The sequence below is a fragment of the Eptesicus fuscus genome, chromosome 6 (assembly GCF_027574615.1).
Source record: "Eptesicus fuscus isolate TK198812 chromosome 6, DD_ASM_mEF_20220401, whole genome shotgun sequence".
Lineage (NCBI taxonomy): Eukaryota > Metazoa > Chordata > Mammalia > Chiroptera > Vespertilionidae > Eptesicus > Eptesicus fuscus.
Window position 1 is genome coordinate 64,787,930 of NC_072478.1, and position 72,089 is coordinate 64,860,018.

Consider the following 72,089-nt stretch of genomic DNA (forward strand, 5'->3'; position numbering starts at 1 on the left):
CACAGGCCCCTCGCTCAGGCCACCCCACACCCCAAGGGAAACCCCACCTGATCCGGGACGCCCTTCAGGGCAAACCAGCTGGCCCCCACCCCTGTACCAGGCCTCTATCCTATCTAATAAAAGAGTACTATGCAGATTGATCATCACTGCAACACACAATATAGTTGCCCCCATATGGTCAAAGATCCTGCCCCCATGTGGACACAAGATGGCCACCACAAGATGGCCCGCAGGAGAGGGCAGTTGGGAGGCACCCGGCCTGCAAGGGAGGGTGGTTGAGAAGGACCAAGCCTGCAAGGGAGGGCAGTTGGAGGTGATCAACCCTGCAGGAGAGGGCAGTTAGGGGTAACCAGGCCGGCAGAGGAGGGAAGTTGGGGGCAAACAGGCTGGCAGCAGAGTGGTTAGGGGGTGATCAGGCTGGCAGGAAGAAGCAGTTAGGGGCAATCAGGAAGGCAGGCAGGCAGAGCAGTTGGGAGCCAGCAGTCCTGGATTCTGAGAGGGATGTCCGACTGCCCGTTTAGGCCCAATCCAGGGATCGGGCCTAAACGGGCAGTCGGACATCCCTTGAGGGGTCCCAGATTGGAGAGGGTACAGGCTGGGCTGAGGGACAACCCCCCTCAGTGCACGGATTTCGTGCACCGGGCCTCTAGTATTATAGATAACTAGAAGGCCGTTGCACGAAGTTTCGTGCAATAGACCTTCCTTCACCTGGCTGCCGGCACCAGTTTTCTGCTAGCAGCAGTTTTCCTCTGGCCACCCACCAACTGGAGCGCCTCCCACCAGCGCGATCGACCATCCCGAGCGGAACTCTGATCGGGAGGCGCTCCGATAGGCGAGTGGCCAGAGGAAAACTGCTGCTGGTGGAAAACTGGTGCTGGCAGCCACGCAATCAGCCACCCCGAGTTCCGCCACCAGCACCTTCCGCATCGGTCCTCCTGCAGTGCTAACTGTTGGGGCCGGCGGGAGGAATGGAGGGTGGGGACTCATGAGTCCCCGGCCCCCCGCTCCTCCTGTCAGCCCAATTGGCCACCCCAAGTCCTGCCCCCAGCCTGCCACCGGCCCAAACATGGGTGTAGCAGAGTGATGTTTATTTGCATACTTCCCTTTTATTAGGTAGCATACCACTCTATCCCCAGCTGCACCTGAGAGCACCCAGTGGGGACTCATTTGGTTATTAATCAAACCTTCTCTGACATAATTCCAGTGGCTGAAGTGGAGGCAGAAAAAAATACACTGAAGTGTGGCTATGGCTGACATTCTCCAGTAATCAGTGACTCTCAGAAGATGATTGACATTTTTAGAAAAATGCAAAACCCACTCAACTCTGGAGGTCTGTTTGAAACTCAGAAGACAATTAACTGAGCTTAATAGTGCTGCCAAATTTAGAAACTTGCTTACACAGTCTGCAGAAAATATCAGGGGCTATTTAGAGTCTACCTTAAATACCTACAGATTATATTCCCAGTTTAATACCTGGGGCATTCAATTCTATTCATTGTACTCGCTTCAGTGAGTTTCACTTTGGGAGCGTAACACTGCATTGAAAATGTGTCCTCTAAACTATGATATTTATATATCATTCAATATGAAATTTATGAGGTTCCAGTTCTGATTTCTAAATGGATGCAAATTAGAACACAGAGTATTTACATTCCTTCATTTCCAACCCACATACATGAAGTTCGACTTTAAATGCCACTGCGCTTGTCTGTTTCATAGAAGCTATACAATATATGTATTTATATGCCCTTAGTGTCTAACACACTCTGGATTTCAGTTTTTCATTTAATATAGGGCAAAAATTTGCTCTAAAAATACTATGCTACTGAAGGTAGAGGTGGACTATTTTTTCTTTTAATTCCTGAAACATTTATAAGTTCTCAGGGCAGAATCTGTAACCACATCACCTAATACTTTCCTATCTTCTTTTGAAGATTAGCAGTTAAAAATCTAAAATCTTTTGCTCCTCAGATCAGTTTCTAGATAGAGAAGATATTTTATTTACTCCTGTGTACTTTGTTTGGGAAGGATAAATCTTTACAAAAGGTACTCTATTTGTTGTGAACAGAAAAGTGTTTGTGTTCAGAAAGAAATTGCTTATATTCCATTTCTTTTAATAAGCATTTTATGTTAATACTACAAATCCATTTGCATCTCCACAGGTGATGTTTGGGTGCTGAATTGCAAATCTAAGACTTAAAATCATAAAAAATTAGAAAAAACTTTTTTCAAGAGCGTTGAATGCTAGTGGTGGGGCAAATCCATCCACTTTAAATATTATCATTGGCTCTGAAATGATAATTTTACCCTTCTTTTAAAAATTATTTCTCCCTGACCTAATAGTAAAACATATATTTTAAAATTGTTCATTAAGATAAAAAAAATGTCTCCCATCAAAATAGATTGTTTTGCCCACAAAGCGTTCCTTTTCCTTCTCACCATATTGTGATAAAACCCTTAACTATTTTTACCTTTTCTCTCTTCTGCTTTTTTTCTCAAGTCTCACCTCTGGAAAAGGGGTAGAGAGTTTTTATCACTCCCCTCCCTGACCTATAAGTCATTCCCAATGCATAAGTTTGGTGAGATAGTTTAGTATTTTTAGGCATATTCCATTATTGGAAGGTACCTTATTGTATATCCCTTTGTTTTGAGTTTAACTTAGGGCAGAAACAGGATCAGGCATGCAAAACACAGTTTATTCTTGTATTATTTATTAATTATGTATTATTTTCCATGTGAACAGCTGTAAACCTACTTTTGCTCACCCCTGTATTATGTATTCTTAGTGAACCCTATTTACTTAGTATTAATTATTAAAAGAGGGGGAAAAAAGATTAATTACCCACTCTATGCTATCTCTTCTATTTTGAGGCCTTTATTCTCATTCACATTTTTTTTAAGTTAGTCCAAAGCTTCTTCCTTGAATAGATTATTCAGAGGATTTAGATACTTGTATTTTCTGAGCTATTAAATATCTTTAATTGTTATTTCTTGGCAAATTAATATGTAAGGATTCCTTGACAGAGCAGTCCATAGATACTCCTTTTTTTAATACTGTATTTTCCAGATTTGCAAATGAGAAGTCCAGTGCCAGTCTGAGTAATTTTTCTATTTGCCTGAAAGTTCAAAATGGATTTCTTTCTCATTAGAAAGCAAGAAAGTCAGAAGATTATATAAAAGTGTTTACTGTTTCTCTTCAGCCCAGTCTGGAAGTAAGTGAACTTCTTTAACTATTGATTCTCAGAGCTAGCTTTACCTCAGAAAATTTTTCTTCTATTGTTTCTTTGTCATTACTTCTGACATTTATTCTTTTTTCTGAAACTATGTTAAGGGTTATTTACTTTTTAGGTTACCAGCCTCTTTCTTCTGTCATTTTTTTTTTTTTTTGTGTAATTCCTATGTTTATATAATTTGTCTTTATTTTTGAACTATTTGTTGTAGATCATTTAATAGGCCATTGGTTCAGATCTCAGGTGAGTATAAAATCTTCAAATAATCTATTAAATTGTTTTGATGACAAATCACATTTTCCATTCTATTTTATTTTCAGTGTGGAACTTTATTTCCCTTTTGTGCTTCTGTTACTATATTTTATTCAAGTGGCTGTCTATCTCATGCAACAGCTATGATATGCTGGATGAATATCATTCTCACCAGACTGATCACTCTGCATGCTTGCTGGGTTAGATCTGTCATAGTTCATCAGGCTGAGCTCCTGGGGCTCAGATCTGATTGTTATTCCTAAGCAACAGGAATCACATAGAGGCTGGGAGACAAAATAACCACTTCTCTTATGGGCAACAGTCAGTAAAAAGAAGGTTATAAGGCTTTTCTGAACCCCTCCAAAGAATTCATTCTGGACTCCCTAAATCATCTACTATATGTATGCCTTAAGTCTGAGGAAGCTTGGCCCAGCTATCCATTGGCTTTGTGCCCAGAGAAACCAGATATATTCAGACAAGGTTAATGTTGCTACAGTTTTTATAATTCTCCAAAACAATAATGTCCCATGATGCTCTATCTTCCAAAGTATTCTCAAAGCTTCCAGTTGCCAGTGCTTTCCATGTAACTCCAACAAAATCAAGACCTCACTTGCCTACACTCATTTGCCTGAGGGCACAAACTACCATGAGGCTCAGGGGAAACAAATTGATTGGGGCTGGGAGTAGAGAAAGAAAGGGTATATGTTCAGATTGCTTGTGCTCTATTTGTTTCCAGAACTCTACCAAAATGTTAAGATAAAATTTTTAAAAAACTGAATTATGCAACTTACATTAGTATTAAGCAATATACAGGTGGATGATAATTTTGTAAATATACATACTTATATTTATAAAAATGCATTCATAGTGATCCTTTAAAAATGGTAGATTATTCATAAACAATATATCTTCTTGTGTCTTGTTGTGTTTTCAAATTTTCTAGTATGTGCACGAAGTGTTTGCCTGCATGTATATGTGTGTATACATAGATTTAATCACAAAGAGTTTTATAACACTTTAGGTATTCAGGGTAGGTTAAGATATATGTATGATTTTAGTTTTTCTACTGTATTTTTTGAGCTTGAAACTCTGAGTAGGTTGCATTATTTGACTTGCTTTTAGATATTTCATATATCTAGAAGTGTTTTGAAATTGGAAATCTCCTGCTTTTTCAAATTAAGAGGGTAGTAGTTATTGAAGTTTTATCTACTGAAAAAAGGCTACATCCTCTATCTATGTAGAAGCCTGCCCTAGTCTAATCTCTTATCAACTGCAGCTTTGCCTTCCTTTTTTTTTTATCATACATATGTGAAATTATACTTTTCAGCTGTCTACTACAGAATCCTGTTGAGAAAGAAATGTATTATCTCAGCTGGACACAACTCCACTAAAATATTGAAAATGAATAAATAGCAGAAACACTAAGTATGAAATTTAGAGTGTAACCAAATACTCTCTAGGCAAAAGAGACTTAGAATTTAATGTCACCTTCTGGCAGATGGACTATGTAGGTTGTACTCAAGAAAATGCATGTTGCCCCTGTGGCTTAGTTGGTTGGAGCATTGTACCATGTACCAAAGGGTCATGGATTTGATTCCTGATCAGGATACATACACAGATTGTGGGTTCAATCCCCAGTTGGGGTTCATTCGCGAGGCAACTGATTAATGTTTCTCTCTCACATTGATGTTTCTCTCTATCTCCCTCCCTCTGTAAAATCAATGAAAAAATGCATGCTACCTATAGAATGGATCCTTCTACATTTCTGGAAATAAAGCAATTCTACTTTTAAAAAATATAGTTTATTTTTTAATCATATCTTATCTTCAGATATTATAAGGAAGAATAGTATATGAATTCAATCTAACATTCTTATTTCTAAAGGTGGAAAAAGTAAAAAACAATGTTTTATCTATTTAGTAGTGGGCTAAGCATCATCAACTCTGCAAGGTATTTCTTTCAGTGTGGATAAATGCTAGCCTTCCTAAATTTTCTAGGCAGATATTTGCTTTAGTGGATTTGAAAACCCATATTATTTACCCTTCTATTTTATCACTTACAAGGTTATATTTTAAATTATATTTTTATGTTTGCTCTCTCATTAAACTATGAATCCTTTAAGGAAATATGTCATATCTTATTATTTCGTGTCATTAGTATGGCATACTGCTTAGATGAATGAAGAAATATGATGAATAAATATGATAGTAATTCGTAACAGGTTGCAAGAAACCAAAAAAATAGAATGCCAAGCACAAAAACAACAACAAAAACTAATAAAAAACCCAATCGACTATAGAGAACAACCAAAAGAAACATTTGGTCAAATATTTAAAGCCATTCTAACAAAATTAAGTGGAGTTTTATTTGTTTTGTCTTTAACAATTTTTCTCTGTTTTTTGTTATTATTTAGATGCTCTAAATTAATCTGTTATTACCACAGCAAATGTAGGTATAGAAGAAAACAAAATTATAAAAATGGGAGTATTGTCTCCTGTATCAGTCAAAACTGTGCTGCAACCAACAAACTGTTTTGCAGAGATTTCAATAAATTAGAGTGTTATTCATTCATGCAGGCAACCCTGGACTGGTTTACAATTTCTTTAATGTCATCAAGAAAGCAGGATTAGTTTGTCCTTCTGTTTCACCATAAGTTTTGTCTATTATTCTCAAGGTTGCTGTGTCATTCAAAGATAACTGCTGAAACTTCATCCTTCATAGTAGTTACAGACAGGGAAAAGGGATTAGCAAAGGAATTTTACTTAAAATGTGTTGGTCACATGTGTGTTCAAGGAGGATGTAAAGGTAGCTTTTCAGCACAGCACCTTGCCAGTATTCTGATAACCAGAAAAGGACAGGAGAATGGGGAGCAGGCAGACAACCAGAATTTCTCACCACATCTCAGTTCTAAAGAAAAGCTCATTATCATGAAGAGACCCTTAATTCAGAACAGGACATGGGAACTAAGAAATAATGCTTGCTATTGGAATCATCTGGTTTGGGATATAGATCTTCAGATCAAACATTTGATCAGAGGGTAATTTATCTTTTCCTAAAGACTATTCTAGTTACTTTATGAACCTAAGTCACCTTTGCTGAAGTCAAAGACAATGCAAAGTCCCTGCCTGTATAAAAGGTGGGCCATTCTCTGGTTCCCCTTATTTATTCAGCCATAATATGTACTAGGAATATAATTTTTACACATTAGAGATTGTGTTAAGTCTGAAAATTTTACACTCATACAAAGGGCTGGTTCCAAGGGTGTATAACCTGGCAGCCCACAGACACCATGCTCTAAAGGGCCCTGCTCTCATGTTCCACTGTTGCCATCTTCAAATATTTGAGCCCCATGTTTTCATTTTGCATTAGGGATCACAAATTATGTAGCCAGTCCTAGTCCCATATAACATAGCAGAGGAGTCTAGAAAATAACCAGAAACAGCACTAGTGAGTGCTTAATATCCAAGGAATGAAGAATAATTGCCCACTGCTGGCTATAGATTAAATATATTTATGTTGCCATAGGTAACATTTACGAAATGTTGTAAATAGCACACAACTTAGAAATCACATAAATTGTGACCCTGAAGCTAATTAAATTCAGCATCTAATGGAGTGAAATTTATTGACAGCTCACGAAAATGAATTAAGAGAAGCAGTAACTGCAGTGTGTTAAAAGTAATAAAGTGTAGGGGTTTTTTTCCCCTAAGCTCTTAGAAGATTATTATAAAATTGCTCTAGGCCATTCAGTTAATATGCTACACCCAATTACTATTCTTAAATCAGCGAGGACATGTCTATTTATTGAAAAGTAACTTACTTGTTATTGTTTCTAATTTTTATTCACACTTAGGAAATTGGACACTTATTAAATATTGAAATTGAGCAAGGCACATCATAGATGTCAGGTTAATGACATGCAAAGACCAATTTGCATTGTATTATCTCTGTTTTCAGGCACTTTTCATTTCTAATGTAATTTTAGCACAGGGAGCATGAATCTATGCAAACTTCTTCCATGATTTAATTTTTTAAAGCTGAAAATTTTCACAAAGGTAAGAGTTTTATGGGCAAATATAGACTCTTATTCCTTTTATAGGGATAAACATCCTTTTGAAAACTTTCTCAAGGACAGTGGAAATTATATTCAACTCCCAACTGTTCAAGAAAGTTTTAAAAATATAGTTATAGTTGTTATCAATAACCAATTCATATCATCAAGCTCTGCATCATACAAAAGGCATGATCCGTGCCCTCTTTTATATTATAATCTAAAAAAAAATCAAAGCAACAAAAAAGGAAGTAAAATGCATGGATAATAGCACATGCAGCTAAAACATCAGTGCAATCATCACTATTTTGAGAAAGCTGAAGACACTAAAATCTGAATGTCAAGATCGAGAAATCAAGGTAAATATTTAAATCTTATATATTTGCCATTATTTATGTCTATAAAAGGATTGTTTTCAAGAGTTTGTTTTACTTTTGTTTCAGTTTTTGTTTAACTTTAGCTCAGTTCAATGCACAAGGTCAACCCTGCTCCTTTTGCAGCAATATTTCACTGAAATATGGGGAGGTTCTCACGATCACCATCCCCCAGTAAAAGGAAATATAAAATGTGCTTTACCAAAGCCATGAGCCCATTGCCACAGTTCTAATGCAACAAGGCGCTCCAGCTCAGAACGCCCTTTAAAAAGGCACATAGAAAAGTTCAGCCTTTGCTCCAAGGATTTGGCTAATTGACATAATCCTCAAAGTTGTTTTATTAGTGAAGATGAATGCTTTAAAAGTTGATGATCTGGCAAAAATATGTTATTCTCATCTTGTACTAAATGGACACAGGCTAATGTAAAACCAAATGAATTCTTAAAAAATGGAACAGCAGGAATCACAAAAGCAGAAAACTAAAATGATTAAAAACAACCCATCAGTCCTAAGAAAATTCTGTCCACATTCCTAAGGAGCCTGTTCATCTAAGGAACTATTTGGGCAGCAAGTCAAAATGCAGTGTTTCCTATATAAATGCCATTTTATATAAGACACTATTTCAAGTGGGAAAAGCATAACTTTTCAGGGCACTACATTAAAGCACTGACAAATGTCCCTTTTAAAATCCTCAGGCAAAGGCAGCCTATCTATGAATCCCCCGTCCCCGCGCCTCAGGATCTTGAAGGTTTTGTAATCAATGGAGATGAAGATAGTCCACCTCTGTTATCTGCTACACTAAGACAGAAAGATAAATTAAGAGATTTAAATTTTAGATCTGTATATTTTAGAAAATTCTTACAAAAATATCTAGTACATATATTAATGTATAAACATAAAGTAAACAAGTAATTCAACTAATCTACAATTGACACTTTCTTTACTTCATTCTCAGAGCGGATGCTAGAGAGGCCATGGGCTCAAATGCAAGTGGGATTTTTAAGCCGAGATGAAAACTATTGTCTATATGCTGAGATCAGTGGAAAGGTTATGATGTCTGCCCATAAGGAGACCCTCAGTGCACGCGAGCTAATTCTCGTCCATTTAAACCCACTGCTTGAAATAGGCCAACCCATGTAATGACAGCCAAACATAACTTCCATGTAACTCTAAATGACAGATTACTAGCTGCACAGTAAATGTAATCTTAGGAAGATTATGATGCCCCTCTTGACCATTATTAACAGGTATAAAGACATGGTATGTAATCTCAAAAACTGAAACAAAAGTAAAACAAACTCTTGAAAACAATCCTTTTATAGACATAAATAATGGCAAATATATAAGTTCTAATGCAACAAGGCGCTCCAGCTCAGAACACCCTTTAAAAAGGCACATAGAAAAGTTCAGCCTTTGCTCCAAGGATTTGGCTAATTGACATAATCCTCAAAGTTGTTTTATTAGTGAAGATGAATGCTTTAAAATCATTTTAGATGGGTTGCTTTTAATCATTTTAGTTTTCTGCTTTTGTGATTCCTGCTGTTCCATTTTTTAAGAATTCATTTGGTTTTACATTAGCCTGTGTCCATTTAGTACAAGATGAGAATAACATATTTTTGCCATATTTTGTGCACCGGACCACACAAATACTAGTGGTCCGGTGCACAAAATTTGTGCCCAAGGGGGAGCGGGGTTCCCTCAGCCCAGCCTCCACCCTCTCCAATCTGGGACCCCTTGAGGGATGTCCGACTGCCCATTTAGGCCAGTAGGATCGGGCCTAAATGGGCAGTCAGACATCCTTCTCACAATCCAGGACTGCTGGCTCCCAACTCCTCACCTGCCTGCCTTCCTGATTGCCTCTAACCGCTTCTGCCTGCCAGCCTGATCACCCCCTAACCATTTTCCTTCCAGCCTGATTGATGCCTAACTGCTCCCCTGACAGTCTGGTCACCCCTAACTGCCCTCCCCTGCAGGCCAGGTCATCCCTAACTGCCCTCCCCTGCAGGCCCGGTCCCCTGCAACTGCTCTCCCCTGCAGGCCTGGGTCCCCCCCACCTGCCCTTCCCTGCTGGCCATCTTTGACCACATGGGGGCAGCCATCTTGTGGGTTAGAGTGATGGTCAATTTGCATATTACTCTTTTATTAAATAGGATAGAGGGCTGGTGCACAGGTGGGGGCTATCTGGTTTGCCCTGAAGGGTGTCCCAGATCAGGGTGGGGATTCCCTTGGGCATGAGGCAGCCTGGGTGAGGGGCCTGTGGTGGTTTGCAGGCCAGCCACACCCTATAGCGACCCAAGCAGAGACCCTGGTATCTGGGATTTATTTATCTTCTATAATTGAAACTTTGTAGCCTTGAGTGGAGGCCAGGGCAGGCCAGGGGGGCGCGGGGGGGGGAGCTTGGCTTCCTCCATCGCAAGGGGCTACCCAAGCCTCCGGCTGGCTCCAGCTCCATGGCTGCCGCCATATTTGTTGGGTTAATTTGCATACTCGCTTCTGATTGGCTGGTGGGTGTGGCTTGTGGGCGTAGTGGAGGTATGTTCAATTTGCATGTTTCTCTTTTATTAGATAGGATAATTTATTGATATAATCCAGTATGTTACTACTTTGCTACTTAAAAGTCCAAAAATATTATTCTGCTAAGTCTGTTTGGACCAAACATGTTTAATAAGATCACCTCATCTCTGCTTGTTTCATCATACTTTCTATTTCATAAATATCCCTAGAAAATGTAGTTATTTTTTCTAGAAATAAGCTTTCCACTAAAATTCTGCAAAGAATTGATAGGTAAAATATATTTAGGTCTATCCTGAATCCATTCTTTATCTGGTTTCATACTATTACAGAAACTTAACTTGTATGTGATAATTCAGTCAGGTTAATTTTTGTGACTTTAATAGGATACTGTTACCAGATTTTTGAATGTCCCATATTATGACACTAATTCCCTCACAAACAACCCAAACCTGTGAGAGTAATAATAGAAGTATCCTGGTACTTTGTCCTTCACCTCCTATCCCATTTTCTGAGCACCAGAAGCAAGTACATCCCACTTCTTGCCACCCACTCTTTAAAAAAACAAAGGCAAATGCTTCCTATAATTTAATGTTCCTATTAAAAGAAATTTTCTTTTGGTCAAATGCTTTAATTTTTACAAGCAGTGTCATTATCACAGAAATACCAGTTCTAGCCCTATAATATACATTCAAGGTGCATAATTTTAGTTGACCTAGTAATCAAGTAAATGGCTCTCTTTAGATTTTTACAGTCAGATGGACTCATGCTGCTACTGTAATCTGATTATAAGCTAAGACAAAATTTTAATTTATTTTAAATGCCAACAAATTCACAATGCAAATCAGTATCACTACGATAGGATCAGATGCCTTTTAAACATAGAGCTGAGATGGTAAGAATAATTTTCTTTGAGTATTATCTTTTAGGTATAAAGTTAAGAACTAGATATTAAGTCACAGAGACAAGCTGATCTCCTCAAGAAGCTCAATGAATATGATAGTAAAATGAATGACATGAGAGGTATTAGACCTCCGCAAACCGGAGCAAAGAGTGGGGCAGGCTGAGTGTGTGAGATAAACAGCCCAGGGAAGTAAGATAGAAAAGGGGACAGTGACTGGGAACTGCTGGAAAGATACCAGACAGGCAGGGGGAGTAGAGGGATAATGTGTGATAAAGAGCTTAAAAAGGCAAAACGCCCATATCAGGTTTCAGATGGCAGATGTCACTGGGTATGAGGCCATGGTGGAATGATAGCATCAGGTTGAACAGGATGCCGGATAGAAATAAATAATCAGACTTGGAGAAAAGTCAAGAAAAGATTTTGTTAGTTAACATTTTATTTGAAAACAACTGTGTTAACAAGACAATGATGAATACCCTAGGACACACATAAAGGGCATTATTGAAATGGTAGATATCCGTCAGGAGAATTGGAAATGAGCTTTCTTTAATTAGGAACAAGTGTGGAATAACAAATGTGAAAGCTACATTTGGAGACACTAACGATGAGACAATATGTTTTCCTATGTTACTGTTTGCTGGGACCTGATGATGCATTGCTGCAGAGGAACTTAAAGAGTGAATAATAGTTGGCCATCTGGTTGCAAACTTTGACAGCTTTGGAATATGGCAGTTGATAGTGAGCAAGGAGTAAAGAAAATATACTTTTACCAACTGCATCAAAGTTATGTGGGAGTAAATGGGCTTGCCTGCTAATAAAGATAATTACCTCTTTTTGATAAGAGATGAAGGCTCAAAGCTACAGCTGGATAATAAAAAATTCTTCTAGAGCAGAACAGCATCAAATTATATTCAATTCGAGTTCCATGCATTATTAACTCCCTCAAAATTAAAGCATTTCTTTTAGTCTCTGGCGAGGCAGAAGCGTGTAATGGAAAGACCACGGCTTTGAAGTTAGATAACCATGGATTCAAAATCCAGCTCCCTGATCAACAAGTGTTCTTTAAACCAATCCTCATTTTGAAGAGAAGACATAGCCACCTATCTCCCAAGTTTTGATTGAAAAAAGATGAATATGTCAGATGACCATCACAGGGACTTGCATTCATTATTCCCTTAACAAGTAGCTGTTAAGTGCTACCATGTGTGAAGCACTGTGCTAGTGTCTGATTATACAGTGGTGACTGGACACAGATTTGGTTTACAGACTTATAAGAGAGCCACTAATACGTCAATTACAAAACTAAATGTAAAAATTATAATCATGGTAAGTGCCGCAAAGGAAAGAGGCATTCAATTGAGACAGTAGATAACCTGATTATATGGCATAGTCAGAGAGGTCAACAATTGCATCTTGACAATTGAGCTGATATTACAAGGATTCCCTAGAGTTCACTGGGTGACAAACAGTAAAAACAAAGGTGAGCATTGCCTGGGATGAGACTGAAGAGATAATGAGATAGAATGATGTAGGATGGAAAGGTCTTGAAGTAAGTTCCCCAAGAAGATAATAAATGAAAGTTACCCCTTTCCCCCATTGTATGCATTGCTGCTGTGAGCTTCTGTCTCTCCAATGTAAAAGCACCTAAAGGCAACAACTCTGTGTTTCTTTTTTTTTTTAAATATATTTTTATTGATTTCAGAGAGAAAGGGAGAAGGAGAGAGAGATAGAAACATCAGTGTGAGAGAAACATTGATAGGCTGCCTCCTACATGTCCCCACACTGGGGATGGAGCCCACAACCCAGGCATGTGCCCTGACCAGGAATTGAAATGTGACCTCCTGGTTGATAGGTCAACACTCAACCACTGAGCCAAGCTGGTCAGGCTACTCTTGTGTTTCTTAATACATTCCTAGCTATGTAGTAAGTGTAGTGAAGGATTGTGAGGTTCTTCTTGATCATATCAACATGTATAGTAACTACCCTTATTACACCTGTGATGGGACAGACAGCGGACAGTAGAAATAGAAGTGGTCAAGTGGTCACTAGGCAATAGGCACAACCTGGGGTATGGGCCTTAAACAGCACAGCACAGTCCCCTGGACTAGCCTCTCTTGTGAGAGGACAACTCTGCTTCATGCTCACACTCCCCTGACTAAGAGCCACCCAACCCTGGCGTTTGGCTTCTCACCTGAAGGAAAGAGCAAAGATTCTCTTAAAGCTCTGGATGAGTTAATTATCATAACATTCTATATGTCAGGAGATTCTAGGTTACATTGATCTAACGAAACCCCAGAAAATATTTTAAGACAACACAAATTTGTTCCCTGCTTATTTTTCACAAATTTCATTGGTCAGCTAGGGACCCTGCTCCACTGTATCCTTATTTGAGGGGCAGGCTGAGGGAGTGACTGCCTGGTACCTAAACACATGTCACAACCCTATGCACCTCATTAGCTATAGCAAGTCACATGGCCACATCTGATTTCAAAGGAGCAGGTAAGTGCAACTCTTCAATATTTCTAGAATAAAGAGAACCAAAATATTTGTAAATAATCATATTGACCACATACATTGAGTGGCCAGATTATTATGACCACCTGACGTTTGTAGGCAAATTAGCTATCATTTCGCAGTTACCAAGATAAAATGTCTCCAATTCGCACAGGAACACAAGGATTGGATAGTCAAGCATTGGAAAAAAGCCATGTGGTCCGATGAATCACGTTTCCAGTTGCATCATGCAGATGGCAGAGTGAAAATTTCGCGGAAACAGCATGAAAGCATGCACCCCACATGCATGAGTACAACCCTTCAAGCTGGTGGGGGCAGTGTTATGGTTTGGGGCATGTTTTCCTGGCATGATTTGGGCCCTTTAATTCGTGTGGAACAATGTCTGAATAGCACAACATACCTAAGTATCATTGCTGATCAAGTTCTTCCTATCATGTTGATGGTGTATCCCAATGGAGATGGTTTCTTCCAACAAGACAATGCGCCATGCCACGGTGCTCGTATTGTGCAGGAGTGGTTTTAAGAACATGAGGGAGACTTTACCTTGCTTAGGTGGCCCCCACAATCACCAGATATCAATCCAATTGAGCATTTGTGGGACAAAGTTAAAAGAGCCATTAGGCAGCTGGTTCCACAACCACCAAATCTCACAGAACTGGACAGTGCTATTCATCAGGCATGGTGTCAGATTCCTCGCATCACCTTCCAACATCTCCTGGAGTCAATGCCAAGAAGAATCGCTGCAGTATTGAAGGCAAAAGGTGGCCCAACGAAGTACTGATGGGGAGGTCATAATAATCTGGCCACTCAGTGTATATTTACTACCATTAATGATTCAAATGAATAAAAATGAGTTTCTCACACCCACTCTCAGGATTTCCTCTTCTCCTGTCTTGTGCTCTCTTTGCCATCACACTAATTCCAAGGCATTTATTCTAACTGCTTCCAGCTACTAGTGTTCCTTTCCAGTGATTCTCCTATAACATATCTTATTCGCCTTCTCTTGTCTTAGAATTCTCTCCAAGATAATGTTAGCTGGAATTGATAGATAGCAACCAAATAATCTTACTAATCAAACTAATGCATTGCATTGGTATAGGAAAATACTTAGAAGGTATTTTGACAAATAATTCCTCATTCAATATCATAAGCAACTTTGAGGTCAATGATGTCCTCATTTTATAGGAGAAGAGAAATTCAGGTTAAGTATAGTGACTAGCCAGGGTCAAGTGCTAATAAATGATAAAATCTGGATTTGATTTTATGTTTGATCACGGAAAATATATTCTTTCCATAGCACTACATAGTCCCAAGTCTGACACCTGCTTTTCATTATTAAACTCTGTGTATCTATAAACTATTATTCTACGGATCACACAACAAAAAGCAAACAAGCTTAGGGGCTGAGAAGGTACCGGCCGGTATGCACACTCCAGAGACTCGGCTTCAAATTCATTAACTGAATGCAGGCACTCAGAGTCCAGTGCATTAACCTCAGCAGACACTGCAGATAATAACTGACCCCACCCAAATCACAGGATATGGGAAGTATTGACATAAAATAATAGAGTCATGTCTTCTAAGTACTAAAAGGATTAAAATACATTCAGAGATAAAAGAAGCAAAAATACCCTTTCAAAATGTAAATTACTTCTTCCATAGCAACAATGATAATGTACTAATTCTAGGAGTCAAATAAATTATTCAAGGACACTGCCATTTAGTTTGTTTCTTGACTCCATAGGGAAAAAGTAATTATGTCTAGCCCAGCCAAGCCTAAGATAACAGATGGCTATAAGGGAACAAAAGCAAAGGTAATGTCTTCAAAAATCTACCAAGATGTTTCATATTTTAATGAAATATGCCCTGAGAGTCAATCAGTCCAAGGTACTCATTTTACATTCAAAGAAGTTGAGGCCCAGAGAGGTTAAGTACTTTTCTGGAGGTCACATAGTCTGTGGCAGTACTTGAATAAGGCAGAAAGCAGATTCTGACCATGAAAAGGCTTGGAAGAAAACTGCCAATTATTAAGCATGTTCTTTGATTCTTTATTCACATCCCCGTACCTCATGCTCAGATGAGCACAACGAAAAAGATACCGTTTTTCTCTTCCATTATAAATACATTATGAAGCCAAAGGAAACATATCTATCCTGGATCCACACAGTATCGGGCAGAGCAGGGCACCAGACTTTTTTTTTTTTTTACCCCCAAAGCTGGGTGCTTTCTCCCACACCAAAAAGCCCTGTGAACATGTGCCCTACCTGGTACTGTGTTCAAGTCTAGATACCTTTTGCCAATGGTGCTGTTTTAAGGGATTACTGCTTGGTTTAGAAGACTTTTGACGAAAGCCTCATCTAATGCTATCTTTCTGAGATATCTGATTAATGTGTCTGTACCTTCTTGAAGTACTGTCTTATTTGAGGGGTTGGTTAGATAACTGAAATAATTCAGGGTTCATTAAGATGATTGAAATAGTCTTCCTGGGTTATTGTCCCAGACCTTTAGAATGTCATCTGAATGCAGGGACTTTCCATAGAGAAGTTTCCTGAAGACTAATGGGGGGTAGAAAATTGTGGGAGGGGACTTTTGCCTTCCAGATCTGCAATGGCTTCTCCTAGTGAGAAAAGATTTGCTTTTGTGCCTCTGAAAAATGCATAATCAAGTCTCTTAAAGAGACTGGGGACACCTCTACCTGACCGTGCTCACCGTCACACACCCTGTCAATACAACTGGGTCCAGGAATAATACAGAGTAGGAAACATATTCTGCTGAAGGATCCTACCACTCCTCTCTAAGCACATATTAGCTTTGTCTTTTCTGTTGTAAGGGATATGGGGCCTGGTCTAGATTGGGGCAGAGGTAAAGGGGCAGAAACACCCAGGCAGTTATGGTGTCTGGTGGCTAATATAGTTGCCTGCCTGGCACATTAGAATTAACCACATTTCTGATATAGTGACTACACCTCCTTGCATTTTCTGGAGAAGTTTTCTTAACATGCCTAAGATACTACAAGCTACCACTCACAGCCACAACCCAAAGACCACCTTCCAACTTCAGGCATGAAGGAAGGGTTCAGCTGGGCGTGCCTCTGAATGAAAACTTATTCACAGCATTACAGATCCCCTCCAGGTACATTCTAAGAATAAATAATGGTCCCAAGGCGTAAGCACCTATCCAGAGAAATGTTCTTAAGAGCAGCCTGTAGGCTAATGTCACCTGCAGAGATATGTTTCCATTGTCAAGAAGAGGCAAGACCCAATGTATGATCAGCATAAATATTTCACTATCTCCTTTCTCCTCATTCTTCATCCCTTGGTACTTATGCACAACGAGACCCTAATTCAGATCTCTTCATCACATCACATCTTGGTTGGAAAGATAGATGTTTGGCACTTGGTCACTGCTTGCCATGAACTAGGAAGAGAAAGATTATGAAAGGATGGTGAGTCAGTATAACCAAAGCCTGTTATAAGCAGTAAGAACCACATGGACCCTCTCAATAGTTTCAAATCAAGACTCCATTGAACTCAACTAAGCTCCACAATCCATGTTAAATTTGTGAAAGAACAGAATATATTTTAAAAGTTTTAATAATCAGTTTATACATTACAGATGGGTTCAAAAAGTAGCACTCTTTCACATTCGCACAATGCCTTACCATATGCAAAGCTTTTTCATTCCTCCTTAGAACCCGTTCAGATGGAAATGGCAAGTATTATCTTTATTTTAAAAATAGGAAATGAAAGACCATAGAGGTTTTAGGAAATGGCTCAAATCACACAGGAAGTAGATTTAGTAGCAATCAATAAATGCCTTTTCCTATTTCCCATCAGCCCCTGAGCCCATCAAGTTATATGTCATCTACAAAGGAGTCATGAGCTGGGTTTTTCTTTTTGTTTCTCCTTTTTCTAGACATACTTCCATTGTTCTGCAATTTTCACAAGAGGCACTATATATATTTTTTTCCTCTTTTTACACTCACCCAAAAGGAAAATAGCTTACATTTCAGTTTAATTTTGTGTGTGGTCTCATTATTAAAAAAACCAAGTACAGTATGCTTCAAGTCCTGGCATTTTTTAGAAGCTGCGGGTTTTGTTGTTGCTGCTGTTGTTTTTGTTGTATTTGGAAAGCTAGCTTTGACATTTTAGCTATAGAAAAAAAAAGTTGATAAATCTTTTATTTGTTTTATTTGTCACTTTACCAAAACCAAGAAAGGTAGGAAATAGCACAGCTGGTACATATTTCTAATCTAAACTGTCATACAGAGTTAGCATGAGGAGGAATCTGTTGATGTGGATGCTTTTGATCTTCCCTCCGGCGGGGCTGGCTCTGGCAGAGAATCACTGAGTACCGCTTTCAGGTAGAAGCTGTGGAAGGTGCCCACATGTAAAATGCTGGGAGGATTGAAAGGACTTTTCTCCAAAACACGTCTAGGTTTTTGTGTGTGTGTTTTTTTTTCTCATATGAAATACCTACTTTGAATTAACAAGTACCTATGGTATGGTACCAAAATTAATGGAAGAGATAACACATTCTTACTGCGTTTTCTACTCAGCAACTCCAGAATCAGGAACCAAAACGACTGATCAACAGTAGCCAACTCATGGTGCTTAGTGTATTTTAAACCATATTTCATGTAACTCTGATCGATGTAACTTGGAAAGGGACTATTTCTGGGTTGAAAAAATAAAGCCAAATTATTTTTTGGAATTGATGGAAATTATAGAGAAACAATCAAAGTTTTGCTTAAAATTTATCCCCAGTGAAATGACACATAAAGAACATTTCATCAAATACGGGAGGTTGAATTTCCTGGTATATTTTTTCCCCAAAACCAGTTAACATTCTGCCCAAATGACATGTTTTCTTTCAGTAGAATTTAACTTTTAAATATTATACTTAAATGCACTTTTAAAGTTTGCTCAAGTGCCCTCAAGAAAGCCATTAATTTGATTAATAGATTTATGGTCTTTTTATATTTTGTAGATTTTTGTTTTGTTTTGTTCTTTTATTTCATGTTAGAAGCACATGAACACTAAGAAGCTTTTTAATAAGTTAGGTTTCTCAGTGTACTTTAGGATATTATTTCCTACTTAGACAAATATGCTGATTTGCTTAGCACTGCTTCAGAAAGTACACAAAGCAATTTGAAAAATATGCAAATATTTTGTTGCTGTTTTAACATTGGAGGAAAAAGTAAAATGTGTCCTAGTTTAACATACTGCCCTTTTTATTTGTGAAGGAAAAACATCTCAGGTCCTTAGGAAAATGCAGGCAAATACTGAGTATAACTGAAAACTTCCAAAGGGAAAATTCTAAAAATAAACTTATTTCCAGTCTATCTTCAATGGAAACTACTGGAGAATTTTCTAATAAAATAAAAACAGCAATCACAATAGCTAAAGATCTCTCTTGTGATTACAGTAAAAATATTTAAATTACCATAGGCAGTTATAAACAACAGTAATTCCCTCAGCTACTTATCTGGTCCTCCTGTTGGTTCTTCCTTCCCAACATGTAGGTGGATCAAATGCCATTGCCTAAGGAAGTACATGACTAAAATAAATACCTTTTAAAATCTTTTGCACACAGGTTTATTTTTTTTAAATATATTTTTATTGATTTCAGAGAGAAAAGGCAAGGGAGAGAGAGATTGAAACATCAATGATGAGAGAGAAACACTGATTGGCTGCCTCCTGCATGTCCCCTACTGGGGATTGAGCCCACAACCCTGGCATGTGCCCTTGACCTGAATTGAACCCGGGACCCTTCAGTCCTCAGGCAGACGCTCTATCCATTGAGCCAAACTAGATAGGGTGCAGGTGTTTTTTTTTTTTTTTTTTTGGTGGGGGTTGAATATTTTTGTGGTTTTATTTATTATTGACACTATTACAGATGTCCCCACCCTCCCCACCCCCCACCCACCCCCAGCCCTGCCCTTTGCCCAACTCCACTTAGCCCAGGACCATCCCCCCTTCCCTCTGGCCAACACCATGGTGTTGTCTGTGTCTATGGCTGATGCATATATGTTCTTTCACCTTCTTAACTTCGGCCGGTATATATCCTCCTATGTTGTAATTCCCCCAGTCCCCACATCTCAACAATATGTACGGTTACACACATACATATCTTCATGTCTGTAACTTCTCAGTCCTGTGGGAAACTTACTTTCTTCTCCAGAATAGTTCTTTCATTCGATGTTAAACACAAGCTCACCAAAGTGTGCTTTGAGACCCAATTTCCTTTTTCAAAAAATATAAAAACAATGAACATCCTCTTCACCAAAGTCCTGCAATTTTAAATGTTTGTAAAGGATTAAGACCTCAGAAAGACTGAGGTCTAATGTCTAAAGTCAATAAATTTTTATCCTTGATTTTAGCATGACTTTGTTACAGACATGGTGTCAAAGCAAAAATAAAAATAAAAATAAAAGCAACAGAAAATGTTAAACAGACATAGAAAACTTTCTTCCTGGCTACTTTCATAGACAAGAGTCACCAAATTTAAACCTAAACTCAATTGCACTGAAAGTAAGGGCAACAACGTTTCTAAGAGGCTGCAGTGAGAGGGAGAGCATAGACCCATCTGTGTTGCTAACCGGCTTGAACCAAAGAAAAAGGAAAAATTCTCTGACCTCTGCACTAGGTTGGATCAAGACACCTACCAAAGTTAGGCTTCTACTCTCAAAGGACGACTGGGCGATGGGAGTACTATCTCCTTTACTGACATTTCAAAGACATGATTCTCAGATCCATGAAAAAGACAGTCTTGGGCTGCAATATTGACAGGAGTCTTTTTAAAAGACAGAGGAAACATTTACAAGTTTTCTAGAGTCAATGTTCTATGCAAAGAGAGTTCAGGGGCCTAAATTCAGAGGGGCGTGGGGGAAACCTATGTAAAGTTTAATTAAGTTTGGGGTACCATTAAGGTCATCTTGAAAAACCGTGATAGATATGTATACGTGAAAAATACAGGGTACAAAATGAAGCAAAATGGCTTAGAAATTCAACTTTTTTTACTTAGGAACAAAATGTATCCTGTGAACCTCCAAAAGAATCGAAACACAGTACACAACACATTTTCTTTATGGTGAACAAATAAATACAAGGATCCATAGCAAGAGTAACAACAAGGAGTTTAACTTGGAGGTGAAAGTATTATACACTGAAAACTATAAAAAAATAATGAAAAAGTTAAAGAATACACAAAGAAATAGTAATACATCCTGTGTTTATGAATTGGAAGACATAATATTGTTTAAATGTTTATATTAATCACAGGAATCTAAGGATCAATGCAATCTTTATTAAATATCTCTCTGGTGATTTTTATAGAAATCGGAAAAACAATGATAAGTTAATATGGAACCACATAAGACCTTGAGTAGCCAAAACAATCTTGAGAATGAAAGAAAAAACTGGAGGCCTTACACTTCCTGATTTCAAGATATTTTACAAAGCTACAGTAATCAAAATAGTATGGTTCTGTGATAAAAACATATATAGACCAGTAGGATAAAATAGAGAGCTTAGAATTAAACCTACACATATAAGGTCAACTAATTTTTTATAAGGGTCCTTGTGGGGAAGGTCATCAAGAAGACATGAGCTCCAGTTTGACCTGCTGGCAGGACCCAGGCAATTGGAGTCTTCCACAGAATGTGGACTCTGCTTGCCAACCCCCCCCCCCCCCCGCCCCAGAAGCTTCCCAAGGACACGGTCTTAAGATAGAAATATAGTGATGAAACTATCTAATCTGGATACATGACTGAACCCTGTTAAGGCTTCCTGTGTATATGACTGACTCCATTTAAGGATTTTGTATAAACTTTAAGATTGGGTGGGTAGACAGAGAAAATTACTTGACTTGCAGCTACCTAAGACAAGCCCCAAGGAAGTTCCCTTGTTCATTAAACCTTCCACCTACCAATCTGGAGTGATCTGCCTTTTTTCTTAGGTTCCTTCCTGTCTTCCAAGTATGGGGGCCAATTCACATGATACCTGGGAAGCTCCAGTGAAGGTTACAACTCAATAAGGCCAGGAATATGCATTGGGGAAAGGATAGTGTTTTCAACAAACGATGTTGAGAAAATTGGATAGCTGCATGCAAAAAAAATTTTTAATAAAATGAAATTGAGCCCTTACGTTATACCATACACAAATTAAACTCAAAATAGATTTAATATTTAAATTTAAGACATCAAAAGTATAGATATCCTAGAAGAAAACATAGGGGAAAATCTTTATGACATTGGTCTTGGCAATGATTCTATGGATATAACACCAAAAGCACAGGTAACAAAAGAAAAACAGACAAGTGGGACTAGATCAAACTATAAATGCTTCTGCTCTGCAAAGGAAACAATCACGAGAGTGAAAAGGCAACCTACTAAATGAGAGAAAGTATTTGCAAACCATACAGCTGATAAAGCATTAACATCCAAGCTATATAAAGAACCCCAACTTCTCAATAGCAAAAAACAAACAACAGAAATGGTGAAGTCACTTTGTTAAACAGTATAAAGTTTTCTCAAAGATTAAAAATAGAACTAACACCTGATGCTGCAATCCCATTCCTGGGTAAATATACAAAATCATTGAAATCGAGATCTCTGCACTCTTGTGTTCTTTGCAGCATCATTCATAATATCAAGATATGGAAACAACATAAATTTCCATTCAAATATGGATAAAGAAAATGTGTTCTCTAACATGCAATGTGATACTATCCACCCTTCAAAGAGGACATTCCAAAATACACAACAACATGGATGAACCTTAAAGACATTCTACTAAGTGAAATATTTCCTGTCAGAGAAGGAAAAATACTGCTTAATTTCACTTATATGAATTACCTAAAATAGTCAAAATCACAGAATCAGAGAATGGAATGTTAGATGCCTGGGGATGGGAGAAGTGAAAAATGTGGAGGTGGTAATTAATGGGCATAAAGTCTTAATTATGCAAGATGAATAGGTTCTAATGATCTGCCCTACAACCTATTCCTATAGTTAATGATACTGTATTGCAAACCTAGAATTTTGTTAAGAAGTTAGATCTTATGTTAAGCATTCTTACTAGAATAAAATAAAAGTTTTAAAGTTGCCTTGTTGATTGTTTAAATTATGCCTTCAAAATTATGGAATTTGACAGTTTCAAAGTTCATGTGCTTGATTCATTCCCTTAAAGTATCTCCATAAGGATATTGATTTGATTTGATAGTTTTTCTATGAAAGAACATTAATTCCTTTCATTAAATACATTAATGTATTCTTGCAGTTCTTACTAAAGGCAACTACAAGCACTGTTGTTGTTTTTTTACTATACAATGGCTATTCATATCACATGAACTCTTAATCAGCTCTCTAAGAAAAAAGGAGAAATGTAGAATAAGTGTGTAATCTTTCCCATTTCCTCTGGCACTGTTGAAGGAGTAGTCACTCTGCCTCTGTGACCCCAATTTTCCGATGGCTCTCACTGATCATTCCTTATTGTTGATATAAGATTTCTATACCGACTTTAATGCTCCCAGTTAGGCAGGAGGATAGTAACCTAAAGTGAATGGACTGTGGGTATTCCCTCTGCATATTAAGAGCCACTTGTCCTCACCCTCATGGAATAATTTTAAGCTTACAATATAGCACATCGGATCCTGTAATTAAAGTTGGCTAAATACAAAGATCTCTCCTTCCTTTTTTTCCTTTCTTCCCTCCTTTCTTTCTTCACTTACTCTCTCTTTATTTTTTAAGGAAATTCTAGCCTTAAGCTGAACAAATCAAAATTAATGGTCTCTGTTAAAAAAGAGAAAGATGCTCACTGATAAAGAAATCTATACTGGATCCCTCATATTACACTTATACAAAATGATTTAATCATTTCATCAAAAAATAAAGGCTCTTAGCAAAACTGATTAAAACAATGGTGTAGCATATTTGATTATATTTGCTCAAAACTTTTCTTTATATGTTTTCTTGTTATGACATTAAATGCAACAGTCACAAGGCCCCATATGAAAGCTGCATATAAAGGTCAAAGCTTCCTAAAAATATACCTTCAGTAAACATTCTTAATGCATCAAATTGTTCTTCAATTTTTTTAGAGATTTAATAGGACAAGTTTGGTGGAGAAATAACCATAGTGATAAATTCCCTTAAGAGAGACAAAGTAGTTTAAATATGTTATAAAATTTGATTGAAAATAACCTTCAAGAAATTATTTTTAACCTATAAACACACAGTTTCTAATTCTGCCTTCATATCTCTCTAAAAAAAAAATAAACACACACACACACACATAAAAAAAAAAAACTCAGACCTGTTAGATCACTACTTTCAATTTTACAGTGTGCATCAGGTCCCCAAGTGATAATTTTTCAAAGTATCTTTGATGTGGGAGATAAAATTCTGCCCTTGATATTAAAAAATATTATCAAGGCCGATAATGCTGCCCTTCTAAATTGAAGGATTATCGCTATTAAATTGAACATGTATATTTCTGTAGGAGATCTATAATCCCCAATTTTTGGAACAATGATTTTCATCTTTATTTGCCTGTCAAACATCCATAAAAAGATTAACTTGACAACTTTATGAGACATGATCATTCTGTCCAATTGAATGCAACAGGGCCAAGATTATTTTTGTACCAAGAAGCCATAACAATATCACAAATATCATTTTAATATTCTGCTACCTCACTAATGATATTATTTTGTTCTGATATGACTAGATTAAAGCTTTCGTCTATATGTATTAAAAATGATCATATCAAATAACAAAATAAACCCTATTCTCTAAGTAACTCTTCCTATCCTTCAGTTTTCATTTAGCCAGGGATATAGACTAGTCTTCTAGCATTCAAAGCACACAGCAGCTAAAATTAGGCGATTCATGAATATTTGCGCTGACAAATTATGGCCTAATTGTGGACTCATGACAAACCACAAAGAAGCAAATTAGCCCTCACCTGAGTATAAAGATTTTGTTATTCTTCTGTAAATCTGTTTATAAATGACATCAACAGACTTTTGTAGGTTCTACTAATTCTCTTCCCTGTCACAAATTTCACTGGCTTTAGGCAAAGAAAGAAATGTTTAAAAGAAGAATAACATGTTTTGCTTTATTAAATGTTTGTTAAAGATATACAACTGTATAAGAAAACCATTAGGTTTGTTTAATGCTTTACGCTAAATTTGATGTGGACTGACTGGGAAGCTTCATGGATACTGTCTGAAAGGCAGCAAGGACTGCGGGCAAGGCCAGGACTTTGACTGAAGAGCTGATAAAACACCAGAAAGATGACTTCATATTGGACAGAGGTGGGGGGTGATTTCGTCCTACAATGGCTACTATTCATCTTGAAAATTGTACATCAGCCAGAGTTACCACCACAAAAGGTGAAGGAGTATTGAGCGACTAATGGGGGAGGCAGGACTCTTGAGTGCAAATGATGCCTCCTAAAGGGCCATCACAGTTCTAATGGGGAAAAGACAGTGGGTGGGAGGCAGGCTATTAGAGAGCAGTGGTTACATGGCTCTGCTGTCCTGTATTTACTTGTCTTTCTTTCTCTTTTAGATATGAAGGCAGAAGCAGAGAGTTTAGTCTTGTCTCATAAAAATGAAAACCTACCAGATAGCATATTGAGGTGCCTCACCCAGGTAAGAGGATTGTGGCTAGAAATTTAAGGTAACTTATTAATAATTTTTTGGTTTTGTTTGGAAAGTGAGCATATTTTAAGTGTGTACTTATTGCTGTTATTGTAATCAGTATTTGAGAGTCTATCATAATGTCTGCGTAATTTGAAACAATCCACAGGTTATTTAGTAATGCATTTTAGAATAAAATAAAATTTCATATAGCTATTTCTTTCCACTAAGGAAATTGGGAGCATTTTGAACATATTTTGATAAAATGCATAAAACCCAGGAATGAATGAATATAAGTTAGTGTGATCACGAGGAAAAAAACTCAATTATTTTATGAACAAAGCTTTCTTTATTTCAAATCTTACCCAATTGGGTAAAAAGAATAAGTTTACACAGGCAACTGTATAATTTATAGAATAATGGATCTGGTATTTTTAAAGCGCACTTGCCAATTGGTGGTTGGTTGTAAAAATTTAAGGAAATGGACTGATACAGTGACTAACACTGATATTGTATTGTCATTTTGGTAACATAAAGACTTCACAAAATCCTGGCTAAAAGAAGTAAAAAGGTAATAGTTAATTAGCTTTAGATTTTTTGAATTCTAAACAATGACAACAGCGGCAACAAAATAATATTTCTTACAAACTGCTACAACATATCCATTTAAAAAGAAAACATAGAGCTCACCTGCTTGGCTCAATAGTTGAGCATTGACCTATGAACCAGGAGGTCATGGATCAATTCCCAGTCAGTGCACTTGCCTGGATTGTGGGCTCAATCCCCAGAGAGGGGTGTGCAGGAGGCAGTCAATCAATGATTCTTTCTCATCATTGATGTTTCTATCTCTCTCTCTCCCCTCTCCCTTCCTCTCTGAAATCAATAAAATTATATACATGGTAAGCATACCACAGGTGAGCAGAAATTCCAGAAATAATAGAAAGCAAGAAAAAATACACGTCTCAAAAAAATAAACCAGGATTAGGATAATAAATACAAATCAAGTCCATCAAAGAAAAGCCAAAATAAATAATTATTTGGTTACTAGGAAAATCTAGTGAAAACAATTCATATCCTGAGATACTACATTATCTCTCAGATTGGCAAAAATTAAGAATAACATTAATACCTGTGTTTAATTGGCTAGGAGACTGTTGGAAATGTGTATATCATCTATATATATAAAGAGTCAGGGTCTGTAACATCCACAACGACCAAAGGCTGGACCTAACAACCAGGCTGCGCACGCAGCAGGCTCTGGTGGGTGGGGACTTGTGGCAGCGGGGACGGGGCGGGGGAGGCGGGGCTGGCACTCACACTCACTCACAACCACACACACAGTGACACACACAGCACCCACCAGCTCACAGCCTTTTCCCCCTTTCTTTCCCTCCCTCCCAGCTTGCTCTTGGAGCCTCTCTCAGAATGAGGCCCCAGGGCAGGCTGAGGGTGGAGCTGCCCCCACTGGCCCCGCCCCCTCCCAGCCAGAAAAGAGGAAGAGGGAGAGAGGGAGGCAGGGAGGCCTGGAGGACTGCTGAGAAAAACAAAGAGAGACAGAGACTGGGAGAGACTGGGATGGAGAGATGGAAACAAAATAGCAACATTAAAATATTTCCTCAAATTAATTCCCTTTTAATGTGCACAAATTTCATGCACTGAGCCACTAGTTGGTAAATAAAACCTTACTGGAGAATAATTTAGCAATATGAATCAAAATCTTTTCTAAAATTTTCCACTTACTCTTTCTCCAACAATTCTACTTCTAAATATTTATCCTAACAAAGGAAAACCAGACATTTTCCCTCAAGGTTTTGTTTATGAGAGGAAAAAAAAATCCAACAACAGAGGTTTAGCTCAATAACTGATGGTACTTTTATGTTTTATTAATTGCATTCTTTGTGTTAAGAGCTAGACATATGTAACTGATTACTGCAAGCTTAAAATGATGATATCTGTGAAAATGAAGATTTCAAAATGTTACATATTGAGCACTACATACACAAAATACAGACACATATGCACACACGCTTACATACATACATATAAATCTACATATATTTCTATAGTGAATATAGAAATATTGGCCTGAATGAGGGGCCTGTGGTGGTTTGCAGGTGGGCCATGCCCCCTGGCAACCCAAGCGGAGGCCCTGGTATCTGGAATTTATTTTCATTCTATAGTGACTATCTCCAAGTGGTAGGATTCCAGATTATTTTCTTTTTTTCTATTACTTTCCATGTTTTCTAGTTTTTGCAGAGATCACACTTCATTTGTGAAATAAGGAAGAGAAAAATGAAAATATAACTCCAATGGATAACTAACTGATTCTGGTATATAAATTAGGCCAGCACTCATACCATAGATAAGCAGTATATCTAATGGTTAAGTTAATGCCCCTAACTACCAGATGGCCTGGGTTCAAGTCCCAGTGCCATGAGTTACTAGCTGTGTAATTTAGTCAAATTATTAAATTTCTCTGTGCCACGGTTTCCTTATCTGTAAAATATGCTAATAGTTCCTATCATGTTTTGAAGTGAGCTAATATGCATGAACAAGGAAGCATCCCTGTTTCCCAGTAACCACCTCAGGGAAGTTACCAATTATTATTCTCCCCACTGGAAACATAGGCATCTTGAAGGCAAATCTGCTAGTATTTTGTTCACTGATAGATTCCCAGAACATAGAACAGTGCCAGGTCAATAGTCAGCAATGAATATATAATGAATGAATATTTGTAGGAAGGACAGTAGGAAGAAAGGAGAGAAGGAAGGAATGTCTCCTTTATTTTAGTAAGATGTACACTGAGTGGCCAGATTATTATGATCTCTGAATGCATAATAATCTGGCCACTCAGTGTATATATTATATAATAATAGGCTAATATACAAATTGTCCCCTCGAACAGGAGTTTGACCAGCAGGCAGGCCGGCCAACCGCCCACGTGCCCTCCCCCTGGCCAGGCTAGCTGGACCCCACCCATGCACGAATTCATGCAGCGCGCCTCTAATAGGTATGTGTGTGTGTGTGTGTGTATGTATATATATATATATATATATATATATATATATATATATATATATATATATATATATACTAGAGGCCCGGTACACGAAATTCGTGCACGGAGGGGGATTGTCCCTCAGCCCAGCCTGTACCCTCTCCAATTTGGGACCCCTTGAGGGATGTCCGACTGCTTTAAATGGGCAGTCGGACATCCCTCTCACAATCCAGGACTGCTGGCTCCCAACTGCTTGCCTGCCTGCCTTCCTGATTGCCCCTAACCACTTCTGCCTGCCAGCCTGATCACCCCCTAACCACTCTGCTGCCAGCCTGTTTGCCCCCAACTTCCCTCCCCTGCCGGCCTGGTCACCCCCTAACTGCCCTCTCCTGCAGGGTTGATCACCTCCAACTGCCCTCCCTTGCAGGCCTGGTCCTTCTCAATTGCCCTCCCTTGCAGGCCTGGTGCCTCCTAACTGCCCTCCCCTGCTGGCCATCTTGTGTCCACATGGGGCAGGATCTTTGACCACATGGGGGCAGCTATATTGTGTGTTGCAGTGATGATCAATCTGCAGATTACTCTTTTATTAGATAGGATAGAGGCCTGGTACAGGGATGGGGGCCAGCTGGTTTGCCCTGAAGGGCGTCCCGGATCAGGTGGGGTTTCCCTTGGGGCATGGGGTGGCCTGAATGAGGGGCCTGTGGTGGTTTGCAGGTGGGCCATGCCCCCTGGCAACCCAAGCGGAGGCCCTGGTATCTGGAATTTATTTTCATTCTACAATTGAAACTTTGTAGCCTGGAGTGGAGCCAAGCCTAGGGCTCTCTCAGAGGCCGGCCGGCAGCCATTTGTGTTGGGGTTATAATTGAAACTTTGTTGCCTTAAGCGGGTGGGCCTGGCCAGGGTGTGCGGAAAGCTTTGCTTCCCCTGTTGCCGGCAGCAACCCTGGCCTGCTCTTTCAAGTTCCATTCTGCCGCCATTTGTTTGAATTTGTTTACCTTCTATAATTGAAACTTTGTAGCTTGAGTGGAGGCTTAGGCTGGGCTAGGGCAGGTGGAAAGCTTAGCTTCCTCAGTTACCTAGGAAACCTTGCTCTCTGTGGCTGTAGCCATCTTGGTTTGGATTAATTTGCATGCTTGCTCTGATTGGATGGTGGGTGTGGCTTGTTGGTGTGGGCGTGGCTTGTTGGTGTGTCGGAGATATGGTCAATTTGTGGGCGTGGCTTGTTGGTGTGTCGGAGGTATGGTCAATTTGCATATTTGTCTATTATTAGAGAGGATATATATATATATATATATGCACACACTGAGTGGCCAGATTATTATGCATTCAGAGATCATAATAATCTGATCACTCAGTGTATAGTTCACATATAATAACATGGCAGGAACATTAGTAATGTTGCTGATTATGTACTTATTCAGGTATATTTGAATGTCTTTTTTATTATTGTTTAAAGTATTACATATGTCTCCTATCTCCCGATTAACACCCCTCCACACTCCCACTCCTGCTCCTAGGACAAGCCCTCACTGCCCCAGGGTCTGTGTCCATTGGTTATGCTAATATGCATGCATATGAATGCCTTTTATTCAGTTCTCTTTCAAATTCAATAAGAAAATCATAGATCCTATACCTTCTAGATGGAAACCTATAAGTCAGTTTCACTTATGTGCATAGGAGTAAATTTAGATCATTTTTTAAAATATGTTTTTATTGATTTTTAGAGAGGAAGGGAGAGGGAGAAAGGAGAGAGATAGAAACATCCAAGAGAGAGAAACATGGATAGGCTGCCTCCTGCATGCCCCCTACTGGGGATCAAGCCTGCAATCTGGGCATGCGCCCTGACCAGGAATCAAATCAGCGGCCTCTAGGTGCATGGTTGACAATCAACCATTGAGACACACTGGCCAGGCAATTTTGACTAATTTTTTACTCAATTTTAAACGTTTTATATTATCACCTAACTCTAGGCCCATATTCTTCCCTTTAACTTATATGGAGCTCTATTTCTTTTAGAGGCAAGCTATGCCTTATACATGGATAAAAAGATAACTTGTTGGTTGTTCCCTGGAAAGCAGAATTTGAAATCTGTAAACTATTATTTTTCCTTAAGAATATGTAAATGCTTTGAAAATGTCACAAAGTGATGTCTTTGCTAGAAAGGCCATTTTCATTATTGTATTTGCCTGCCTCCCCATATTTCAGGGTGATAGCTTGTCCTGAAAACCCAGTCCTCTTGTGTGTCTAAGAAAAACCACTGATTTTCAATTTCCTTAACTTTCTGTTGGTGTAAAGATAAGAGTGACAGCTCCCAGGATCTTTACATGTCAGAACTGAAATCTGAAGTCTGAATGTGAAATTTTGATGCCGAAAAGTTTGAAAATTAAATTTTAAAAATTGACCTCAGAATCAAACAAACAAAAAAAGCCTGCCTTTTAGTTTTGTAATCTTGTGATACAAGTAGTGTGAAATCATACACAGAAAAAAAAATGCTATCTGCTCTAAAAATTGCTTACAAACCACTTCCAACTGGATTCGCCTATTCCTCTCCAGTGCCTCCTGAGGGATAAAGACAGCTACCATGCTCACTATCACATAGGCTTCATATTGGTCATTCCAAAAATAGAGAAGAGGAAGAATTTTTAACTTTTAGCAAAGTCAGCGTAAAATGAAATTGATGATAAATGTGCACCAGTGGTTGCTTTCAGTCATTTTCGTATTAGCACTTTTAAAGAAAACATTTTATAAAAAGTATTCCTAATGTAAGTCTGTGTCTCTAAAGTAAGTCTCTATCTCTATGAAGGCTATTTTTAAAATATTTACATCTTTAGTAATCGCTAATTGACATTAATTATCGTATTAAAAGGGAATAAAAATGCTTGTTTCATTATAAAGGTTTTCATGATGCATTGATGATCATTTGAGAAGGAATTATGATATTAATTGATTAAGTACTATATTTTTTAGTGTATGATTATAAGAAAAATAAAAATATCATAATTAATCCATGAGCAATATAGACTTGGGACTAATAGCAGGGATAAATCAAGACACATTACTATGGTGATGACAGTGGATAATGAATTGAGTGGTGTGGAGAATTTTTATTCCTTGCCCTGTAAGTTATCTAATTAAAAGCTAGAAAAACACAGTACAAATGATCAGCTGGTTTATGACTTTTAGCTTTCATATACAAGAATATTTTATCCAAAAGTTATGATCTAGTTAACACGTACCAAGTTCCTATATAGCATCAGACTTAGAAATGCTCGGTCACAAGCATATACTCAATGTGTATTAACGGTGTTAAGAATGATAGGGACATTATAGTACAGCACATTCCCTATCATAAATGACCTAAAGTGGGTGGAAGGTTCTTCTATCTCTGTACTTTTTTTTAACAAAAAAATTCAATTTGAAAATTCAACCTGTCGACATCTTTTGAAATATCAGAAAATCAGATCACACTAAGCCAGAAATTCTACATAGTAGCAATCATCTAGAGCTAAACATAGGTCTGACTTATACATGGCAGGATGATTAATCAATAAAAGAGGTTTGGCTTTAATATTTGATTATTCCCCTTTGGTGCAAAAATTGTCTTGAGGATCCTTTAGTTATTTAAGTATAACATATTCACTTATTTGTTTTTACTAATGACCTAAACTAAAATCAAGTTTTTTAGGTTGATAATTTAAGACTTTGGTTTTCAATGAAACTTGAGTACATGCTTTATAGAGTTATATACTGGAAGATTCCAATTGTTTCTTTCTGAGAAATATTTCTTTAGGCTTGTAACTATTTCTTACACTTTTACCTTACCTTACCTGTCTATCCTCTGAGACTATTTGAATTCAGGATCCCTGCTTTATATTCAGATCAACTAGGTCAATCCCAGTTCGGCCAGGTACCCGCTGTAAAACCCTGGTCAAATCAATCAGCGTCTTTGAGTTGCAGTACAAGAAAGAGTAATATAACTGTGCCTATCAGTGGGTGCTCATTCAGGAAAGCAGAGCGACTAGAACCTAGTTGGAACAAAACACTTACACAATCTTGGGTCTGGGTGGTGGGCAGCCTGGATAAATAGACATCTGGAAGGGGGAGTTAAAGGATCAGAGCAAGTCACTACTTAGTCCGCTGAAAGCACTGACTCTGTGCACAAGTCAGATCTTGCTAACAATTTTAAGACACCAAACCCGTTCAACCACCTCAGTAGAGCTGCACAGGGGCATTTTCCGGAGAGGTTTCTGAGAAGCCATGGCCTCAGTGTAGCAGCCGCTACCTCTGTGTGCCCATCATCACACGTCTGCTCTGGATCTGTTGCTACTGATGCCCAACAGGGCTATCTACCCAGAAGATAAGCAGGAAAAAGAAACAAGGTGGGACCCATAAGACATTTCTGTTTCTGATCATAACAATATCTGATCTTGACAATGATCTGAGTAATGACTGCTTTCTACACTTCTGTCCACCAAATCCTATCTACTTTCCTCTTTCTGCCAACTTTACGCCAAAACTATACAGGAAAGGAGATTCAGGGAACATGAGCCCCAACTTAACCAAATTGATACAGAGCAGGCCAGAACGAGAATCAACCTTATGAAGCTACAAAAATGATTAATATTAAGTATATAATTTAGTTATTGGTTGTCTCAGTGTGATCTCATGCCATATTTGAACAAAGCATCTATATCACTTCGACTTAGTACAAAGGTTACAATTATTCTAAAATGATGAGAGAACAGAGTGAACTGTATTAAAGATTATATTTGTGAGAGTTTATAAAGCTGAAGTATCTCATTTGAAAAAATCCTTACTGAATATCCCTTTACCATCAACAAGTTCATTTTTCTCCCTCTGCTTCCCTGCCCTGTTCTGCAGAACTTTGCACCCCATGAGCTCCTATCTTGCTGCATTTTTTTATTTGCTTTGTGATGGTTAATTTTATGTGTCAATTTGACTGGGACACAAGATGCCAGATATTTGGCTGGGTATTTGGCTAAATATTATTTTGGGGGGTGTCAGGAAGGATGTTTCAGGATGCAATTAGCATCTGAATTAAAGGGATGAATAACGCAGGTTGCCCTCCCAATGTGGGTGGGATGGGCATCATCCAAACCATGGAGAATCTGAATAGAACAAAATGGTGGGAGAAGAATTCACTCTCTTCCACGCTGATTGAACTGGAACTTTGGTCTTCTTCTGTACTCAGACCAGGAATTACACAGTCAGATCTTCTAGTTCCCATACGTTTACAATCTGACTGGGTCTTATACCATTGGCTCCACAGACTTACTAGCTAAAAAAAAAAAATAAAAAAACACACCACAAACTTATCTCACATTTCCCATGGGTCAGGAGGCCAGGCATGGGTCTCTGGCTCCGAGTCTTTCAAGGCTGCAGTCTAGCTGTTGGCTGGACTATGATGTTACCTGGAGGCTTGACTGGGGAAGAATCTGCTACCAAGCTCATCCAGGTTGTTTTCAGAATCCTTTTCTTGCAGCTACAGAACACATTGGCTTTCTTAACCAAGGTCAACAGGAAAGCATCTCTGAACACAGGAAGGGCCTAATATCCTCTCTTAAGAGCTTTCACTGGATTAAGTCAGACCCACTCAAAAGCAACCGATTTAGGACATAAATCAGAAAAAAAAAATCATCTTTGCCATATAAGGTAACCTAATAAATGGAGTGAGTTCCAATCACCCTTGCCATATATATATGGGATCAGGCCTAAACTGGCAGTCTAGGAGATATATATCTCCTAGAGGCCCTGTGCACGAAATTCATGCATGGGGCAGCGGGTGTTTGTCCCTCAGCCCAGCCTGCACCCTCTCCAATCTGGGACCCCTCGAGGGAGGTCCGACTGCCAGTTTAGGCCAGATCCCAGTAGGACATCCCTCTCACAATCCAGGACTGCTGGCTCCCAACTGCTCGCCTGCCTGCTTTCCTGATTGCCCCTAACCGCTTCTGCCTGCCAGCCTGATCACCCCCTAACCACTCCTCTGCCAGCCTGATTGATGCCAAACTTCTCCCCTGCCAGCCTGATTATCCCTAACTGCCCTCCCCTGCAGGCCTGGTCACCCCTAACTGCCCTCCCCTGCAGGCCTGGTTCCCCCAAACTGCCCTTCCCTGCAGGCCCAGTCGCCTCCAACTTCCCTCTTCTGCTGGCCTGGTCATCCCTAACTGCCCTCCCCTGCAGGCTTGATCGCCCCAATTGCCCTCCCTTGCAGGCCTGGTCCCTCCCAACTGCCCTCCCCTGTTGGCCATCTTGTGGTGGTCATCTTGTGTCCACATGGGGGCAGCCATCTTGTGTGTTGGAGTGACAGTCAATTTGCATATTACTCTTTTATTAGATAGGATAGAGGCCTGGTGCATGGGTGGGGGCCAGCTGGTTTGCCCTGAAGGGTGTCCTGGATCAGGGTGGGGGTTCCCTTGGGGTGTGGGGTGGCCTGGGCAAGCAGCCTGTGGTGGTTTGCAGGCCAGCCACGCCCCCCGGCAACCCAAGCAGAGGTCCTGGTATCTGGGATTTATTTATCTTCTATAATTAAAACTTTGTAGCCTTGAGTGGAGGCCAGGGTAGGCCAGGGGCGGGGGGGAGTGGGAAGCTTGGCTTCCTCCATCACCGGGGGAACCCAAGCCTTATGCTCGCTCCATGGCCGCAGCCATTTTTGTTGGGTTAATTTGCAATACTCGCTCCTGATTGGCTGGTGGGCGTGGCTTGTGGGCATAGTGGAGGTAAGGTCATATTGCATGTTTCTCTTTTATTAGTGTAGATATATGTGTATATTCAATCCTCACCTGAGGATATTTTTTTATTGATTTAGAGACAGGAGGGGAGCAGTAGAGAGAGAGAAAGCATTCATCGGTTGCCTCTCATTAACACCCCTTCCAGGATCTAACCCACAACCTAGATATGTGTCTCGACCAGAAATCCAACCCCGGACTTTGCAGTGTATAGGGCAACACTCCAATCAACTGAGTCACACTGGCCAGAACTACCCTTGCAATATTTTATTGATTAGAACATGTCACAGGTTTCCTCTTGTAGTTAAGAAAAGACTATCCAAGGATGCAACTTATTAGAGGGGAGGGAGCCACCACAGAGTGCTTCCTTCACTGAAGTGCTAAGTGACTCATCAGAGAACATGCTTAAACTCTTTGGTCCCAAAATTCTCTATCTAAAAATTTATCTGACAAAACCATTACTTATTGCTATAGACTGGTTGGTTTTTCTCCTAAGTTCATATGTTGAAACCTATCCCCTGATGTGATAGTATTAAGAGGTGGTGCCTTTGGGAAATGACTAGGATTAGATGAGGTTAAGGGTAGATCCTTTATAAATGAGATTACTGCCTTATAAGAGTCATGAGAGAACTTGCTTCTTCTCTCTGCTCCCTGTGTGAGGATATAATGAGAAGTCAGCAGTCTGCAAACCAGAAGAGGGTTTTCAGCAGACCCTGACTATTCTAGCACCCTGATCTTGGACTTACAGCCTCTGAAACTGTGAGAAATAAATTTCTGCTATTTATAAGCCATCTCTTAACACAGTTTATATATAAAAGCCTAAGCGACCATTATGACCGTTCGCTATGATGTGCTCTGACCACCAGGGGGCAGATGCTCAATGCAGGAGCTGCCCCCTGGTGGTCAGTGTGCTCCCATAGCCAACCTCGCACATCCGGCCAACCTCTGGCGGTCTCCCCCCCCCCCACCCACACCCCCGCTGGCCGGCCACGATTGGCCCCAAACGGGACTGGGTGAGAGTGCCCCAATCGGCCCCGATCACTGGCCAGGCCAAGGGACCCCACCTGTGCTCGAATTTGTGCACAGAGCCTCTAGTAGTATTGTAAGCTGACTAACACATCTATGCATCAACATGTATTCACTTCTCTATGATGGTGAAATTAATATAAATATTCAAAAGTAGAGAATAATTAAGTAAATTATGGTTTATTCATATTATGATGTTCTATGATATAATTATTATATGTTAGAGAATATTATTTATTCTAATGCAGAAAAAAATGTTCAGATACATTTCTGAGAATAAAAACACTGTCAAACAGCATGTATAATATATAATCATTTTATTTTATGTATACACTAAAGACATATATATATATATGTCTTGAAAGATATGGAATACATCTCTTTTAGTCTACCATTTGTACATGGACTTTTTCTCTGCTGATGTGGAGTATAGAGAAAAGTGAAGAGACCAGTCCTATAGCTACAACTCCTCAGTTACAACTCTGTGTCTACAACCTACCAGCCAATGACACGGGACAAATTACTTAACCTCATTCTGCCTCTGTTTCTTATCTATAAACTAGAGGCCTGATGCACAAAATTTGTGCCAGGGGCTTGGCCATCGCAGCTGCAGAGGCTTGCCTCCGCCCTCGCAGCCCCGACTTCATCCGGAAGATCGTCCAGAAGGTTGTTTGACTGTCCGGTCTAATTAGCATATTATGCTTTTATAATTATAGATGGGGAATCCTTACAGGTTTTTATGAAAATTAAATAAGATAATGCATGGAAACAGCATAGGTCTAACAGGGAAAAAAATAAAGCTTGATTAATCTTAACTATGAATTCATCAAGTGACCAAAAATGTATGGAATAATTGGATTAGCAATATGGATGATAGAATGTCCTAGCATATATGAGAGGATTGTCTCACCATTTGCTTCATGTTAATTAATAACTCAATACAAACTCAATATATCCAATCCATAGTGAAAGTTATTGGCATATCCTTTCCAACACAAAACAAGCAAATTGACAAAATATTTACCTGGTATGCTATATTATAGAAAAAAAATGAGTCTTAACAATTGACATGGACAATAAGAAAAATTTACTAGTATGTGGGGAGTACTGAGTCTAGGTAAGAAATAACCAGCAAAAACAAAGCAAAAACCTGACATGTGTAAAACTATCCTAGTGAAATTTGGCATTCATTTTAAAACAGCAGAGAACCAACTTTACTTTTAAAGAGGTAAATCTATAATTATCACCAGTAAACATGGATTGTGTAGCAATAATGATTTCAAAAGAAAACTCACAATAGAAAGACCTAGGAATTATTAATTTTATCTGGAGGAAAAAACTGTGATTCAAATCAAAGTCCATTGGTTGACCCACTATACCTCACCACTTACAAGAGAATAAAACAAACTGAAAAAAGACCATAATGGCTAAATATTGATATTTTTATGACCTAAAATTGTCACCTTCAGGTAGAATATTACCTGCTGAAAGGCAGGCAAAAGGACTAAAAGCAAAGCCTGGAAACCCCATTGAGTAGGAGCTAATAATGAGTTACCCAGTCATTTCCCAGCTGGGCTTCAAGAGCTCCTTATTGCAGCTCGACAAGATGCACAGACTTAATTAAAAGCTGACTTTTTCCTTCAACTGCAGCATTATTCAACGGCCAAGTATAACTGCAGTTAAATAAAGAACCAGGGCATAAAAGGAATCTGCTCTTACACTGACCTCAAAAATCAGTGGGAAGTGTCATCGGGGCAGACAGGTGGATGGCCTCTGAGGCAAAGCAAGAATTGGGACACAAAAGAACTAATATGTATCTTAAACTATTGGTAGTTTTCACCAGCATCAAAATTTCACATTTAATTAATTTAATGTTTCTTATTTCATAGATCTGTCTCTTTAAGACCTCAGAAATATAACCATATTCATTTGTTCAGAGTAGACATTTGAAGCTTTGTGATGAATTGAAATCATTGTGATCATGAGCAACCTTTACAAATGTGACTACACGAATCATTGTTTCCCTGTATAATCACATAATTTTTTAATATTCTGCATTCATTGAATTGCTTTGTTACCTATAGTGAATAATGTAAATCTGTTCTCTTTTTCTCTCCTCCCCCTTCCTCTCCTTTCCTTCCCATTCCCGGGCCACCCATATCCCTCCTTCATTCTCCTTACCCCTCTCTCTGGATACCCTTTATCAACTTATAGTCACCAGAAGTACATGTGTAGCTAGATGCAAATAACAAAGACATAAATATAAACATATTATCTACATTTAGAACTTTCATATGTTTTCTGAATTTTTTTAAATATATTTTTATTGATTTCAGAGAGGAAGAGAAAGGGAGAGATAAAAACATCAATGATGAGCATGAATCATAGATCAGCTGCCTCTTGCACACCCATTGAGTTAATAACTCAATACAAAATAAGCAAATTGACTAAAGGCCATGTACAATTTTTGGGGGGACACACTCGGGGATCGAGCCCGCAACCCAGGCATGTGTTCTAACCAAGAATCGAACTGTGACTTCCTGGTTCATACATCAACACTCAACCACTGAGACACACCAGCCTGGCTGTTTCCTGAATTTAAAATGAATTAAGAACAGAATCTGAACATTGGAATACCCATTGTCTGGCTCTCTGTCTTCCAGGAACAACTCTGGGACTATGGAATCTGTGTAACTCTCTGTAAACTGATAATATGCAACTAGAGGATCTTTGCATCACCTAAAATTATATGAAATAATACAGGCAGAATATTGAAAATAGTAATATGGATTTAGACAAATAAAGTGTAATGCTGAAATCTCTTCCACTGGAACAAAAAGTGAGAATAAAACAGGAGGCCTATTTCAAACTATTCAACCAATATTAGCTTCAATATCTCTCCTCTGGGAAGGCTTTGCAATATTCTCAATTACATCTGTCCTTGATGTCTTTAACATTTTAGACATGGTACCTATTTTGGCACATTGTTGTCATCATCCCACACTATGGTGCGAGTATCCAAAACCAGAACCATTGTTTCCTACCCTTGCTGAGTCAGCACCATCAATGACCATACAAGACACAGTTATACAGAGTATCTGAATGAATGAATGAATAAATGAATGAACTAGTCTTGCTTAAGACAACAGCTAACCAGAAACAAAACAAATCAATCTCATTTGCATCCCCATTTCGTTTTGTTTTCAGAAAAGTAGTAATTTAGGCTTTCTGTAGAATTTTACTCTATCTCAATGTAACATGTATTTCAAGCACATATTCTTTTAACCAAAAATTTGTTTACATGTTGCTTAAATTAATATCAAATACATCACCACTCCTAAAATTTTTTCAAAATCAAATGAATATTCCAGTTTTAACCCAGAATGAGTCTTATCTAACCCAGGATCTCCTTTGCATATTTTACTATCTAAGAGATAATTTTTCCATCTTATTTATCAATGTAGAACCCTCTAAAGCAAGCATATTGTATCTTAAATTAAGAAAAAAGAAGTATATATATATATATATATATACATATATATATATATATTAATTTAGGAAACAAATTTGAAACCATTTTCATAATATAAAAATAGCTATATAGGAATATGGAATGTGATTTTAGCAAACTTGAATTCAAGAAAAATAGACAAAAATAATCCTCTGTGTTTGTAAAATATTTTCAAGACATTTCTGATACATTAACTCTATACCTTTACAAGAATTTGGTGCATCATTTCCATTTGCCAAGGCATAAACTGAGTATCAGGAAATTTTGTGGAAATTATAGGTGGTAAGGTTGAAATGTAAATTATAGGTGGTAAGGTTGAAACTATAGCTGAGAGCTGCTGATTCATAATTCTCTTCTTTGCATCAAAAACCATGGCATATCTTTGCTACATATCATATTTGGCAAATAAATGTATTTTAAGTATACATTTCATACACATTACTATTAATTATATTCCTAGTTTAGTACTTTGCCCATAGAAATATTAAAATGAACAAATACTAAGTTCTTTAACTGTAAACCAATATAAGCATAAAGCAGTATTATTAAAACTCACAATAATATGGCATTTAAAAATTGATTGTCTCAATTGATGGAGAATCCAATTTAGGTTAAATAACTATGTTTATGAAATTACTTCAGGATTTATTGGCTGTTGCACAATAACTCATCAACTACAGTTGAGCTTGCAGGAATTTGAGCAGAAAAGTTAATTAACAATAATTTTAAAACTGCCAAAAGCTGATGCAAGTTCACTCTGCCCTCTGCATACATAGCATCATGTGCTGAGCTTCAAAAAGAAAGTCATTTCCTAAAACTGTTTTCTTTTATGTCATTGAACTCATCATTAAAAATAAGTGAGCAGTATTGATTTGGATAGTTTAATAATTCAAAATGGTTAAAGGCAATAACAGCACTTAAACAGACAAATATTTCCTATTATTGTTTATTACCAACTTTAGCTATAATGACTCAATTAATCCAGGCACAGTTTCCCAAAGCAAACTGAAATGCAATTATCAGACCAATAAGATGCTAAAGTCAGTAACTTAAACCTCGAGTAGATTTTATAAAGTGATATAATCAATATTGCACTCAAGGTGGTATATGGTATTGTTAATTTGCCACAGAAAATACAGAAATTCCATTACCTTTTAAAGTTAAAATATCTTAAAATCCACTGATGTGATATTTGTTGCACTTTGAGTAACTTCTTTGTAGCATATACAGAGTGTCCCAAAAATGTATACACACTTTAACAGCTGATTCCATTACTTTTGTAAAAATACATTTTTTATTGATTTCATAGAGGAAGGAAAAGGAAGAGAGAGATAGAAACATCAATGATGAGAGAGCATCATTGATCAGCTGCCTCCTGCATGCCCCACATTGGGGATCGAACCTGCAACCCAGGCATATGCCCTGACCAGAATTGAACCATGACCTTCTGGTTTCTAAGTCGAGTCTCAACCCTGAGCCATGTGGGCTGGGCTGATTCTATTACATTTTGAAAATGAAATGTATTTTAATAAATACTGCCCTTATCATTACTCAAATTGTATATGCATTTTTGGGGACACACTGTATATGATTTAGAAAATAGCTTCCATTCATATGCTTTGTGTGAAGACACTTGCTTCTGTTAGGTAAGATAAATTATGGGTAAGAAATACTTGGACTTGAGTAATACTTTGTCACTGAAAGCACAAGTTGCCTTACCAATATACAAAATATTTTTTTATATCTCTCGTGTGTTAGAAAAATATCTATACATGATTAGTGTTTATAAATCCACTCACAGGCATCATACTAATTGTCTTACCAAATTTCATTTTTTAAAATAGCAAACTATTGCCTCTGAAACCAAGTTGTTTCTATATTTGTCCATCATAACCCTTTTTAAATTGGAAAAAAAAAAAAAACACAACAGAACACTGGCATACCTTTGGCAGAGAAAAACACGCTGTCTCCTAGGCAGCTGTTTCAGTTATTCCTCGGGACCATGACTGGTACTTCCCATGAACCTTCACAATCCTCCAGTTCAGGGTTACTGATGCCTAAAGAAGTGAAAATGCACACAGATATCCATTTATTCAAGTATGGGTTGAGACCATGATCAGAAACTACCTAAGCCAAAGGGAAAATCTATTATTGGTTAACTGTGCACTTAACTTTATTTTTTGTTCGTTTGTGGTTTTTTGGATGGGGGTGTTTATTTTTTAACATAAAAGCTTTCTTATATCCAACCACAGAACAACTACTAATCAGTTTTTTGCTTGAAAAGACTTATCACTGATTCACAACTAAGGTAGCAAGAATAGTATTTTCTTCCAATCACAGCTTTAAAAATGAGATTTGATGAATTGAATATAGATAAAATCTTTCAGACTCAATAAATGCTAAAGAAATATTCTTATTTCCTTTAAGTTCCAGTTGATATGGTGATGACTATTATCTTCAAATAAATATAATAAGCATCCAGAGCAAAAGAATGGTGAAATTAAAATACCATTTTGTGAGTCTATAAATTTTAAGAAATGCTGTTTGAAGTTACATTTGTAAAATATTAATGAAATGATAATGCAAGTAAAATTAATATTTCTACCCACATATACCCAATTCCTACCTCCTGAGATGACAACACAGGTTGTTAATGTTTACATAAGATTGCAAGACGTTATTTTGTTATACCTTTCACAGAATCTACCATGTGATAAAATAAATTTCAAAATTAACAAAACCACTTGTTCTAAGTCTAATATGCTCTGAATATTAGTACTGTATACTTTGTCTATTGATGCATAATGATTATTTGTCTAGGGCAGTGGTCAGCAAACTCATTAGTCAACAGAGCCAAATATCAACAGTACAACGATTGAAATTTCTTTTGAGAGCCAAATTTTTAAAACTTAAACTTCTTCTAATGCCACTTCTGCAAAATAGACTGGCCCAGGCCGTGGTATTTTGTGGAAGAGCCACACTCAAGGGGCCAAAGAGCCACATGTGGCTTGCGAGCCACAGTTTGCAGACCATGGGTCTAGGGTATAATTTCACCAACATCAGACCTAAGATCTCAAGGAGTGCATTTCTTGTGTTAATTCAATTATGCCAAAATAATCTCATCAACTAATATGCTAGCAACTCTAGGCACATCATATCACAATCCATCTTTCTCCATTTAGCATGAAAGTTAGCAAGGACTTCAGAAATCACTGTGAAACACATTATCAAATTGATACAATCTCTAGACACTGATAAAAGTAATTTCTTGCTTACCTCTATCAGCACTATTATATAGTAACTAGAGGCCCAGTGCACAAATTTGTGCACAGGTGGGGTCCGGCTGGCCCGGCCCCAATTGGTGGATCAGGGCCAGGCCTGTTGGGAGGAGGAGACAGCAGGAGGTTAGCCAACTGGCCTACCCCAATCGGGGACAATCAGGGCTGGGTTGGCTGGGGGGAGGGGCTGCAGGCAATTGTCTGGTGGGCCCTGACCCCGATTTGGGGGGACGATTAGGGGCAGAGCTGGCCGGGGAAGGGGCTGTGGTCCAATCGGGGTGAGCTGATCAGGGGTGTGCTGGCCCCACCCCGATTAGGCTGGTTCGCTGGCCGCAGTGGGTGTCATAGCGACCAGTTGTTCAGTCATTAGGGCATTCCGGTGGTTCCAGTCATTAGGGCATTCTGGTCGCTGGCTTTTTATATATATAGATACCCCTAGACCAATCTGACACTCTAACCACAGGAAGTTTTCTGCTGTATATATTAGCCTTAGTCTCATAACTGAAGATATACAAAATAACACCCATTGAAATTTCACCAATCATTTTCACTATTGCAAACTGAAAGGTAAATGTATTTAAGAATTGGGTAATGATTCCATAGCCCATTCATATGTGCTGTTCAAAGTACCTTATAGTTCTACTAGTGGCCCTGTGCACGAATCCGTGTGTGAGTAGCTCACTGCTGCTTGCCTCAGCTGGCTGCCCCGCCCACTGCTACTGTAGCTCTCCGCTGCATGTAGCTCGCTGCCCCGCCCTCCTGTAGCTCTCCCCCACTTGTAGGTCACTACCCCACCCTCCTGGTGATTGGTCGTTACGCATCACGGCATAATGACCATTTGTATATTACCTCTTTATTATATAGGATTAACCCTTGATATCTCCTAAAGGGCTCTGAAATAACTTAAACACAATTCTCTTGATAGTTACTTGCTCATTTGCCATGTTTTCCACCATTTATTATTCATGTACAAAAAAATATATTTTGGCTATGTACTAAGATTTCACCACACTGATTTCTTTCATTCTAAAGGTACCAAAAAATTCTACAAATTACAAGTTCTGGATTTAGCTTATTAAATATCTAGTAAATGCTTATTGGGAAAAAATGATTAGAAAAATGTTTCTTTTCCCTCTTCTCTGTCTTCTTGCAAATTTTTGGATACAAGAAGTATATGCAAAATTAAGTTCAACACCTATCTCCAGCCTGCTGCAGGTAACACTGCAATGACTGGTTAAGGTAAATCAGTACTGCTACTCCTGCCATATATACCCAGGAAATCCATGCCCTCCTCAGTGCCTCTCTTAAAGGTTTATTTTTATTTTTAACAATATTTTAAAAATTCCTAATTTGACTAAGTTTTTGTACCCAAAAAGGAAACATACCATATTGTCAACAGGTGTCCCACTATCCTTTTGGGAAAACAGTTGGGTTCCTTTTTGAAACACCATTATTATTTCCTGACATTTCAACTAGACTTGAGCTTTGAAAACATAAGAAGTTCTCATTGATAGATTCCACATGTGGTCATCTCCTTTCGTGGTGATACACTTCTCTGTTTGGCTGTTTAGTACCCAGCACCCTCTTCCCTTATTTCCCTTGCGGCACAAGTGGGAGGAAATGGCCATCTTTCCCTATTGCAGAATTCAGATTCTCCATCTCACTGTGCACATGTGAGATGTGCAGGTAAGAGAAATGTTTGATGATGAAAGTGTGAGACAAGGCTTGAAAAAAGTTAGCAGTCAGATTCAGGGCCATCAGTAGAGGTAGCAAAAACTCTGCCTCTTCTTGCACTATGATATGCTTGCTCTGATTTCTGCTGCCTGGCCCTTCAGATTCCCATAATGACTCTCTGTGTTGTAGTCTATCCCAACACTCCCCCAGATTCTATGAGCTCCCATCGAAAGAAAATAAAAATAAATTACATTAAGATCTCCAGAGTTAGTTGTTATTGATTACAACTAAGATGTGACTATTCAGCATGTTTTGGAAAATTCTGCATCCTCAGTAGGAGATACAGATAACTCCAACTCCAGATGCTCCTAATGTGGTTGACTTGAGCTCAGTTCTTAATATAGAACTTAGATAATTACTAGAGGCACAGGCATTGACTCTTATCTTCAGGAGTATAATGTAGACACACCCTTTTCTAATGGTTAAAAAATGTTATTTAGAGCCCAGCCAGTATTGCTCAGTGGTTGAGTATCAACCTATGAACGAAGAGGTCCTGGTTCGATACCCGGTCAGGGCACATGCCCAGGGCTCAATTATGAGGGAAGTGGCTGATCAATGATTCTCTCTCATCATTGATGTTTCTAACTCTCTCTTCTTCTACCCTCCTCTTTGAAATCAATAAAATAAAATAAAAGTTTTTTAGAGTGGGTTCCATTTTGGCTTGCATGCTATTGAAAGACTACTTAAAAGCACTTTGCTATCGATACCACTTCTTCTGAAATAAGCTGTCTGTTTCTAGTTCACTCATTTAAAAAATTTGTTCCATAAATATTTATTAAGCTTCTGTACGCAATAGACATCATGTTTAAAACCAGGAACATAGTGATCAATAATATTGTTATGATCCCAAATAATTTTTGAACTTTACTTAATCCTTGGCCTTATTAAAATGTATTGGATACTTCCTATGTGTATTTAAAACACTTCCTAGAGAAATAAAAGGTTTTCATGAATAAACTCTATTTCATATACTCACAACTATAAATATACTTTTGCCCCATCCTCTACATTATAGATATATCATTAAAAATTCTGGTAAATTGCAGTATTAGAGTTCAAATCTTAGTTTGGCTATTTAGATCTATCTTTGTGATCCTGGGAAAATTAAGTCAACTCTCTAATTTTCCTTATTTGTAAAAATAACAATGCCCAACCCATTGGATTGTTATGAGGATAAAATGAAATCACGTATGTAGAGCAGGGCAGTTGGGCCACATTAAACAATAAATATAAGCTAATTCTTTAAGCATTAGCATCCTCTTTGTTAATGTCAATATGAATAAAGGAAGAGTAACTGGCCCCTTCACTCTCATATCCTCACTTGTACTTCCTTCACTCATCAACTCTAATGCTGCTCAATAATAAAGAGGTTACTAGTAATTGTAGGAAGACACCCCCCTAATGCGAAAGCCAATCTCAAGGTCGCTTTTCCTCTCAGGAAAAAAAAAAATAGCTGTTCTTTCTAACAGTAAATGTAAAGAAGGGGGTGTTATTTTATGAAGAAAAATAGTATTTGCTCATTAACTTCAGATTTCATTCAAATTTGTAGAAAATTAATAAGAGAAAAATAATTATTGAATATAAAATTATCTGCAGTCTTGCAGCTCACTGTCACTGACAACTTCCAGAGTTCCCTGGGTGAAATCTGAAACTGGACTCTGGACTTGGAGAGCAAGGAGACTGAAGAAAGAGGCAGCCTACTGCAGATGGGTAGATGGCAGGTTACTAAGCAAAGGAACTTCTATATGAGGCTTGTCCTAGGTGCCTGTAAGATGAGAAGACCTCTGCATCTATCCATGAGAATCTTCAAGGTTATACAGAGGCCTTAATGGGGTTGTCACATATTCAATCCAGAGGGTCTCAACACCTCATTCTCTCAAGTCTATCTCCTTGAAACAGCTCGCAGTATATAGGAATGGTGGGCAGAATGCACATTCCAAGGAGGGGAGGGGGCAGGAGCCTCTGATTGCCTGGCCCCAGCACCCACATCCTCTCAGTGACCTCCTCCAACACACACTTGTGTCATGCCTTTTATTATGTCTACTTACAATAGACTATGACTCTCCCAAGGTCAGGAACTCAGAATTTATTCAACGTGCTTGCAGTTACTCTATAAATTTAGTAGTATTTAAATTATCTCTTTGAATAATATATCTTTGAGATGTATGTTCACTTTAAGAGATATCTTGGGCAAGCTCCAGAAAAGAAAAGCCACAATGAATTAAATGTTACCTTAGTGGACAATAAAAGGGAATCTTCCAGGTGACGTATTCTGAGTATATTCTGGCTGACCAGGCTGTTTCAAGTGTTTGTCTGACCATCATTTTAAATTAGAAGATATCCCACTGTCAAACCCTGGCAGCCAAGAATCAAAAGTCACTTTAGATTGTCGAAGGAAAAAACATGGGCCTTTTTATCAGAACTTCTCACTGAGGGTCAAAATTCAATGGTACAGTCTAAATAATCTGTCCCTAATAATACTGAGTACCACAATTTGTGAGATAATTTACTTTACTATCAAGCATTGTTTTAGCATGGCTCAAGGTTATCCTTATACATCACCTTCCCTTGGTTGCATTCAATTTGTGTTCTATAATGGGGAAGAAAAGGTCTGATGACACAGGTTCTGCCCTAGAGAATTGCCCTCAGTTTACAAATTCATCAGTCAGGTCTATTCTATGACATGTCATCAAGGACAACCAGTAAAAAACCTCTGAACTACAGAATGATACAAACAGACTAGAATGCTTTCAGATTTCAATGCAGACAATAGATGAAAACAGAATCTTGAAAAATTAAAAAGCCACTTTAATTTATACTTCTACTTAATAGTTTCAAAATAATTACACCTTTACACAATTATTCCATAACTAGAGGCCCGGTGCACGAAATTCGTGCACTGGGGAGGGTGTCCCTCAGCCCAGCTTGCACCCTCTCTAATATGGGACCCCTCGGGGGATGTCCAACTGCAGGATTAGGCCCGATTCCTGGAATCGGGCCTAATCCTGCAGTTGGACATCCTTCTCACAATCCGGGACCGCTGGCTCCTCACCGCTCACCTACCTGCCTGATTGCCCCCTAACTGCTTCCTTGCTGGCCTGATTGACCCCTAACTGCTCCTCTGCGGGCCTGATTGCCCCCAAATACCCTCCCCTGCTGGCCTGATCACCCCCAAGGCTTTTATTAGTATAGATATGACCCTGCACAGAAAATTTTACTAACCCTGCTTTACAATAAGGGCTTGACGATTGAATCATTAGGACCAGACACCAAGATTTCCTTTCTTTAAATAGTGGAGGGAATACTTATCTTGTATTTAAGTTGCCCGGAAATTAAAATGAGATAATGACTTAGAAAAGCATAAAAGCACCACATAAAGACAACTATCTTTTTAATGAAGTGGCAAAATGAAAAACACTTTTTATTCTCCCCTTCCTTCCTTTACAGCTTTTATTTAATCTTTGAAATTTATAAAAATTTCACTCCAATTTTCATTTCTTTACATTCAACATTATTTTGTATTGGTTTCAGGTTTTATATTAGTTACAGAATAGTGGTTAGACAATCATATATTTTACAAAGTGTTCCCCGATATTTCTAGTACCCACCTGGCATCATACCATCATTACAACACTACTGACTATATTCCCTATTTAAGTGACAATGGGTTTACAGGTTCCTTTCAATCTTTCTTTTGTGTTTTTTTGTCCTTCCTTTTCTTTCTCACTTCTTCCCTCATTTTCTTTATATAGTATCTCAATTGGCCATCAAAGCTCAGTGAAGGCACTGGGACACGCTTCATCCATTTTACAGACCAGGAAACTGAGGCCAATTCCAGTTGGCTGTGGAACTTGACTCAGGAAGCCCTCAGAGCACACAGGAAGCCTTTCAGAGCCATGCTCTTTGCGCTTCCTAAGGGGCAGTGGCCCAGCAAACAGAACAAACCTTCCAGTGTCCCAGCCTCTTTCTCAAGCACCTCTTCATTGCGGATGCTCCACATTCTTTCCTCTCCCCCCATTCTTTACTGCCCCCCCTTCTCCGAAGCAGGTGGAAGGCTTCCCACTCACTGCCTAGGCATGCTCTGCTATGGGGCAGGGTGTAGCGAGCTTGCTTTTGGGTGAAGGCAGGAGCAGGAGTCACTGCCTCTGAAGTGTGAAGGCCACCTGAGCGAGGCCCATTAGCACTGGGAGCTTCTCTGAATCACGTCAGTCAGTCCAGTACCCTGCAGTGCAGCACCCCTTCACTGAGGTGGCTCCACCCCTCAACCCCCGCCTCAGGAGTGAGGGTCCTTGCCCCTCGGCCAGGAGTCCTTCCATGCCCCTTGATCCCTGGCTGGGCCCACCCACGTCTTGGGGGCACTGCAGAACCTCCGTCTCTCTGCAGATAAAGCAGATCCCTGACCTAGGTCTCTGCAAAGCTATGAATCTGTGGCCAGAGGCCTGGTCTGGGTCTCAGCAACCACATGCCTGCAATGTTCCCAGGGACCCTGGGAGCGGCTGGGCAAGTCCTGCCACGCCCCCCGTGGTGATCGTGGCCTGGATCACCCGCGGAGCGCCCGGCTGTGCCCGGCCACGCCCCCCCGGGTGGCGATCGCCGCCTGGATCACCCGTGGAGCGCCGGGCTGTGCCCGGCCACGCCCCCCCGGGTGGCGATCGCCGCCTGGATCACCCGCGGAGCGCCCGGCTGTGCCCAGTCACGCCCCCCCGGGTGGCGATCGCTGCCTGGATCACCCGCGGAGAGCCCGGCTGGGCCCGGGCACGCCCCCCCCCGGGTGGCGATCGCTGCCTGGATAACCGCGGGAGCGCCATGCTGTGCCCGACCACGGCCCCCCTGGTGGCGATCGCCGCCTTGATCACCCGCGGAGCGACCGGTTGTTCCCGACCACGCCCCCCGGGTGGCGATCGCCGCCTGGATCACCCGTGGAGCGCCGGGCTGTGCCCGGCCACGACCCCCCGGGTGGCGATCGCTGCCTGGATCACCCGCGGAGAGCCCGGCTGTGCCCGGCCACGCCCCCCCGGGTGGCGATCGCTGCCTGGATCACCCGCGGAGAGCCGGGCTGTGCCCGGCCACGCCCCCCCGGGTGGCGATCGCTGCCTGGATCACCGCGGGAGCTCCATGCTGTGCCCGGGCACGCCCCCCCGGGTGGCGATCGCTGCCTGGATCACCGTGGGAGCGCCATGCTGTGCCCGGGCACGCCCCCCCGTGGCGATCGCCGCCTGGATCATGCGAGGACCCCTGGAACTAAGAAGATTGGGCGCCGCCATCTTGGTCTTCTCAACAGCCGGAAAGGCCACCTGGAGTCCCACCCCCAGCCTCTCGCAGGCCCAATCATGGGCATAGCGGAGGTGCGGTCAATTTGCATGTTTCTCTATTATAAAGTAGGATAATACCAATAAGCTCTGAGTAATAGAAGAAACAATTCTAAGCATGATCCATTCAAGGTAATTAAGGATTTGCTCCTCTATGAAATCAGGTATATAAAATCCCATTATTAAATACACCATAGCTGAAATTTTGACAAATCAGATTTAATCGCACATAATTTGATATTTTGGGAAAGTTCTCAATCACCTACTTTTTTGTTTGTCATTTAGAAAAGCAGAGTTAGAGCTAATATAATTAATTAGACAAAATATTTAGCTTGCATTGAAGAAAAGAAACTTTACAACATTTCAAAGTAGCTATGGAAATACTTAGTAAATGATCATATACGTTTTAGACAGCAACTTGAATTGTTAATATGTTGAACATTTAAATACAGAGTAAAAAGAGGAGAGTTTGGGTTCCCAATGAAAACTATTTTTCTGCTATTTTGCTCAATTTGGTTTTGCATCTTTAAAAGAATGCACAAAGATAATTTGATATATTCTTCAAACTGAATTACCACAATGGGCATTAATCTTTGCCACTATTCGTAGGTAAAATACATTTAAAACTGAGCAGGCAGGCTCCCTTACTCCCTCCTCTCCCTTATCAGTTATTTTCCCCCGATCTTCTGCTTAAAAGAGTACTTGTCAATTGAATAAAGATTAATTGACACAATGATAGTTTCTATTTTCAACTGTAGGTCATCTTTAAAACATAAATAAATGTAGTAATCACTAATCACATATTTCCAAAGTAATGGAGATAAAAATAATCTAAATATTGAGTTTTATTTCTAGTGCTCTGAATAACTATTAATTGAAATTATAAATATCTCAACCAAATATTTGTATCTTTAATTGTATTAAGATTCCCATTTTATACTAATGTGTCTTTTTGATAAGATTTTTGAGCATCCTGGCTTGATTTAAACATCCTTTTACCATTTCATGCTGCTGCTCACGTCTCTGGCTAGGGTTGCACAAAATATAAATTGCCACTTCAAATGTCCCCAGCTGCTCTTTTATATCTTGATAGGTCCAATCATTCTCAACAGGAATGCTTGATAACTTTAGAAACCTCAGTAATACAGTGCCATATTCCTGACTTTTTATTATTATTATTTTATACTATGACAAAACAGGTGCTTCATTTTTATTGATTAAATAAAAAAATTAAATTTTTGATCTTTCAACTTTTTAATGTTTACTTTAACTCCTCAAATTCTTTATAAAATAGTATATAATTTACAGTTCTCCTGAGTATGTGAATATGAAGACGAATGGGCACCCTACACATAAGCTATTAAGTAAAAGTAAATTTTTAGCAAAAATATATTGGACTGTAGGGTGGAAAATTGATTGACAACAGGGCATAATGCCCAAAGCCACCATTATAACTAACGGAAAATCCTGGTTGTTGTTTTCTTAATTTTTATTGAGAAATGGTTTTTCTCATAAATAAAAAATGTATTATTTTTTTTGTGCTTTAAAAAATAATGTTCAGCATCAAATGGGCTTGAAATTTTGAGAGTTTTCAGTTAAAATAAAGTATGAGAGCCAAGAATAATAGGATTATTATTATTGTTTTGTTTTATAATCAGGGGTGTTTGGGTTTTGTCTATTATTTTGTGTGTTTTTTTAATATAGCACGTGAATGAGGCAGAAGATGCACATTGGGTTGCATTTTTTAAATGTGATGCTATGCATCCTTAGTTACACTGATTCACCGTGTCCTTTTTGCAACTACCAATGTGATGCCAGCAAGACATGAAGATCTGCATTGCAACCTAGATTCTTTCATCAGAAAAATAAATTAACAGGTGTAACTTATATAATCTTATTTATACCACTGTCTAAATGTATGATCTAACTTACCTTTAAAAATAATATTAGTCATGTTAAAGTGAAAAAAAATTAAACTCTTGATTTAGCCATTCTAATATTTCTCTACTGTACTTAGGAAGCTTGCAACCCTATGACTTTATGGTTCAGAGAAATATTCTGTTACTATTACTTTCCTTTTGCTGGTCTACCTTGATAGGTAGAAATGGCTCTCAGATACACCAAATAATACCACAGCAAATACTCATGAGTAGAGTATTGAACAGCATTCCTTATGTGGAACAAAAGTGCTGTATAGAGACCAGTCTCAAAGAATGTATGATATGTTATTGACAATACGGAATTATTCTTTAAAAATCTCTCTTCTCTATTCCTTTACCCACTCCCAGAACATTATCAACTAAGTACCTTTTCTTTATAACTATATCTATCATAGCTCAGGCTCAGTAGGTCACACACACATAAAATTACCTTTCCAAGAACATTTGAATTTGACTTCAAAATATGGTATAGTCTAATTGCCACAAACATTCCATTCTTAGTAAAATATCAATGCTCAGCAAACGTTCACATCCAAAAGAACAGATCTGTGATGCTCAGAACAGCAGATGTTAGTTTGCTATTACATTAAAAACAGAACATAAAAGAGAAAGATATTCACTTGTATCATATGCTGTGAATTGATCACCTGCATCTGCCTGACGTGTTTGAGTCTAAATGAAGCAAGTTGAGTTTCCAAGGGGAGTATCCATTTACTGCCGTGAAATCAAAGCAATTACACCTCTTTCCTGCTGTACTCATCAGTCACAGAACAAGCCAAATATTCACACTGCAGCTTAAACAAGAAGACCAAAACGAATCAGGTATCACACACCAGTTATTAAGTTTGTGAGTGAGAAGCAAAAGAGAAGAGACTGCACAATGCTGAAAATGGAGAGGAAGGGAAGGGCTCTGGAGCACTCAAATTGTGCTCAGTCATCTTGTCACTTTCCCACGGAATTAATTTAATTAGCCTCTCCCCAGTATTGGGCACTGCTCCTACACCTGAGCAGTGGCAGATGGGAGTATGTGTCACTGCTGCCCAACCACAGGAGCATTCTTCTGTGGTTTCTGGTATAATTGGAGGAATTAAAGCATACAATCCTATATAATAAAAGGGTAATATGCAAATTGACCCTAACAGTGGAACAACCAGAATGAACGCTGGACTAGTCACTATGAGGCGCACTGACCACTTCTCAGTCCCTTTCCCCGGCCAGCAGGCTCCGATCACACGATCACGAACAGGGAACCGAGGTGGGTGGCAGCAGGAGGCGGGGCCAGCTGCAGGCAGCCAGGGAAGATGGCCCTGATTGCAGGCCAGGCCTAGGGACCATACCTGCGCACAATTTCGTATGCCGGGCCTCTAGTAATATTATATAACTAGAGGCCAAGTGCACGAAATTTGTGCACAGGGGGGGGGGTAGTTGGCGGGGGGGTGGGGGGAGCGGTCCCTCAGCCCGGCCTACACCCTCTTGTAATCCAGGACCCCAGGGGTGCCTCCACTGCGCTCTCTAGCCTTGAGCCCAGCTTCTGGCTGAATGACAATCCACCTGTGGGAGCGCACAGACCACCAGGGGGCAGCTCCTTCATTGAGCGTCTGCCGCTGGTGGTCAGTGCACGCCATAGAGACCAATCGTTCTGCCGTAGGCCCAAAACCGACTCTGCGACATCCCCCAAGGGGTCCCAGATTGTGAGAGAATGCAGGCCATGCCAAGGGACCTCACCAGTGCATGATCGGGGCCAAGGAAGGACACAGGAGGTTGGCCAGCTGGGGAGGTACCATGGGAGGGCTCCAGGGCATGTCTGGCCTGTCTCGCTCAGTCCCAATCGGCCAGCCCCCAGCAGCAAGCTAACCTACCAGTTGGAGCATCTGCCCCCTGGTGGTCAGTGCACATCATAGCAATTGGTTGACCAGTCATTTGTCTGCCCCCTGGGGGTCAGTGCACATCATAGCGAACAGTTGAGTGGCCTTAGCATATTACGCTTTGATTGGTTGAACGGCCAACTGGATAACCGGACACTTTGCAGATTAGACTTTTATTATATAGGATGAGAGAGGGAGAGAGAGAGATAGAAACATCAATGATGACAGAGAATCACTGATCAGTGTGCCAACCCCACATTGGGGATCGAACCCACAACCCAGGTATATGCCCTGACCAGGAATTGAACCCTGACCTCCTGGTTCATAGGCTGATGCTCAACCACTGAGCAACACCGGCTTGGCTATGGTCTTCATTTGGTCTATAAGGTTTAGTCCCTTCTGATGTAGAAATAGAGATAACTTTCCCTGACCATATGCAAAATAGATATTTCAATGTCTTCACATCATCATACACTAATTTGCATGAAAGTTAGGGAATGGCAAGAAAGATGGCAAAGCTTGGAAAATACAAACAGAAATAGATTTGCCTTAAGTCTTCCTTGCAAATAACTGTACTAGTTACAACTAGGAGGAAGTGTAAAACTGGGAGATTAGAGACTTTTGTAACATTTTGAATAAATTTTTGTGAAATTAACTTCTTTAAACTAGACTTAGACAACAGTGTTGCATAATTTCAAGGTATAGGGAATGTCATGAAGTCTATAAAATTTTTCTTATTTTTATCTATCTAAGATGTTTAGTTCTGGGTCATGTAATATATATAAACCAATAACCACAATATAGTGTGATTACTTAATGTTTTTTCAAGTTACTCTATAGGAACAAGAAGAAAGCTCTTTGTGGTAGAATAAGAAAACATTTTCACAGAAGATATAGCATTCCAGTTGGTTATTGTAAATCTGAGCTAAAAGAAGCTAGAAAGAAGTACATGCTAGACAGTAGAAACAGTATGCATAAAAGTATGGACACTAATTAAGCCTGCTGCATTGGGAAATTTAAATGTTGAGACATGAGTCTAATGAGGTTAACTGAACTCATATTATCTACACTAATAAAAGAGAAACATGCAAATTGACCATACCTCCACTATACCCACAAGCCACGCCCACCAGCCAATCAGGAGTGAGTATGCAAATTAACCCACCCAAGATGGCGGCGGCCATGGAGCTGGAGCAAGCAGGAGGCTTGGGTTGCCCCGGTGATGGAGGAAGCCAAGCTTCCTGCCTTCCCTGGATGGCCCTGGCCTCCACTCAAGGCTACAAAGTTTCAATTATAGAAGATAAATAAATCCCAACAAAAATGGCAGTGGCCAGCCCTGGCCTCTGCTCAGCACTGAAACAAAAAAAAAAGAAAAAAAAAGGGGCTGGGAGTTTGGGTCGCCGGGGGGTGATCAGGCCAGGATGGGACGGCAGTTGTAGGTGATCAGGCTGGTGGGGGGTGGGGCTATTGGGGGTAAGCAGACCAGCAGAGGGACCAGTGGGGGTCAGTTGGAGCAGGCTGTCAGTGGGGGTCAGTTGGAGGTGATCAGGACAGCAGGGGGGCAGTTTGGAGTGAGCAGGCCAGCAGGGGGACAGTTGGGGGTGATCAGGCCAGTGGGGAGGGAAAGTGGGGGTGAACAGGCCAGTGGGGAGGGAAAGTGGGGGTGAGCAGGCCAGCAGGAGGGGCAGTTGGGGGTGAGCAGGCTGCCATCAGGAGCAGTTGGGAGTGATCAGGCTGGCTGGGGGGGCTTTTGGGGGTGAGCAGGCCAGCTGGGGGGGGCAGTTTATAGACTTCATGACATTCACTATGCCTTGAAATTATGCAACACTGTTGTCTAAGTCTAGTTTGAAGAAGTTAATTTCACAAAAATTTATTCAAAATGTTACAGGCCGGCAGGCAGAGTGGATAGGGGCAATCAGGCAGGCAGGCAGGCAGGTGAGCGGCTGGAGCCAGCAGTCCCAGATTGTGAGAGGGATGTCCGACTGCCAGTTTAGGCTCGATCCCTGTAAACCGGCAATAGGACATCCTTCGAGGGGTCCCAGATTGGAGAGAGTGCAGGCCAGGCTGAGGAACACCCCACCCCCATGCACGAATTTCATGCACCGGGCCACTAATTAAGGTTTATAATACCAAACTATAAAGGTTGAATCTTTATTCAGCAAAGGGATCAGTCCCTTTACCCCAACATCCTCTACAAAAACAGTTTGTGAACTATAATAACTAATGTAATATTAGAGGTAGAGGAGGTTTCTTAGGGAGCAGGAGAGATAGAAATATCAATGATGAGAGAAAATTGTTCACTGAGTGCCTCCTGCATGCCCCCTATTGGGGATCAAGCCTGCAAACCCAGGCATGTGCCCTGACCTAGAATTGAACTGGGAGTACCATGTCCTCCTGGTTCATAGTCAACATTCAAATACTAAACCACACTGGCCGGGCTGATATCTCTTTAAATACAAAAGTTATTATCTCTATATATAAAACCCTAATATGCAAATAGAAGGAATGGGGAAACAACTGAACAACTGAACAACCAGTCGCTATGACATCTGCTAACCACCAGGGGGCGCATGCGAAACATGGCAGGCATCAGCCAGCTCAGCGTCTGCGCCATGGCTGTGCTAAGGAACAGAAGGGGCCTCTAGGGCAGCGAGCTCACGTCCTGCCACAGACCATCAAAAGCGGGGGAGCTGGGTGCCTGTCTGCCGGAGGCTTCCGCAAGGCCTGGTGCACCAGCGGACAGGCACCCAGCTCCACAGCGATTGAAAGCGAAAGCGTGTAGGGGACCCTACACGTGCATGATTCAATCATGCACTGGGCCTCTAGTTTGTTTATAAATAGTATCAAGTACTTAAATTAACCTGGTTAATTTCAAAGCATCCAGAAATAAGAGGGTATGTTCTATCAAGCAGGAGGAGATTATCTCAATACATGAAAAATAAAATTGCAACATCAGCTTTTTGAAGTCACCAATTAAGATGTGATAGATTAAAATATATTCTTTAAATGCCAAGACTGAAAGCAAACTCTTAGGCATGTAAATTCTAATAAGCCACTTTTTAAAATAGGGCTAGGAACTAACTGTACAGCTCACTCCCCAATGTGGACTGAGGACTGGTTTCAACTGGCTCCATCAGTTTTCAGTTTTACCTGGGAAGCATTTTAAAGCACAGACTCTGGAGGTCCGTTCTCTCGGCTGCTGCCACCAGGGACCTGCACCCCTACTCTGCACAGTAACAGTGAGAAGTTATGTTCATTGTTTAACTATAAAGGATGAACATCAAATCTGTTCCTTATAAAGATAATTCTGATATCCAGTCTCTAACTGCCTCCTTATCCAATCTTCTGAAGGATCATAAACCTGAGATACAAAATTGTTGAAGCAAAGAATAGAGATATAAAATCTAAAAATAGTTGATTTTAAGGAACATCAAACACTGTTTTTCAAAAAAAGTATTTTACCCCATTTTAAATTTTTTTTCCAAGAGAAGGCTAAATTGCATCAGAAATTACATATTTACATCAGAAATAATGTATTTTTTTCACTATTTAATGAACTTCAAGCAAGGGTACCGTTTTTAAGATATTTAGGTTGACCAAGGACATAAAATGCAATCAGGATATTTGGTAAGTAATAGGAAGTTGAAGACAGTGTGTAATAATCATGAAGATCTCAATCTCTGATGCCTATAAAGCTCAGGTTTTCATGAGCTTTCTGTCTTCCTGATGTTTTATGGCCCTGTTGCAGATGTTAAGAGGCCATGCAATTTCACTTTATTTTCTTTGTATTTTTAAAAAATACATATTTATTAAATTGGTTGGGGTGACATTGGTTAACATGAACATATAGGTTTCAGATGTGGGTTTCTATGTTATAAGACCTGTATATTGCACCATGTGCTCACCACCGAAAGTCAAATCTTCTCCTGTCATCTTATTTAGGACCCTTTTCTCCCCAACCCACTTCCCTCTGGCAACCACCACACTGCTGTTTGTGTTCACAAGTTTCTGTAGTATATCCCACAAATGAGTGAAATCATATAGTTATTAGCTTTTCCTGACTGATTTATTTTGCTTAGAATAATGTTCTCAAGGTCCATCCATGTTGTTACAAATGGCGCTATTTCATCCTTTCTTGTGGCTGAGTAGTATTTCATTGTGTATATGTACCACATCTTCTTTATGCAGTCCTCTATTGCAGGAAACTTTGGTTGTTCTCATGTCTTGGCCCCTTGAATAATGCTGCAATGAGCATAGGGGTGCATATATCTTTGTGAATACATGATTTCAAGTTTTTCAGAAGAGGGATTGTGGGCTAGTATGATAGCTCTATTCTCATTTATTTTATTTATTTATTTATTTATTTATTTATTTTTTAGGAATTGCCAGATTGCTTTCCATAGTGGTTGTGCTAGTCTACATTCCCACCAGCAGTGAATGAGGGTTCCCTTTTTTCTATAACCTCTCCAACACTTGTTATTGCATGTGTTGTTGATAATGGCCACTCTAACAGGTATAAGGTGGTATCTCATTATAGTTTTGACTTGCATTTCCCTAAGTGCCATTGAGGTTGAACATCTTTTCATATATCTATTGGCTATTCCTATGTCTTCTTGGAAGAGGTGTATTTTCAGGTCCTCTGCCCACTTTTTGATTGTATGTTTGGTATTGAGTTCTTTATATACTTTGGGAATTAAAGCTTTGTCAGAGCTACTGTTTACAAATATCATCTCCCAACTGGTTGGCTGCCTCGTTGTTTTGTTGTCAGTTTCTTTTTTTGTGCAGAAGCTGTGCAAAAGCTTTTAAGTTTGATATAGTCTCATTCGTATATTTTTGCCTTTACTTCCTTTGCCTTTGGGGTCAAGTTTATAAAGTTTTCTCTACAAACAAGGTCCATATATTTCATACCTATATTTTCTTCTATGTAAATTATTGTTTTGGGTCTTGTATTTAGGTCTTTGATACATTTTGAATTAATTTTTATATAGAGAGACAAACTGTAATCTGTATGATTCTATAGCACAATATTTTACAATTTACCAAAATGGAAACATGCTCAGTTTCTCTTAGTCTATGGCATTTTGACTTATGAACAATTTTGAATTATTCTGCAGATCAAAATAATCTAATTTTTCTTTGGAACAATGTTCACATGCATATGTAATATGATATATACATTCTATATGCATTATTTTGAATAAAATCTATGTACTTACATTTTAAATTACACATATTTTAAAGTTATTTTAGCTTTCTTAGAACTATTCATTTTAAATAGAAATGTGTTGTGGTCAGCACTTAGCAGCTCAAAATAGCAGCTCAAAAGGAATGAAAGCGCTACCACAGTCATGTGCTTTATAATTTCAAAGAATTTCCTATTGTAGCATAAGTCCTGGTCAAAACACAAAGCAAAGTCTGAACATTTTCTTTCTCTTCATACTTCCTACCCAAAATCTAGCTGAAATTTGAAAACAGAGGAGATTTCTACTAGTGTCAAACAGGTAACATAGATTAGGTCAATGATATTGAAATTTCAAACTTTTCTATTGTGGATTTAGAAGAGCTCCTTCATGTATATCTTGTTTGGATTGCCATTTATTGTTAGTTATTTTTATGTTTATTACTTCACCGTTAAATGTCTTTCTCAGAAACCTTCATGTATATTTTTTTCTAAGTTCCACAACTACAATTCTCATCTTTTACAACTTCTCTGCATATATCATAAATTCTGTAAGTATGATAATGTAAAACTGTGATAATGACAGTATTGAAACAAAAAATGGGGATGATGAGGAATCTGAGTGCAATCAGAATACCAATTATGGCACACTATCACTTCAATTAGATATGGAAGGAGAATATTTTTATACATTTCTTTCACCAAGAAGATATGACATCTAGGCAGAAGGAAAAGGACAACTTTATTTTAAGTAAGTTTTTAAATAGTTCATAATGACTGTAATAAGGAAATAGAGGTTACCTTGATAGAGTCTACTGTTCTTATAGCAATTCTCTATGACTTTCCAAAGAGATACATTCATATAATTCTATAGTTAATGATGACTTATATTCATAAATGTTTAGAATGTTACCATATTAAATTTAAAAACTGCAAATGTGCATTTCATTTAATAATATAACCTATATTCCCCTGTTCACATAAGTAGATGTAAACAATGTTTAGTAAGGAGTGCTCAACCTAAAGTCAGACTTCAATTGTGGGAAAGGATGTATTTTTAGATGAGTTTAGAAAAATAATTGCAATATTTTGGTAATACTAACAAATATGATGAAAACAACTTGTACCATTTTATCAAATTTACCACAAAACATCTTAATAATATATTGATTTCATGCCTTAACATTGGTTGGTTTTTATAGTGCTGTACATTTTCCTGTATAATGTTTATTAAGTTTACAGATTTAAAAATATCTTGACTTTCATATATTACTTATAATCCAGGTGGAATGACCAGTTGGTCCAATGGTTCATGCTTTTAGAACTGAACAGCATAAATAGAGGAAAACTTTATATATATATATATATATATATATATATATATATATATACACTATGTATAATACTACGTATATATACTATATATATTATTTCAGAGAGGAGGGGAGAGGAAGAGAGAGATAAAAACATCAATGATGATAGAGAATCATTGATCGGCTGCCTCCTGCATGACCCCTATTGGGGATCAAGCCCACAACCTGCACATGTGCCCTTGACTGGAATCTAACCCGGGACCCTTAAGTCCACAGGCCACTGCTCTATCTATTGAGCCAAACCAGCTAGGGCAAGGAAAACTTTTTAATGGATTCTATAAAGTAAAACACATTTTATGTAGGGTTTAATTGACATTTCCGTTCCTCATAGCAACATTATCCAATAGAAATATAATCTGAGCCACATATGTAATTTAAAATTTTCTCATTGTTACAATAAAGGTAAAAAAAAAGATGAAATTAATTTTAATAACATAGTATCTAAAGCAACGTATTTAACATATTTTAATATATAATAAGTATTTTGAAAATAAGGAAATTTATATTCTTTTTCATTCTGTCTATGAAATCTAAAGTGTTTTACACTTACAATATATATTAATCAATACCAGTCAGATTTCAAGTACTCAATAGTCACAAGGAGCTAGTGGCTACCATAACAGACAGCACAGGATTAGGAAAGAAAAGGTCCCCTTTTAGGGGAGTGGTGTTAATGCTTATGAAAACAGGCTAGAAAAGGGCTAGAAAAGGGAGTTCTGCTCATGAACAGTGACTGCCAATTTTCCCCTGACCACATAAGATATAGAAACAGCTTTTTGTTCCTGTATTAGCCATCTGGGGAACATCCGGGCTACAAGCCAATCTCCCTCTACTACTCAAGCAGGAGAAGAAATAAATGGAGAGAGGTGATACAGGGGAAGACTGCCAAACTATAAATGGGTCAGACCATTCTCCCTTGAAACCCTGGATCCCACAGATGCCCACAAGCCTGAGAATTGCCCCAGGTGGGCAGGTTGTATTGAGATCATCAGACTAGTGAAAGAAAGAAAAAACAAAAAAACTCACATCTATCAGAAGAAATGTGTCATGATGATGCCAATAGCTGGAAGTCAACCAAACAATTTGGCCAAACCTTCCAAGGAACTGTGAAAGCATAAAGAGCTCGTCTAAGGCCCTCACTGATGGGCAGGCTGAAGCCACCACCTGCCACCAGCATTCCAATGAGCCAAACAAGAAGAGACCAGTAACTTCTCCTGAGTGAGTAGGAAATCTGAGTTTTTTTCCTCTTTCACTTTCAATCCCCACTGGAGGAGCTAGTGCAGAAGGGAGAGGTGTATGAAAAGCAGATCACAAACCAATCCTCAACTCCCCCTGCAAGTCACTAGAGCCAAGGCCCTACCTTACACTGGGAAGATAAAAGACTTTGAATCAGGATTGAGTCTTGAAATAAGACTGTCACAAAACTGAAATTACCTCATGTTTCAGAAGCCAGCCAATGTCATGAAAGAAGTGATGACACCCCCAGAGCAAGGATGATTTATCTCAGGAAAAGTAAGAGCATGACTCGGGGAGGGGAGAATAAAGCTATGCCATATTTAAAATTCAATGAATTGTGACTTCTCAATCAACTAAACAAAATATTGTGGATGGAATGTTTAAAACACAATGTTTATATAAAAATTGGAGATGAGACATGGAGTTTAGCAAAGGATATATAGGAAATAAACATAGCTAAAATGTGTAAAGACAGATTGTGTAGGGCCTCAAATACCAGGAAGAAAGAGCATGTCCTTTTACTTGAAAAGGAGTGAACAAAGTTTGTGATCAGGAAAGTGACACAACTGAATTGGATTCTTTAGAAATATTAAAATTTTGGAGTTACTGTAGAGTTTAAATTAGAGTAGGAGAAATATAGAAAGCAGGGAAATCAATTATCCAGCAGTTATACCAAGAGGGAATGGCAATTGCAAAAACAAAAGGAAAGGAAACAGCCAATTTAAGAAATGTTTGAAAACATTTCTGATAGACTTGATGACTAATTGATTGTAGGCAGTACTGTAATGGGAGAGGAGGTAGGTAAAAATGTTGGAGGAGGGGGATAATGAGTGTCTGAAGCAAAGGTGAAGGATACTGAAATGGCAAATTAGGCAGGAACGTAAGTACAGAGTCCATGTCCATCAACTAGCACTGGAACTAAAGATCTGAAAGTCAAGAGATGTCAGCAATAGAGAAAAATTCTGGAGTCAGCAGCCTAAAGTGAGAGTTGGAATTGTGCACTGGGTTAACTGTGACATTTTGAAATGATTGTGGTTGTAGAACTTCCTGCAATGAATGACAAATCCCATGAGCGGACTGAAAAAGAGCAGTCCTAGCAGGGAACACCATTGTCACTCGGGTCAAAGGTGGAGGGAAGGGAAGGAAGAAATTGTCAATGGCCTCACAGGGTGCAAAGACATAGGAGGATAAGATGCAGGAAGAAGTCATTTGTTTGGGCCAGTAGATAGTTATTTGTGTCCTGAGTAAAACAGTGCAATATTACAACAATCAAAAGATAACAGAACAGATTAGGAAGTGGCTGTGAATGAATGCAGGCAGTAGTGGTAAAAAATGCAGAGCTGAAACTGTCCTGAGCTACATTCAAGGAGGAACTTATGAAGCTTCCTAGGAAACTGATCAGGGCACTATTAGAAGCTATGAATTCTACAGTAAAGATCATCAGGAATTCCAGGCCAGCTAGATATAATCTTGCCTAGAAACCAGACTGTAAAACCTTCATTACCCTTTCCAAAAGCAGTGGTTGGTTTATCACATAGGTGCTAAACTTTATTATTACAAATATGCTACATTTTAGAAAAAAATAATGTCAGATTACATTGTAATTTGTACCTATCAGAAGTCCAGATAAAAATTTAAATATCTTCCAGAATCACTAAATAAATAAAAAATAGCCTTACTTAAATATATTTCAATAAATTACATAATGTTTCTTTTGTTCTTCCCAAATAGTTATTACTTATTACATATCTGTCTCTACAGTCAAAGTATAAAGTATGCCAAAATTTAAACAAAATCATTTTTTTTCCTTTGTGTTAGAAGAAATTGAGAGAAAAAGGTGAATCATGATTTTTTTAACCTTTTCCATTTACTTCATTTTAAAATATGCCAGCTTGAATATTTACCACAAATGATAATAGATTTTTAACTTTCGTTTCAAAAAGAATATATTTTGACCAATTTTTAAATTTTAAAATATTAGTAAGTCATATTTTCAGTTTTTTACTTCTGAAAAACTAAAAGAACAACATCTGGATTTTGTTTTTTTCTAGTTAGAATGTACTTGTTTTTGTATTAACCATGACTATCCTTAGAACATAAATTTAAGGCAGAAGAACACTGGAAACTGTCAACTCAAGGAAAGCAACTCTAATTACAAATTTGAACTCATTTTTAAAGTATTTTCCTTCCTACACCATTTAATGTTATAATTCTACAGGCACCCATTGTAATGTTTCTTTGAGGTAGATCTGTTCAAAATGAAGAAAAAAAATATATTAGATCAAAGTCCAGCTTCCCAGTAAGTGGGATACTTAAAGCTAAAAGATAACAGTGCACAAAAATGGGTAACTGCCATCTGTCTCATTTAAAAACACAGAAGCTTACGCACCCAATGCCACCCAATATGTTCTGTCAAAGAAGTGACTTGAAATATGTTCTGCTAACACTAAAATGGCAATAAGCAATTTGAAGGAAAAGGTATACTTGACCAAATTGTCCCCCACAGCTCATAAACACCTCCGTTTGTGCCCTGGGAGTCTATCAGGGCTGTGGGAGCCGTTTATTGACTTTTACTTGATCTCCTATTGCCAAAACACACCAAGGTTAACACAGTTACTCAACACCTTTGATGCAGCCAGGAAAATGTTTGACTGAAAAATGCGTACAATTTAACAAAGCAAGCAGCAACTGCCTGCAGGAAGTTCTACAACCACAATCATTTCAAAATGTCACAGTTAACCCAGTGCCATGACAGCTCTGCTCTGCGAGCACCCTTTAGACTGTCCGCTAAGAAAAGACAGGTCAGCTTTTACGTAGAGGTTTATTTTCACTCCTGAGTTATGCCTCAAACTTGGGTCAAATATTATGTTTAGGGAGTCTTGAAATAAGACATATACTTCTAATTCTCTGTAACAGATATCTCAATAATTTGAAATTTTTTCAAACTCTAGAATAATTCATACAGTATTTTCCACTTGACCTAAAAGGAATATATATGAACCCAATTCACATGAGGCAGAAAACACACTGGAGAATTTGCTTATGGTAGTTTGCTCTCTACCAATTCTAGCAAGCAACTCAGTACTTATAACACAAACACACCACTTTCCACCTTCCCTACTGCTAATTAAGAAATCACAAAAATCCATGGTTAATTAGTTTTAAGAAAGCAAAGTTCAAAAAGTAGGAGCCACAAGAAAAGGAAAAAAAAACACAGAAGCTAAGATGCTAAGATTTTTGAAAGCTTTGTTGCCATTGATTTAATAAATGATCTTGAGTAAATCAACTTAAATTGCACTTCCAGGCAACACCCATTACTGAAGGTGCTGTGCTATAGCATTTTCACAACACTGTTAAATGTGCTATCTTTGTTGCTACAGACAACCCATTAATGAACAATTCAGCTTTCCAGTAATTAAAGTTGATTTAAATACTAAATGACCCTATGTCAGCCAACAAGAAGAGATGATTTTCCTCAATTCATGATAATTTGCTTCCATTCCATTTTATAAGCAGGATAACTTGCTACACAGATCAACGCCATTTGGTTTCATTGCCTACATTTTGCTGAATACATTTTAGTCTTTTTTTTTAAGGTATAAATTCTTTCGGATAATACAAGAGAACTGTTAAAATCGATATACATTAAAATCATTTCTCCTTCCACCCTTACTTCCCAATAAAGCTGGACTTTGCAGAGAAGACCAATTTCTAAAATAAATATTATTGCTGTATAATTCATAACCTAATCCACTATATGCTAATTCCAGCAAATATTGATATAGATCCCTTTACCAGTTTTAGGTGATAGATGATTCTGCTAAGCCATTTTCTCTATTTGCTGATACATTAAATAATAATAACAAATACTTAAATTCATTCCTAATGAGTATTTGAAAACTCCTAGGTCATGCACCAGCACACCTCAATAAAATGGGTGGGTTTATATCAAGCAAAAATAACATACTCTTATAATATCACAAGTTAGCTGGCATAAGGATGTATAAATTAGTAGACTCCTGTAAATAAAGTGGCATGAGCAAATTTAAATATTTATTTTTAGATACAGTGTAATAAGATGTTAAAGAAATACCTCATTTTACTGACTTTCAATTGACTTCCTATTAGTCAATATATGGCATATACAGTATGCAACTTTAAAAAAAACATAGCATGGTAATATTTGCAAGTCTTCATCTGTCCACCTTAGTGTTAATATTTAATCCTTTTACATTTATATAGAGCTGAGTTCCCCTAGATATTTTCTGCAGTACTAAAATGAGTATTATGTCAATTTGAAACAATATATACCACTACATTGAGATATATACTAGAATATAATTCTAGAAAAAAATCTTCTCAGCTAGATTTTTTTAAATAGGCAATATACTCCCTATACAAAAATACATCTATGGCTTATTTAATTATTCCATGTGGCATTTCTACATGATACAGAAATGAATTCCTCTTTTCCTAGAGCTAGTGGCAAGGAAAGAAAGTGTATCTCAGTAATGGTCTAAGAATTTGTATTGATATTCTCCAATTTGAGGGTAAGCAGATTAAGACAGTAATTAAACAACTCTGAAAAAGGTCAGAGAAAACTCAGAGGTAAAAGCTCCTAAATATCAAGGCAAGGATGCAGGTCAGTAGAAGAATTAAAATATTCCATGGTACTTACTAGACGAGAGAAATTGTCAAAGCCATAGGAATGAAATATCACCCTCATAAAGAGATGTAAGGGACCCTTTCTTACCTAGGTTTGTCTTAGCCTCAGCTACACTAACTCCTTCCCTGTCTTCATACTCTGAAGCCTTAGAAAAGTGTACTGAAAACAATCAATTTGAGAGAAAGAAACAATATCCACATAAAGTGGGAAGATATGTATTAATCAATTTATGTAGCAGTAAAGCTGCATAACAAACAACCCCATGATTTAGAGACTACAAAAGACATTTATTTTTCTTACTCATGAGTCTACAGAATAGTTGTGATACTCCTGGGTTTAGCTGGAAGACTCATGGATTAGCTCAAGGATTGGGATTGGACTTAATTTTGCTCCACATAGCTCCTTGTTCTGGGACTAGCAACTAATCAGAACATGTTCCTCTCATGGCAGAAGGTGGAAGGAAGTTCATGAGTCTAACTCATCATGCAAGCACATTCAAAGCCTATTTATAACATTTTGCTCACATTCTATTGGTCTTGAAATATGAAGTCCAAAATCAATGTCACATGGAATGTACAAAATCAGTAAGGAAGGTAATTATTCTCCTCTCATGAAGCCAGGAAGAGAGTAAAAGTGTGCTGAAAGATAAACTAATTTATGTCAGAAGTACATTAGGTATCAAAAAGAATTAGTTTGTACTATATCAGAACAATAGCATCTGAATGGAGCTATTTAAATTAATCATGAACAAGATGAAAGAAATGATATAATACTATACAGTACAGAAAAATAATTTCAGTAGAACATGTAATCCAGGAAGCACTGGCTGATTTCCTACCAACATTTTACACTATAAAGACCCTCGTAAAGAAATTCAATTAAGTGTTTAAAGGTAAAAGGAACAATGATAGCTCAAAGATAAAATGCTATAACAACAAAATACAAAGCAAGGGACCATGGCAGAGCTAACAAAATAAATTGAGAAGCAAAACACACAATTTCTGATACAGTAAGAAAATTCTAAATAGCAAGAATCATAACAAATATGACTAAAATAATATAAAATTAATGTAGTATGAAAAGTTTGAGATAATCAAATGAACAGAGAAAGAGGCAGCGAGATTACAACTAGAGCTATGATGATGGATAAGAAGGGTGAGCAAGGAAAAAACAGCATAAAGGTCATTTGTCTTCCTAAAGTAGAGATACCAAACAAAAGAATAGAGAGGCATTCATAGTTAAAATACAGAAAAATGACACTAAAGTGTAGAAAGACTTAAATATGCAAACTGAAAGAAATATGCTTTACTTTAAAAATCTGATTCAGAGTGACTGAGGTAGAAATGAATCATAGTTAAATTACAGAAATTCAAGAATAAAGAAAGAATTATTCCTCCATTCAATTAAAAACAAAGTCATCTCTAAGGGGAGAAAAATGAGGTTAGCCTGAGACTTCCTAGTAATATTTAATGCCAGTGAAAAACTGAAGTAGTGTTTATGAAATTCCAAGGGAAAGGAAGTGTTATCCAGAAAAGTATATCTAGTTAGGGTGCCACTTAATTACAAAAATAAGAGCAATGGAAGTTAGGAAATGCAAATACTCATGAACCCTCCTTAATAAAAACAGGGCTCAAGAGTGAGCTGCAGGTGAGCATAAGATGGTTCAAAGAGGCCAGGATGGAGAAGCCATGGGAAGGGAATGGTGTGAGCAGTAAATCCATTTATGTGTAGAACTAAGACCCCCCAACAAGGGAACTTATTGTGCAGAAAAACATAAATGTCATGAATCTTCTCAAACGAAAAAATATAAGGAGAGGAGAAGAAAGTATACAATGCTAATTGCTTTCTCCTTCACAGTAATCCTCTCTAAAATTGGAGCATTTACATAATTAGGAGAGACTATGTTGATGCTAAATTTTTAACTATTTTCATACTTTCCTTAATTTAATGGTATTTTTTAAATGACCAATAATCTTCATGGTGAAAGTTTTATCTGAAATTAGCTTCTCTTCAAGTTCTTTATCTGTATTAAATAAAATTTTGTATAATTTATGTATTAAATAAAATTCCATACATATCAAATTTAATACCATTGTGCCATTATTACAAAATTATTTGTCTGAACATGCAACTTCCTTGTCCTGTAATTCTCTAAGCTCTTCATATCAGCTTTATTCTCATACTGGCTTTCCTCATGGCACAAGACTGCCTGAAGCAGAGCAGGGCTCAATCAGAACTTAGAGTATTGCTGCTCCTTTCACACCTAGCTGTAAGGGGCACCATTCAAAATATAGCCTCGCCCCACTGGTGTGGTTCAGTGGTTGATCTATGAACCAGAAGGTCATGGTTTGATTCCCCATCAGGGCACATGTCTGATTTGTGGGCTCAATCCCTGAAGTATGGTAGCAATTATACTTAGGTAAAAACTGCTGTTTGAATTTTAACCCTGCTATTCTGGCTTCTGCACGCACTTGCTTGCTTGGACAAGAGGGTGGTTACCTCAGCTTCCAGACTGAGACCTGGAGACTCACAGAGGTCACTTTCCTGTGCCTGTGGACCAGAACTACAGGAGATTGATTCCCACTGACTCAGTAGCTCCAGGAGTAGAAACTGTAGATAACCTTAGAGATTACTGACTCCGCTTGGGTCTGTTCTGTAAAAACCTGCTTTCCCAAGATAGGGCCACATTCCAATAATGTCCAGCAGGGGCTGGGAACCCCCCTGCAGGCTGTTCCCAGACTTTAGAATTTAGAATTTAGAACAAAGGAAAATTTTTGTGGTTTGGACCTTTAAAAGGACTGCCTACACCTGGGATGGTGCGGTCGTGTGGACTCCACCTGTGTGTGGTGCTCTCGCGGCCGTCCTGGCCAGCTCAATAAATCCTTGCCTGCTTTTTTTAATCAATCAGCAGCCTCCGGCGGTCTTATTTTTGACTCCAGGGTTCGACCCCACAGCAATCCCCAGTAGTGGGGGGTGCAAGAGGCAGCCGATCATTGATGTTTTTATCTCTCTCTCTCCTCCCTTCCTCTCTGAAAACAATAAAAAATATATTTTTTAATGTAGCCTATTTATGCATGTCATGTGACAGCAGTCCTAGAGGGGACAATACATTCCTTCCCAAACCTACAGAACACAGGGCCTGAGGTTAGTGCTAACTGTCCCATCCTTGAATGAAGCCCTCTAGGCACTCTTTGGTTTTGAACTGGGTCACATACCCATCACTGAACTAATGTCTATGTCAAGAGACATGGATTATGGATCAGGGTTAAGTTAATTTCATCTAAATCACATAACTACTATACACTGGGGCTAGACAGTGGGCTTCACATTGGGCAAGGAATAAAATAGATGTTTGTAAGATGATCACATTGTCCAAAACAGAGGAGTTTTCAGGCAGGCTCAAGGTCTAGTAACTGAGATGTATATAGAAAATTAATTACTCTGAGATATGTATAGAAAATTAATTATTCTATTGATTATTTCTTTTCTAAATTGAAGTTCCACTTTGTGACCCAAATACTTGCAAATCAGATGTACCAGCTATCCAAGAGAATGTATTTTATAAGATTTATAGGTGCCTATTAGGAACAAATAAATGTACAACAAACAATCTAAGAATCAACTAATACAATAATTTATCGCTAAAGGCATCCTGAACACAGAAGCTCTAAAAATATTGATTCATTGTAAATAATGCCCCAAGAGGGCTGTTTTGAAAGCTGAGTTTTAAAGCATAGTTCACAGGTATAGTCTTACCTACACTGCACGTATGTTCATACACAGGAGATATTTTCTAGCATTAACACATATAGACGAAGGGCAAATCCCATGAATGAAGTCTGGTTGAAAAATCTATTACCATGCTATTTGCTGTGAGACAAATAAAAACAAATACATTCTAGATCTAAAAATAAGAGTAATCAGCGTGACAGCTTTTCAAGAAGTACCACATGTACCCTCATGGGGTGGAAGGTGAGGCTTCTAAATGACAATGACAAATGTTAGAAACATGGCAGAGCAAATGGCCAAGTGCTATACCATTCCCCTTTGGGAATATGAAGTTTACAGAGTTGGAAAAAGAACCACTGGATCACTCTATCATTCTTCCACTAGAAGGGACTAAAATGACACTGTCAGTCTTCTTAAGTCTTTGAGAAGACTAGATGCAAAAAATCTCAAATGATTACAGGACTTGTAACTCTAGTTTAAAATAGAATGATAACTGTGCAGAAAGCTTGAACAATTAAAAACAACCAAATGAGAAGGCATCATTATCATGTTAAGAATTACATTTAAACTTTTATGACAAAAGCTGCACTAGGATTTGATAAATGACTCATCTTACAAGAACAGAAACCCTTTACCCAGCTAAACTTAAAAATGGATACAGCCGCCAAATTAAAGAGCCTGAAAATAAGATTTTTTAGTATGAGTGATGGGCTGAACATATTTCAAGACAGATGGACAGCATTTTTGGGAACTGATGATCTCCAGTTGACGTAATAATGTGTGACCACCATTTATAGCAGATTTACTATCACCTACCCAGGTCAGTCAACTCCCAAAATAGACAAGTCAATAAACACCCATCCATTGTAGTCTTGCCTCAATACCGGATAGGTGTCATTCAATGTAATTATTTCTTTCTGATTTGAAATTCAGGGTAATGGTCAAACCTTGTGTGGTTATTGGTCTATGTTTAATTAATTTTGAAGTCAACATTTGTTTTTCCTTATCATTTGCAAGGAGAAATGCCAAAAATGATTTAAAGCAATGATTAAGTTAACTTTTTTTAAAGCTCTGATTTTTAACCTAGATTTATAAGCCTTCAGTGCATTCTCTTCTAAATGTTAAAAGGGGTCACATAGAATAGTTTTCAACTTAAACAGATTGAAAGCCAAGCATCCACTTAAAAGTTGGTTAATACTTAGAATGCTTTTTTTTTCATAGAAATGGTATAATAAGAGTGTACTTTGATATGCATTAAAAGGCAATGAATAGCAACTCTTTAAAAAGACATGCTTTGCACTTTTGTATGTGTGTTTTTCCTATAAAAACTACTTTATCTTTACTACACTATAAAATTTTGCTACATGAAAACCTTGTCTCTAAAATGTGCCTGGCACATAATAAACATTCAATAAACATTTGCTGAATAAATGCTTGTCCACTGCCAAATCAGTTACATTGAACCACACGGCTTCAATTACCTTACCAATGACTCTGCCTTTTAATCAAATGATTAACCAGCCAATTGAACATAGACAATGGACAAAGTGCTATGATAAACATACCCAAAAAGGAATTATGATCTTATGAGAGAAGACACTAAAATAATATGGCTTAGTACTGCTAAGTGAATGAAATAATTAAAAAGAAAAAGAGAGAAATTTAATGCTGTATAGATTAAGCATGAACTTAAGAGTTTTCTAACTTCACAACTGTCAACACTAGTTTAATAGGTGTAATTAGATTTAAAACCCACTTTATCAGTATGGATATCAATCCTAAAATACCATTATGTCCTTCAACCAAGGGCTCAAGAAGCATCCGGTGTCTTTAGTATTTCTGTAATAATGGTGATCTGAGAAGACTTGGTGGGTTATTTACATTATGAATAAAGTTTGTCTTTAACAGTAAAGCGATTTAAAAAATCAAAGTCAAAGGACCAGCCAGTGTCCCTGCAATTTTAAGGACCATAATTGAAAAGCACTAAGTAAGGAAGTAAGCGTGGGCCATACCAGCT